This window comes from Dermatophagoides farinae, chromosome 9, assembly GCF_024713945.1.
Source record: "Dermatophagoides farinae isolate YC_2012a chromosome 9, ASM2471394v1, whole genome shotgun sequence".
In the NCBI taxonomy this organism is placed as follows: Eukaryota; Metazoa; Arthropoda; class Arachnida; order Sarcoptiformes; family Pyroglyphidae; genus Dermatophagoides; species Dermatophagoides farinae.
Genome location: NC_134685.1, coordinates 1,994,868 through 2,055,815, shown reverse-complemented (window position 1 = coordinate 2,055,815; position 60,948 = coordinate 1,994,868). Strand labels below are relative to the sequence as shown.

General features: G+C 31.3%; 15 protein-coding genes across 24 annotated transcripts in view; 6 read left to right on the top strand and 9 right to left on the bottom strand.

The window, feature by feature from the left end:
• Positions 1-594: 594 nt before the first annotated feature.
• On the bottom strand, positions 595-1,754 carry eIF6 (eukaryotic translation initiation factor 6). 4 transcript variants are annotated; one of them, XM_047061721.2, is made up of 2 exons: positions 1,601-1,754; positions 595-1,518 (listed from the first exon to the last, which is right to left on the bottom strand). In XM_047061721.2, exon 2 carries the CDS (start codon positions 1,470-1,472, stop codon positions 732-734), a length of 741 nt encoding a protein of 246 aa, XP_046917677.1. In that variant the 5' UTR covers positions 1,473-1,518; positions 1,601-1,754; the 3' UTR covers positions 595-731. The 4 variants fall into 4 exon arrangements, with proteins under 4 accessions (XP_046917677.1, XP_046917676.1, XP_075590525.1 ...); XM_047061720.2 differs by having other exon boundaries at positions 595-1,530; positions 1,601-1,752; XM_075734410.1 differs by having other exon boundaries at positions 595-1,530; positions 1,588-1,679.
• Positions 1,755-1,927: 173 nt separating this feature from the next.
• LOC124497741 (uncharacterized) lies at positions 1,928-3,328 on the bottom strand. The gene is made up of 2 exons (XM_047061419.2): positions 2,649-3,328; positions 1,928-2,587 (listed from the first exon to the last, which is right to left on the bottom strand). Exons 1-2 carry the CDS (start codon positions 3,312-3,314, stop codon positions 1,928-1,930), a joined length of 1,326 nt encoding a protein of 441 aa, XP_046917375.2. The 5' UTR covers positions 3,315-3,328.
• A 291-nt stretch (positions 3,329-3,619) lies between these two features.
• Arl5 (ADP-ribosylation factor-like 5) lies at positions 3,620-5,404 on the top strand. Its single transcript, XM_047061723.2, has 5 exons — positions 3,620-4,142; positions 4,196-4,256; positions 4,328-4,475; positions 4,544-4,779; positions 4,846-5,404. Exons 1-5 carry the CDS (start codon positions 4,097-4,099, stop codon positions 4,895-4,897), a joined length of 543 nt encoding a protein of 180 aa, XP_046917679.1. The 5' UTR covers positions 3,620-4,096; the 3' UTR covers positions 4,898-5,404.
• A 247-nt stretch (positions 5,405-5,651) lies between these two features.
• On the top strand, positions 5,652-7,144 carry LOC124497479 (receptor expression-enhancing protein 5). Its single transcript, XM_047061135.2, has 5 exons — positions 5,652-6,118; positions 6,188-6,281; positions 6,348-6,486; positions 6,571-6,718; positions 6,895-7,144. The coding sequence occupies exons 1-5, from the start codon at positions 5,989-5,991 to the stop codon at positions 6,912-6,914; spliced, it is 531 nt and encodes a 176-aa protein (XP_046917091.1). The 5' UTR covers positions 5,652-5,988; the 3' UTR covers positions 6,915-7,144.
• Positions 7,109-12,617, bottom strand: LOC124497478 (Suppressor of Triplolethal). 3 transcript variants are annotated; one of them, XM_075733831.1, is made up of 7 exons: positions 11,988-12,125; positions 11,690-11,741; positions 11,100-11,543; positions 10,099-10,161; positions 8,256-9,706; positions 8,029-8,200; positions 7,109-7,967 (listed from the first exon to the last, which is right to left on the bottom strand). In XM_075733831.1, the coding sequence occupies exons 3-7, from the start codon at positions 11,238-11,240 to the stop codon at positions 7,746-7,748; spliced, it is 2,049 nt and encodes a 682-aa protein (XP_075589946.1). In that variant the 5' UTR covers positions 11,241-11,543; positions 11,690-11,741; positions 11,988-12,125; the 3' UTR covers positions 7,109-7,745. The 3 variants fall into 3 exon arrangements, with proteins under 3 accessions (XP_075589946.1, XP_075589945.1, XP_075589947.1); XM_075733830.1 differs by having other exon boundaries at positions 11,100-11,741; positions 11,988-12,617; XM_075733832.1 differs by lacking the exon at positions 11,690-11,741 and having other exon boundaries at positions 11,100-11,283; positions 11,988-12,513.
• A 635-nt stretch (positions 12,618-13,252) lies between these two features.
• LOC124497990 (galectin-8) lies at positions 13,253-15,382 on the top strand. The gene is made up of 3 exons (XM_047061683.2): positions 13,253-14,156; positions 14,218-14,549; positions 14,612-15,382. Exons 1-3 carry the CDS (start codon positions 13,987-13,989, stop codon positions 15,220-15,222), a joined length of 1,113 nt encoding a protein of 370 aa, XP_046917639.2. The 5' UTR covers positions 13,253-13,986; the 3' UTR covers positions 15,223-15,382.
• Positions 14,843-16,273, top strand: LOC142597778 (lysozyme RrrD-like). Its single transcript, XM_075733829.1, has 2 exons — positions 14,843-15,738; positions 15,797-16,273. The coding sequence occupies exons 1-2, from the start codon at positions 15,577-15,579 to the stop codon at positions 16,166-16,168; spliced, it is 534 nt and encodes a 177-aa protein (XP_075589944.1). The 5' UTR covers positions 14,843-15,576; the 3' UTR covers positions 16,169-16,273.
• Positions 16,220-21,974, bottom strand: LOC124497740 (uncharacterized). Its single transcript, XM_075733825.1, is given in 4 exon segments — positions 16,220-16,876; positions 16,942-18,963; positions 20,180-20,193; positions 20,195-21,974. Coding segments are annotated over 4 exon segments (3,981 nt in total). The 5' UTR covers positions 21,508-21,974; the 3' UTR covers positions 16,220-16,244.
• A 112-nt stretch (positions 21,975-22,086) lies between these two features.
• Positions 22,087-26,731, bottom strand: LOC124497989 (uncharacterized). The gene is given in 5 exon segments (XM_047061682.2): positions 22,087-23,153; positions 23,198-23,440; positions 23,443-25,212; positions 25,280-26,231; positions 26,233-26,731. Coding segments are annotated over 5 exon segments (3,975 nt in total). The 5' UTR covers positions 26,620-26,731; the 3' UTR covers positions 22,087-22,530.
• A 63-nt stretch (positions 26,732-26,794) lies between these two features.
• LOC142597777 (uncharacterized) lies at positions 26,795-35,864 on the bottom strand. 3 transcript variants are annotated; one of them, XM_075733828.1, is made up of 3 exons: positions 35,763-35,864; positions 35,623-35,683; positions 26,795-28,344 (listed from the first exon to the last, which is right to left on the bottom strand). In XM_075733828.1, exons 2-3 carry the CDS (start codon positions 35,638-35,640, stop codon positions 27,454-27,456), a joined length of 909 nt encoding a protein of 302 aa, XP_075589943.1. In that variant the 5' UTR covers positions 35,641-35,683; positions 35,763-35,864; the 3' UTR covers positions 26,795-27,453. The 3 variants fall into 3 exon arrangements, with proteins under 3 accessions (XP_075589943.1, XP_075589941.1, XP_075589942.1); XM_075733826.1 differs by lacking the exons at positions 35,623-35,683; positions 35,763-35,864 and having other exon boundaries at positions 26,795-27,980; positions 28,050-28,467; XM_075733827.1 differs by lacking the exons at positions 35,623-35,683; positions 35,763-35,864 and having other exon boundaries at positions 26,795-27,977; positions 28,050-28,467.
• On the bottom strand, positions 28,163-33,065 carry LOC124497987 (uncharacterized). Its single transcript, XM_047061681.2, is given in 5 exon segments — positions 28,163-29,501; positions 29,503-29,579; positions 29,582-29,605; positions 29,654-31,675; positions 31,729-33,065. Coding segments are annotated over 5 exon segments (3,921 nt in total). The 5' UTR covers positions 32,990-33,065; the 3' UTR covers positions 28,163-28,964.
• Positions 35,865-40,638: 4,774 nt separating the features above from the next.
• LOC124497476 (uncharacterized) lies at positions 40,639-42,193 on the bottom strand. 2 transcript variants are annotated; one of them, XM_075733824.1, is made up of 3 exons: positions 42,111-42,193; positions 41,977-42,035; positions 40,639-41,922 (listed from the first exon to the last, which is right to left on the bottom strand). In XM_075733824.1, exon 3 carries the CDS (start codon positions 41,845-41,847, stop codon positions 40,921-40,923), a length of 927 nt encoding a protein of 308 aa, XP_075589939.1. In that variant the 5' UTR covers positions 41,848-41,922; positions 41,977-42,035; positions 42,111-42,193; the 3' UTR covers positions 40,639-40,920. The 2 variants fall into 2 exon arrangements, with proteins under 2 accessions (XP_075589939.1, XP_075589938.1); XM_075733823.1 differs by having other exon boundaries at positions 41,977-42,113.
• Positions 42,194-42,527: 334 nt separating this feature from the next.
• On the top strand, positions 42,528-47,316 carry LOC124497553 (uncharacterized). Its single transcript, XM_075733822.1, has 3 exons — positions 42,528-44,480; positions 44,548-46,569; positions 46,618-47,316. The coding sequence occupies exons 1-3, from the start codon at positions 43,142-43,144 to the stop codon at positions 47,238-47,240; spliced, it is 3,984 nt and encodes a 1,327-aa protein (XP_075589937.1). The 5' UTR covers positions 42,528-43,141; the 3' UTR covers positions 47,241-47,316.
• A 1,072-nt stretch (positions 47,317-48,388) lies between these two features.
• On the bottom strand, positions 48,389-54,642 carry LOC124497480 (disks large homolog 4). Of its 2 annotated transcripts, XM_075734153.1 has the most exons (4): positions 54,187-54,642; positions 53,607-54,115; positions 51,985-53,522; positions 48,389-51,916 (listed from the first exon to the last, which is right to left on the bottom strand). In XM_075734153.1, exons 3-4 carry the CDS (start codon positions 53,341-53,343, stop codon positions 49,364-49,366), a joined length of 3,912 nt encoding a protein of 1,303 aa, XP_075590268.1. In that variant the 5' UTR covers positions 53,344-53,522; positions 53,607-54,115; positions 54,187-54,642; the 3' UTR covers positions 48,389-49,363. The 2 variants fall into 2 exon arrangements, with proteins under 2 accessions (XP_075590268.1, XP_046917092.2); XM_047061136.2 differs by lacking the exons at positions 53,607-54,115; positions 54,187-54,642 and having other exon boundaries at positions 51,985-53,599.
• A 2,050-nt stretch (positions 54,643-56,692) lies between these two features.
• Positions 56,693-60,948, top strand: part of LOC124498106 (C-mannosyltransferase dpy-19) — a 7,386-nt gene continuing 3,130 nt past the window's right edge. Inside the window, exon 1 of the mRNA XM_047061816.2 lies at positions 56,693-58,829. Within this exon, the coding sequence (XP_046917772.2) occupies positions 56,975-58,829 (1,855 nt within the window). The 5' untranslated portion in view covers positions 56,693-56,974. The remainder of the gene's footprint in view (positions 58,830-60,948) is intronic.

Genomic DNA, 60,948 nt, shown 5'->3' with positions numbered 1-60,948 from the left:
TCTTGATTTATTCCATGATGGTGATCATCATCAAACAACAACAACAACAACTTCATCATCAAATGGATGCAAAATATCCTATAAAATTACCTCAATCATTAATTGATGTGGGGCCAAATAATTATACAACCATAAAACCTTCATTCATTGATGATGATTATGATGATCAATCATGGTATCGTACATGTTGTTATGTAATGGTCATCATACATTCATTCGGGCTAATTGCCATATTGTGTAAATTATGGATTGGTATCATCATCTATTTGATACCAAATTGTGCATATTTCTTTCTGGCAATCATACAATTAGTAACAACAAAAAATATGATCTATTTAATCGATATAATTATATCATTTTTAATCGTATGGAAATGTTTAATGATCATTTTGATTGAATGTGCCGATAATATTTGTAATCATTTTATAACAGCATTTCGTTCATGTTGCTGTTGTTGTTGTTCTTGTTTTGGTGATGGTGATAATGATGATGATGATGAACAACCAATAAAAATACCAATCGATCTATTGTCATCATCATATTTTATTGATGAATATCAACCAGAACAACAACCAAAACAACAACAACAAATTCTATTTGTATGATGATAATCTGTTTTTATTTATTTATTTATTTCATTCATAGAAATTATAATTAAAAAAATAAAGCAAATTGTTTTTATGTGTAGAATTTGCCATTCGAATGAATCAATTCAGGAATTATGATCATCATTAGGTCATACTTTCAATTAATGACATTCGCATCGATGTTTGTATCTTATTCGGTCCATGATGATCGGTTAATTTAAATATATTTTCAATTACAGATATTTCCGTTGATGTTGTATCAAAACCACAGAAACATGACCAATCATTTACCACTAAACCGGCACCAATTAATTCTGAACCACGATTAACTGTACCGGCAATCAATGGTATCTGTAATAATGATGACAATTCATCTTGTTGTTCAACATTGATACGTGGATGTAAAAGACCACCACGATTTGATATGGAACAATATGTACCGACCAATGCCTGTTGTGCAATTGATTGTCGAAATACTTCAACTTTTAATATATCGGCAAGTATTTCTTCGGTTTCACGATCTAAATCTGGATGTACAAGTGCACAATAATCATTACAGGCGATAACATTGCCTAATGCACTAAGACGTTCTTCAACACGTTGTACGGATACTGTATCTGGTAGAGAATTTCTTAAATGTTGTAATTCTTGATCAGTGGTTGTATTTGGTACCAATAATCCATGACGATTAGCAACAGTTAAACGGCCAATAATACGACAACCAGCAATCGATGCATGTATCACCGGTATAACATCGGCTAATTCATTTTCAAATACGGAATAAAAATTCTCTGAACCACCGATAGCTGTTAAACAATAGGTATTTGTTAATTTAGAGAATACACCAATCTCATTGCTGCCTTCGAATTGTAAACGATTTGCCATTTTTATTTTCACTTCAAAAGTGTAGATCGTTTTGTTGTTTGGCTTACTTTGGGAAAAACTACAAGAAAAAAATTGAAAAAATGAAATGAAATAACCGATTTTTTTTCTCTGTTACTTGATTTATATACCGATAATAATGATGATGACGGTGGGCAATAAACTGACAAAATGGTGTTTTACAGACGCAATCTATCACCAAAAAAAAACGTAATGCAATCGTATTTTGAGCTACAAAACAAAAATGAAAATAAAGAGCTCACATCGAGCACGTGATTATTGATTGAAAAAAAAGACAATTCGCCGACTATTTTGACAGCAAATGTTTATCATATCCAGAAAAAAGGCTATTTTGCAGAATATGAAAAATTGAAATATTTTAATAAGAATTTCGAAATGAAAAAATTCATAAAATAAGAATTTGAAAAAAAATTTGAAATATTAAAAATAATTTTCATTCAATTCAATTCAATGTAACCACTATTATTATTGTTCATCGGTTCTTCTTCTTGCTGGACTTGTTGTTCTAATTGTTGTTCTTCTTCTTTACGTTCTTGTTCGGCTACATTATAATCTTGATTACGGAATTGATGTTCATAACATAAGAATCCGGTCATTGCTGCCATCATTACTAATATGATAATGGAAATGCCACTTAAAATTCGATAATTAACTTTGATCCATGATATTGGCTTTCGTAATTGATTAAGAAATCGTTGACCAATACCACCAGCACCAATATTACTATCATCACCAAATATTCCATACCAAAATTGTTTAGTTGAAAATAATTTCAAATCTAAATTATCATTTGAAAATCGTTTCAGACGTTCATCATTGGCTGTTGTATTATCCATCCACATTAATGGTTCTAGATGAATCCAATTTGATCGATATGAACAAGGACCAAAATCAAATTTAGATTCATTATAAATCCATTGAACAATACAACGACGATTGCAATTGATAATGAATAATGCAATCAAATTTTCTGATTGTATTGTAAATGCAGCCGTCATTTGTGGTATTGGACCACGATGAAATTGGCCATCAGAATCGTTGACAAGTTCAACATCATTATCATTGAAATGTTCCATCATAATAATGGTCCAGAATAGCTACAATAAAAATGAAATGAAATGAGAATTTAAAAATGGAGAAAAATTGATTCAAAAATACCCGACGATTAATGATAGTGAATAGAAATTGTTGACCATTCAATGACAAACGAAATGCTGAATCCATATGAATAAATATATTCGATTCATTTATTGTTTGATTATCAGATTGTTGTTGTTGTTGTTCAATACGTGTTGGAAGTGAACCATATTCTCGTACCATTCCATTATTGGTTTGTATATGATAAAAATCACCAATCAAATGTAATTTCGATGAACGTTTCGTAATTATAATGAATGTGTTTTCATCATCATCATCATAATTATGTTTCATCAATGTAAATACCGTAATACGTTGATGAAATGTGTCCATAAAATTTATCATTGTAGATAAATTCCAATATGTTTCTTGTATTAATCGTTTTTCCATTGCAAACATTATTAATCGTTTAGTTTCATTTTCATGACCATTGATTGAAATGATTGATCGATAATTTCCATTATAATCATCATAATGATGATAGAATAAAAAATCAATATAATATCGATGGCTATACAAACGTATAGTGCCATTATGAAGATTATCAGCTGCATATACATTGAATTTGTATTGGCCAAAATATTCAAATGGACAGATTGATAAACCATTACATAATAATAATGGAAATATCATCATCATCATCATGATAATTATCAATAAATTTATTGTCATCATCACGATAATCATTTTATGATCAAGTAAAATCCTGTAATGACAATGAATATCGAATGCAGAGATATCGAATCCACTTGTTCGATTGCCACAAAAAGAGAGAGAAAAAAAATCATCATCGTTCGAAAAATCGAATTATCGAAAAGAACAAATAAAAAAAAACAGAATTCCGGCCGTCTTTAAAAAAATGAAATGATTATTTTTCGATCGATAGATGGCGATGGCCGTCATGATGGATAAGAAAAAAAAATTCGCTCACATTTGTTATTTGTTTTTTTTTTGTTTTGATCATATATCTGATGTACACATCATAACAAAACATTCACTTTCTGTTCTTGTTGATTTGTTTCAATTTTTGTCTCATCATCATCATCATTGCCTTTATCTCTTTTATATACACAATCACATTTTGTTTGTTATGTTCTACTTTTATATAGCCTTTTATATTCAATCATCATCATCATCATCAACATCATATTGTCCTTGAAATTATGATGAATCCAATCTGATTCGTATTTGATTTTCTGATTTCGAAACGACAATTTTCGACGACAAAAAAAAAGACTAAGCCATACACAATCACGTATCGCCTACACGTGATATTCTTATATTCTTTGTGTTTGAATACCTTTCATTTATTGCCACGTCTCGAATTGTGAACATCAATACACACACACACAAACATTGATCAACAATCAAATCAAATCGATTGAATCTGGTTAGAAAATTTTGTGGTCATAATATTCAATCTTTCCTGGTGTGTGTGTGTGTGTGTGTACGAATTATTCTAGAAAAAAATGGGTATATTATTCTCGAAAATTTGGAGCTATTTTACACATGAAGGTTTGTGACGATTTTTTTTTCCATTCCACCATTTTGATATTTTATTATTACAGAACATAAATTGGTCATCATTGGACTGGATAATGCCGGAAAGACAACCATTCTATATCAATTGTATGTATGAATCAAATGGATGAATTTTTGAATATATAAAAAAAATCCCAATCCCAATTATATATTTAAAGCTTAATGGAAGAAGTTGTACATACATCACCAACACTTGGCTCAAATGTTGAAGAAGTTGTATGGAAAAATATTCATTTCATAATGTGGGATCTAGGTGGCCAGGATTCATTACGACAAGGATGGCAAGCATATTATTCTAATACAGAGGTTTGTTTTGTTTTTCGTTTTTGTGACCATCATCATAATCATTCTAATTCATTATGGTCATCATATAGTTTATAATTCTAGTTATCGATAGTAGTGACCATGAACGTATATCGATTAGTAAAGAAGAATTATGGCGTATGTTAGGACATGAAGATCTACGTAAAGCATCCGTATTGATTTATGCAAATAAACAAGATATAAAAGGTTGTATGTCTGTTGCACAGATATCAAAAGAATTAAATTTAACATCAATTAAAAAACATAAATGGCAAATACAACCTTGTTGTGCTATTTCAGGTGAAGGGTATGTATTCAAAACAAAAATCACACAAACAAAACGGTTATTATTCATTCCTACTTTTTTTCACAGATTATATCAAGGACTTGAATGGATTGTTGAACAATTGAAAAATAAAACGTAAAAAATAATCAACTACTGAACCTTTTTTATATACTCACAAAAATCAATCATCTATTTTTTTTGCTGGCTAATGAAAAATCATAATCATCAATAATAACGAATCAAAATTATTGACCATGTACAAAACAAAACAAAACACACACACACAGACACACTGAATATTCTATACAGACGTCAACAACATATCTATTCTCTCTCTTTTTACCCTTTTTTTTATAACCATGGAATTCATCCATCATCATCATATTATTATTATATTATTGTTTTATGATCCTTATTGGTAATTTTTGTTGAATTTTTATTATTAATTTTTTTTTAAATTAATTTTCAATTTTGTAACGTTTTGTGTGGGTGGGTGTGTGTGTATGAGCCACATTTTTGTTCTGTGATAAATATAGAGACAACCAACATACACACACACACACACACAGACCCAGGGGTTTATTCCGAAAAACCAGAAATAATACCAAAAAAAAAAAAAAAAAACCAGAAGCACCAGAAACAAAAATCTTATCTTATTTGAATTATTTATATTTTTTTTCGTATATACGTGTTTGTTATTCAAATTTGATTCATTTTTTTTGTAATAAATTTTTTTTTTTTGTTGCTGTTACATTCCAACAATTATTGATTGATTGATTTTACATACCTCCACATGTTGATCCAAAATTCACCACTAGATGGCAGAATGACTTTCTACAGCTATTCAAGTTATAATCGATTTATTATGTTTGCTGTTGATGATAAAGCAAATTATTATGATTGAGCAAAGGACAAGGCTACAAATTCCAATGAATACGCATTGATATATACACCACCACTGTATGCATATTTTTTTTTAATTTTTTTTTTGCATTTTCTATTCATTTCCCGTCGTTGTCATTGTCGATTTTTTTTTGTTGTTTGTTTGATTCAATCATCATCATCATCATTATCAACACTACACAATTATATATATTTGGCTGAACAACAGACAAAAAAAAAATACATTCGGACTTTCGATTCATCATCATCATCATCATCGATCGATTGATTTTTTCTATATTTGAGCAGAGTACATACATTTAGACCGAAATAATAATTTTTAAAAAAATGGCCGAAATCTATCAGAAAACAATGGATGAAGTGGAAAAATTTCTTCATCAACCTGGTTCCAAAGTGGATGTCTACATGGAAATGATTGAAAAATCAACTGGCATCAAACGAATGTATATTGCCAAAGGTAAAACAAAAAACATCATTTTATTCATGTTCCACGTTGATTTAATTTACATTCATTTGTATTTTCAAGGTGTCATGATTTTATTTCTTTTATACATGATTTTTGGTTATTTTGCCCAATTGATCTGCAATTTTGTCGGTTTCATATATCCAGCCTATGTTTCGTATGTTGATATTTTTCATATTTTGATTCATCATTTTTTCATATATAATTACCATTGATGATTTAGAATCAAAGCATTAGAAACACGTAATAAAGATGATGATACACGTTGGCTCACCTATTGGGTTGTATTTGCCTTTTTCTCTGTTATTGAATTCTTTTCCGATTTTATATTCAGCTGGTTTCCATTCTATTGGCTTGCAAAGGTATGTTGTACCTGATTTATTAGAAATTTATGAAAAAAGAAAAAAAAATTCACTAATCATTTTCAAACAACAAATAATATTTAGGTACTATTTCTTGTATGGTGTTATTTACCGATCGAAAAAAATGGTACCGATTATGTATACAATAAAATTTTACGGCCAATATTTTTGAAAAATAATCCTGGCATCGATAATCTAGCCAAACGTGTCATGAATGAGGCAAAAGCTGCCAGTAAGTCATTGTTCACCACCAACCGGTGTCCATTCAATTAAACATGATTGATTTTGTTTTTTTCATTTACAATTTTTTTGTTTGTTTGTTTTACATTTTAATTTTTCTTTTTTTTTCGTTTCGTTTTCCATTTTTTTTTCAATTCCCATTTTGTTCCCGCATTTTACTCGATTTAGTTTCCACAAAAAATGAATGAATGAATGAACCATTACCACATATACAGGAGAGAGATATCATGATCAGTTTTTATTTTCATTTATTTTTTTTGATCACACTGAAACATAAATGTTAAACACATACACACACACACACAATGGTCGTGTGGTGGATCGATTCCTATGATTTAAATTCCGTGTTTCCAGAATCAATTTTTTTTTCTCTCTCTCTCTCTTTTCAAATAAAAATAAAGCCAATTCTTTATTCAAATATTACAATAATAATAATATAATATAGCTCGAAAAAAAATGCAAACAATCAAGGTAAATGATGTGAGTTTGTGTTCATGTGTGTGTGTGTAAGAAAAATAAATTTTTTTTTTTAAAACAGGAAATAATTCATAACACACACACAGACGCAAACATCAAAAAAAAAAAAAAAAAAATACTTTCTCTCACACACAAACAAACAATTGCAATAAAAAAAAGCAATATCACAATTGAGATTCATAATTTTCATCATCATCATCACGATTAAAGATGAGTTTTCATTATCGATAGAAATTTACTGTCATTCAATGTTGTTTTTTTTTATATATAACAAATCCAAACAACACACACCCCAATTAACTTTTTGTTTTCGGTGTGTGTGTGTATTTGTTGAAAATTTGGATGGTTAAATTTTGGAATGAATGGTTTTTTTTCTAGTTATCAGGTTCAAATGAAAAAAAAAATCCCAATATTGGCACTTGTTTTCTTCGCATTTCTTCTGTTTTTATCCATCTATCATACGAATCCATTTCATTTTCGTTTTTTTCCCACAAATGCAAAATTCAATTTGACTAGTCTCGCGACACAATATTTGCTCTTGATTATGATAATTTTAGCTGAGAATTTTTATTATTGATAAACGATGTTTGATGAAGATGTTGTTTATCACTACAACCACCGCCATTATTACGATAATATTCCGTAATCTGATTTTTGATGTGTAATAATTTATAATGTAAATAAATAAGTCGTTTCTGTGCACGTTGATATTTGGAACGATTTTTAACTTCATCATATTTGTCAAATATTTGCCGAATTAATTCCTTAAATATAATTGAATTAATAATTATGAACAAAAAAAACATTTGGATTCAATATACTTACATGCCATTCATCGGATTCTTCTTCCTTGGCCTGTATACGTTCTTTTAATTCTTCAAATTGTCTTGCAACTCCTTCAACATATTCATAAAGCTTTTTATATTCAGGAAATTCAGCCTCAAAATCACGTCTATATTGAATCAATTGATTCATGTCTTTTATTTTCGGGTATTTACTAAATCCAGAAAAAATCGTTAATCGAATAAACGTGTGTGTGAATATGAACTTACCTTAGATAATCATCTGCGTCATTGTTTTGACTTGAATCAGAACTGGCAACATTACCTACATGACTAATATCCGAATCGGGGCTTGAATTTGGAGTCGAATTCATTGAACCTGATCCATTACCATAATGCCGTTGATTATGACTATGATTTGATTGTTGTTGATGTTGATGATGGTGGCTATTATTCGATTCTTTTGACAATGATGATGATGGTAGTGGCGGTGGTGGTTTACCGTTCATCAATTGACTAATTGCATCAAATTGAGTGCTTGATTTTAAATAAGAATTATTTTGTGCACGAACAATATCCGGTGAATCATGTTGCAATGATTGTTCTGATTGATTTTGGACTTTATCGAATGGTGAATAGCTTGATGTTATTGCACTTTGATTATTTATTGTTGATTTAGCCGTTGCAATGTTTTGTCGACCAATATTATCACTTTTAAATTTTTTCTGTCCTACTGCAGTAATGGTTGTTGTCAAAAAATCTGAACCACTACGTTTCATTGATGATTTAACCGTAACACCACCATTATTTGTATAAGGAGAATGCTTATGATTCGATGATGCTAATGTTGATGGCGATGTATTCAGACTATTTGGTGATGATATACTTTTTGCTGAATGATCAGAAAATGGTGAAATACTGCTGTTATTATTATTAATGCTACCAATGCCACTACCATTCACAGTGATGGAAACATTTGCCGCCGTTCCATTATTACGTTTTTCCGTTCCAAATTGCTGTAACGCTTCTTCAGCAACGGCCAATTCATTCAATTGATAGATACCTTCTTTAAATGTTGCAATCGTATTCAATATCTGTATGATCTGTTGTTTATCGATGGGTAGCTCTTTGAAACGTTCCTGTACTTTTGGAATTAATTCCACTGGTTTATTACAGGATTTTGTCACCAATAATTGTATCAATAATTCACGGACTTTACGTAAATGTTCGGCTGGTATTAATTTCGATTGTAAATTGCCACCAACATTATTATTATTATTGTTGTTATTTGTAAATTTATTAAAACGAATCAATGAATTTTTGCTACCAGTTGTTGTTGTACCCGTCGAAGTTGAATTATTTGTTCCAGTAAATTTTCCACCACCACTACTAGCCGTAGTAGTATACGGTTTTTTCGCTTTCACTTTACGTCCACTTAATTCAATCACTTTGGTATTATATTTTTTACTTTCCTGTTCAGCAGCAACGGCCATTTTCACTTTGGTCTTTTGATATACATCATCATTTGCATGTATCTGCATACGTAACATTATTTTACCCAATGATTCCATTGACATTGATGTTTGCCGTACACATTCCAATATACCGCCATCATTCTGTATATCTTTAGTGGAAAAATTAAAACATTGTGCCTTTTTATCATCATTTGATTGTGGTTGCTGTTGTTGTTCATTTTCATTACAATTCGGTATCGTTATTATCTGTTATTTACGACCAAAACAAAATGATGATTATTATGATGATGATGATGAATAAAAGATCCGTTTATGTAGAAAAAAAACACGATGATGATGGCCAACAAACATGAAAAAAAAGAAAAAACAAAATTAAAAATAAGAAAATGAAAAGAGAAAACAAGGTAACAAACAACTTGTTTTTGTTGTTGTTTCAACATATATATAAAGATATATATGTGAAAAAGAAAACAACATGATTAACGAATCAAAAGAAAAAAAATGACAGACAACAACAAAACTCGGAAGTATTTGATGATCATTTTCATCGACCAACTTGTTGCTTTTTTTCCATCATCATCATCATCATCATCATCGTTATTATTGTTATTTTAGTTTTCACATATTACTCTACTTACGCCCTGTGAGTTGTTTGGCTGTAGTTCAATCAATGGTTTTTTAATATTTTGTGATACGTTTCCCTGTTGTTTTCATCATCATCATCATCATCACCACAACATCATCATAATCATCGTCGTCGAAGGGCGGATTTTCAGGTCAACATGTCAATGATGATGATTGAGAATTAAAAAGAAAACAAAAATGATTAAAAGAAAAGAGAAATTGGAAATTAGTTTTCAAAATTCAACAACATTCAATAATATACATCAAACATGTTTTGGAAACAAAAAAAAAATAAAACAAAAAATCAATCAAATGGAGAAAAAAAATTTCTTGTTTCTGTTTTTCTTTTTTTTTGCACACAGAAAAACAAGAAATCGATTTCCAATGATTTTGCCCATAGGTAGAACTCAACTCTTGCTATTTTTTTTTCTTTTCATACATACACAAAAAGTGTTTATCGATTATAAAAAGATTCGATTCGATTCGATTATTATTATACAATTGTGATAAAATCACTTTTTAATTTTGCACAAAATTGGAATCAAGAAAAAAAAACTATGGTAACCCCTAAACATACACTGTCGTATTATATATTGTTTTTAACAATTTAAGTGCCATGTCATCAAATTTATGTGTGTGTGACGGTCTCATAAGCGAACAATATTTAAAAAAAAAATTCTTTGACATTCAAAGTGTTAAAAATTGGAGATAAAACTAAAAAAAACAGAAAAATCTGATAACTACTATATATAACCACCACCACCACCAATAACAATTAATCAGATGAAAATCAATCCACATTTTTAAATTATATCCAAAATCAATAAATCAATCATAAATAGGAGAGAAAAAAATAAACGATTGACATTCTAATCTCTCATTATCATCATCATCATCATTGGATTTTATTTGTCGTTCATGATCATAATATTGATATATGTGTGGAAGATATTAAAAAAAAACGAAAACATAGTCAAGAAAAAAAATAAGATAATCAAAAAAACAAAAAACTTACTTTCGAAATGGCCAATGTATAATCTTCGATTGCTTTCAATGCTGAATCGGTTAGCTTTACAAATACGACTGATTGATTTTTATTATTCAATTCTAATGATGAATTCAATGCATATTGGGTGCCCTCAATGATTGTAGCCATAATAATAATGATGATGATCGCGATATATTTTTGATTGGAATTGCTGATTGATTTTACAATAAAACAAAACAAAAAACAAAAACAAAAAAAATTTTCGATGATAATATTGAAAATGGAGATTTACATTTGTGTGTGTGTGTGTATACAACAACAACAACAACCACCATAAAAATAATTCAATCAATCAAATAATTCGATTATGGGTTAAGGTTGAAAAAATAGTGTTGTTGTTGTTGTGTATGACTTTGATTGGGTTTTAGTATATTCAGTTTGTTGTCGATGATGATGATGATGATTCGATTACTGAATCACACACATACACAATGGATGAAAAATGAATTCAACAAATCCAATCGTGATTGACGAATTAATGAGTAAGAGTGAATGATGGAAAGAGAAAGCGAAAAAAAAATCAATAAAATCGATAACGATACACACACTACCCTCACCATTACCACAAAAACGTTTGATTTTGTTTTTTTTTGGCTGGTAATAGGTTTTCTGTAACAAAAAAAAAAGAAAGAAAAGCAAAAAACATTTATTTTTTTTTTATCAAATTATTTCATCTTACTTAAATCATCATCATCATAATCAAAGACACACACACACACACACAAGATCATTATTATCATTTTATTGAAATGAATTAAAATTTTTGATGATCATAGCATTTACCATCATCATCATCATCATCATCATTAGTATAATAAACAAAACACAGCAATATTAGTAATATATTATACTCACAGACACAGACAGACAGATTGAATGAGATAGATTATGGCAAAAAAAAAAAAAAAATATCAAATGTTGTGAGAAACTCAAACGTATAAAACTCGAATTTTTTGCTGCTGTTGTTGTTGTTGTTTTTGTTGTTTTCAGATCAAATAGTATAGAAAAAAAAATGAAAATAATAAACACAACTTTCACATTTGATGGAATTTGATGATGATGATTATTATTATTTTCAAAACTAATGGTTGATTATGTGTTTGTGTATATGTTTTGTTTCACACAAACAAACACATACACAATCGTTTATTATTATTTGATTTGATTTGATTGATTGAAATATTGATTGATCAATAAAAATAGAAAAAAAACGCTATATATATTGGTACATATCAACAACAACAACAACAACATGAAAATGAAAACACCAAAAGATCCAAAAAAAAAAAAAAATTGAATAAATTGTTTATTTGCTTGTTTGGAATCTTTTTTTTCTGGATCCTCTTGTTGCTCACACATTTATTATTATTATTATTGAAATGAACATCATTATTCGACGAAAATGAGAGAGAGAAAGAACAAACAAGATCGAATGATTGAAATACATAAAAAAAAAGACAAACACCACGATGAAAAATAATGTGTTGTGTTGTGTGTTGTGTGTTGTAATGTAATTGGGCCCAATACAACTACAACTAAAATTATTATACTAGTAGTAGTAGTAGTAGTAGTAGTAGTAGTTGTATACACACACAAACAAACGTGTTTATCGTGATCATACAACTACTACTACTACTACTACTACTACTTTTACATTTTTTTAATTTGTGTTTAATGAAACAAACAATCATCATAATAACTTTCATTTATACCACTATTATTTATGTATATATTTCCAAAAATACTGCCATCCAGTAGTAGTTTGTGAAATAATGTTTGAATGAAAATTTTGAAATTCAATTTTTTCATCATTTTTCAAATGATGATGATATAATATATATGGATCAATTCATAAATAACAGTAAATATCGAATAGAATTTTTGAGTGCATCATTTGATTAATTTTTTTCTGTATATAAAATTTTATATTTATTGGTTTTTTTTTGTCGTAGAAAATGCAAGTTTATTGTAAATACAGCATATTTTGAAATATAATTTATTATCATGGTAATGTTAGCTATAGAAGAAGAAGAACTTTATTGGTTTGAAACAAATCAAAGGTTAATCAACAAGTGTGTGTATGTGTGTCCTGTGTGTTTCGTGTCATGATTTACATGTCGTGTCCATTGTGTGTGTGTGGTATGTTGCTGGTGATGGATTCATTTTTCAATAAATAAAACTGTAATATTATCATTTGAATCAAAATATCTTATTATCGTGGTTAGCAATGGATTGACTTTGTTGTTTCAGTTAGGTTTAAAAACTAACGACACCAAATGATGATCTTGATTGGGTTTATGAATTTTTCATAATTGTGAATTCAAACAACCCAAGCCATTTGTAATCAGAGTAACGACTGTTTACAATTGGTAGTATCTGATTTTATTTTTTATTTTTTTTTTATTATAAAACAAATATACAAATAATGTCGCCATCTATTGATCGTGTATTTCACCATTGCCTTGATTGTTGATGATTTTATGTCATTTATGATGAAATTTTATTTTTTTTTGGAATTTAAAAATAAACCTTATGATGATGATGATGATGATGATTTCTGCTGTCACTAAATTTAACCTGTTAATTGTCATATATATATAAATAAAACCCAATGAAACTCAAAGGGTGTGTCTCATATTCATTTTTTTTCTCTGACTCTCTCTACACTGGCATCTTTATTGCTGGCATTATTTGGCAACGACAACAATAATAATTTGGCAAAATAAAAACTAAATAAATGAGGCTAAAGAATGTTGTGAGTGAATGCAATGAAGGAGAAAAAGAATTATAATGACAGAATAGTTGTTAGAATTGTTCGTCATCAAATTTCATTCGTCGTCAATCAATCGATATAATGGCATTATTGGATAATTTAAAATTAGTCGAAATAATCGATCGTACACGATTAGTATCGGATGTACCACAGCCAACATTACCGGCTTGTTGTCCCGTGCCAAATGGTGGACATTTACGACCAGGATCATTGATCACTGTGTATGCAACTTGTCCAAGTAATCAAGGAAGGTGAGATGAATCAACAAAATTGTAATTCAATTTAATTAACTGATGATAATTTTTTTTTTAGATTTCGAATCGATCTTTATGCTAGTAATTGTCAACATTGTCGTAGTAATGATGATGGTAAAACAAGTCTTTATGATCCTAATAAACGAATTGTTGCATTACATTTTAATGCACGTTTCGGTGAAGCATTGGATGGATCAAGCTATATAGTAATGAATTCATTTCATCAAGGTAAATGGGATCAAGATGAACGTAGTACAGTGTTTCCATTTCAACCGGAACAATCATTCTGTATAATGATATTGACTGAAGAAGATCGATTTCGTATCTATGTTGATGGTGGTGAACAACCACATTATCAATTCAAACATCGATTTCCAATCAGTGATATTGGTAAGTTGAATTTTCAATCATTCAAATAATCTATTCAATTCTTATTTTTTTTTGTGATACAGGTAGAATACATGTTGAAGGACCTAATCTAACAGTTGAATTGATTGAATTTCGTGAACCAGGTATTGAGCCATCACAATCATTATCATCATCTGATGCAATAAAACCATCTGATGATGATAATAATATTGTACGTAAAACTCGTGATGTAATGGTAACCACCACCACAACCAATGTTGCATTATCGATACCATTTTTTGAGCATAATACAAATCTAGAAAAACCTTGTGACATCTATATCAATGGAATGATAATGGATCCATTTAATAAATATTTTGTTATCAATTTGGCACATACCGGTGGTGATTGTGAAATGAAAAAACAGAATATACCAATCCATATTAGTATACGTGTTGATCAATCGAAAATTGTTCGTAATTCATTGATAAATGGTGAATGGGGTCAAGAAGAAACCAACATGGAAGGATCATTTCCATTCACAATTGGATCAATGTTTGAAATTTGTATCAAAAATCGTTTGGAATCCGTATCGATTATAATCAATGGACAATCATGTTTTGAATATAATCATCGTCATGATCCAAAAACAATTGATACACTTGAAATTAATGGCAGTGTACGATTGGATTCGATTAGTTATCGTTTTGATTGAATTTTGTTATTAATCAATCAAATCGATAAAAATGATGGAAAAAAAAATTTGATCATTTTTTTCTTGTAACGATTATCTTGAGATTGTAGTCAGAAATAAAAACGAAAAACTGATTAAAACCAATGAGATGATTTCAAATCATCAGACAGAAAAAAACAAACACTTGAAATGATTTTATTTGTACAAAAAATTTTTTTTCTCTCTGGTTTACCAATCGATTTACAGGTAAAAGTACACAATATACGCACACAAAAATTTTATTTATATATAAAAGGTGTGGTATGTAATCATTTCCAAATCATTGTCTAACCAGGAAAAAAAATCTATATTCTTTACTACAATTTACAATCAAAAATGATTTTCAACAATAAATTTGTGACCATTGGTTCATCGTTGTTGTTGTTGTTGACATTGAATCATCAGGTGATTGCCAGTACACGACAAATTAATGGTGAAGGTTTAAATCTAATCAAAAGTTTTGAAGGATGGCGTCCAAATTTTTATTATGATTCAGTTGTATGTATATTCATTGATTTATTGATTCGTTAATTGAAAAATTATTTTGCATTATTAGGGCGTCAAAACAATCGGTTATGGACATGCATGTATACCTGTATCAAGCTGTAATAATATCCATCCACCATTGACTGTTGCACAAGGTGAAAAATTATTACGACATGATATAATACGTTTTGAAACCTGTGTTGAACGTATTGTACCGAAAATGGATAATGATAAATTCGCTGCATTGGTTTCATTTGCATATAATCTTGGCTGTGGTGCATTGGAAAGTTCATCATTGGCTAAATATGCACGTGCACATAATTATAAAGCAGCTGCAAATGAATTTCCTAAATGGTGCCATGCTGGTGGTAAAGTTTTACAAGGTTTAGTTAAACGTCGTGCTGCTGAACGTAAATTATTCTGTAAATCTGGTGGATGTTGATTATATGATCGATGATGATTATGATTATTTGGAAATTATTAATGATAAAGATTTCTAATTATTTTTAAAAAATTTATTAAATAAACAAAATTGTTTTATGTTTTTCTTCTTGATTAAGCAAACGTTCATTACGATAACGTTCAATTCGTTCGGCACGTTCATGTCGATTGATTAATGGATTGTATTTGATACAGAAGACAATCAATGCAATTGTGTGATAAAATATGGCCAATAAAACTAGTTTCACTATACATTCATAGAAAAATTCATCATTCGTTGGAATATTCAACATATACATCAATGCTTGTATTTCATACGGACGACAACGTTCACTACCATAGATTAACCACAATGTTGATTGAAATTGATAACGATAAATTGAAAAAAATGAAAAAAATCGAACGATAAAATTCATATCTTCAATTACATTGTAAATATTTGATAATAATAGAAAAATGCATTGTGAAAATCCAACCACAATGAATAAGCCAACAAATGATTTATGTAAAAACATTATGCTTATATTGGTCAGGGCCATAATGGATAATGCTGATAAAAATGCAATGAATAATTGCCAGACGAAAAAATTATTTGGTGTAACCGGTGTATAGATATCGGTTATATAGAAATAGATGATGACCATTGGTATGATCGTGATTGAATCAAATAACAATTTCGATAGATAATAGGTACCACAAGAATACCATCCTAAAATTGAAAGAAAAATGAAAAGTTAGAATGAAAAACTTTTTCAAAACATTTAGATTGCAAACCATTCAGATGTTGTGTGGAAAAAAATTTCAATTCATTCACAAACATATTAATTATTTGTGCTTCCATTATAAAAACGAATGTAAAACCGGAAAAAAGAACATAATTTATATTATTGGCAAGACGTAATTGTTCTTTCCATATTTGATCGGTAACATTTGTACAGTGGCTTTGGAAATCATCATCCATTGATAAACAACCATCAATTTCGGTAATTGTTAAATCGTAATAGCTTCGAAATACACTAGCCAAAAAAATGTACATAAATGTGTAGGCTAACCATAATGGCCATTGATATCCGAATGAACAATGTGCTAAACGTAAAAATAAAACGACTACCGATCGCAATGAGAATCGAATTTGATAAAATTGCACACCATCCTTTATATGAACAGTATCCTGTAACAGCGACGGTGTGATTTTATGGATTTGATTATCGGTTTCTTCAGCTAATTGTTGTACGATGGGATTCGAGTGACCAGTGCATGAATATCGAATGAGAGATTCAATTGGAAATCGCTTATCATCAACTATGGAAGATGCCTCAGTGAGAAAGCTTTTGATTCGGGCTGGAGGTCCAGAGTAGATACCCAGACCATCGAATGCAAGCACATAGCACAGGTCAAACATGTCCAACTGCTCGGTACTAGGTTGGTGAATGCTGACCACCATAGTGATATCCGGATGTCGAGCAATGAATCGACGAAGACATTGAAGGACCAACCGTGCTGAATTGGAATCCAGCCCACTGACTGGTTCATCGATACTGATCAGATTGGGCATTCGAACTGATGTCAGTTCCATCGCCAGAGCCAGTCGCTTTCTTTCTCCACCAGAGCAATTCTGCACCATGGTGTTGGCCGTGTTGGCCATGTCTAATTCATCGAGAAGTTTGCTTGCCACTTGTTCATGGTCAATTGTTTGTGTTTCGTGACAATTTTTCAATTTAGAAGCATAAACCAAACTTTGTTTGCTCGTCAAACCAGGTATCAGGTGATTTGACACTTCTTGGTTGATATAGCAAGTTCGAATTGCTACGAAACGACTGAGATAGAATTGTGTCGAACCGGTCAGTTTGGTTTTCATTTTCCCATTGAAAACCTTCAACAGCGACGTTTTGCCCGAACCGGAGCTGCTCATGATTGCATTCAATGTTCCAAACTGAAATTGTCCGCTGAGATTCCGTAGTATTAACTCCTCTCCAAAATCATCCAGCAATTCAGGTGTCGGACGCACCTCATAGATGGTATCAGTAGCGAACAATGTCAAGTGACGCCATCCGATAATATAACGGCCATTACAAAATTGTTGAAATTCATTTTCGTTGGGCAAATCAACTTCAAAGTTATTATTACTGTCGACCATCTGGACAGAAGTAGACTTTTCATGGAAATCAATTTCAATTGAAGGTGTTAGGATTCTCGCCAAGGTTTCCATTTTCTTTTTCGATACGATTTTTCCATTGTTAACATTTCTAAATGTCCAACGCATCAACACTGCAGATATGATTCGAACCACTAATAATGCAATCACAGTATACTTGAGATTCGAATAAACATTTTCTTGGTCAACAAAAAATTGTTTTAGTAGTTGTGAATATTCTGTTCGTGGATCACAACGATCAATACCATAGAATGAATATAAAAATCCAGCAGCTATATAACGAGTTGCAATTATGTGAGAGACAGCAATATCCATTGGTTTACCCATAAGATCAAACATAACCATCAGTCCATTTGAAAAATTTAAAATAACCACAAAAACTTGACAAAGAAGAATGAGTAATTCATTTTGATCAATACAAGTGGCGATCAATAAATAACCAAATGATTGTGCATATAAAAATACAACTGAGACAAATGAAAATGCTGTTCCAAATCGATGCCAATTAATACGATAATGATCAACATATATGATACCGGAACTTACGTAGAAGATTATTATAGATACAATGATTAAGAAAACTGATGTAATCATATCATTCACATAGAGTGGATGAATTAATGATGAATAGCTGTACCAACCTATGTAAGAAAAATGAAGAAATTATTACTAAATATAGGTGAAGTATTTGATTTGTTACCTTTACGATATTCGAATAGAAGAACTTTCATAAAATTGATAGCCATCACTGAATACATTCCAATACTGAGTGATATAATCAACATTAACATCATCATTAATAGCATGATGAATGTTCCAATTAACCGATCTTCTTTTAATTTATCTGAACAAGTTAGATTAAGATTGTCAATATCGAATGGTAGACATCCTCGGGGAAGTAACATATCTTTATTTGTGATTGAAGTATTTAAAAAAATGGCAAATGCGCTCAACAGAATAACACCAATCAGGATTCGGACATCAGCAATGAATGTAAAACACAGTAGACGTTTGACTTGTGTCCAAAGATCAAAGAAGCGGAATTTTCTTGAATAATGATGAAGACCCTTTGGAATCGATGAAATTCGTTTTCCTTGGGCAAATCAACTTCAAAGTTATTATTACTGTCAATCATCTGGACAGAAGTAGACTTTTCATGGAAATCAATTTCAATTGAAGGTGTTATCATTTTTGTCAAGGTTTCTATTTTCTTTTTCAATACGATTTTTCCGTTGTTCACATTTCTAAAGGTCCAACGCATCAACACAACAGATATGATTCGAATCACTACTGTAACAAACATTGGATACATTATGTTCCAATAGACATTTTCTGGATCGATAGATAATTGTTTCAATATCTTTGAATATTCTGTATGAGGATCACAACGATCAATACCATAGAATGAATATAAAAATCCAGCAGCTATATAACGAGTTGCAATTATGTGAGAGACAGCAATATCCATTGGTTTACCCATAAGATCAATCGATAACCATCAGTCCATTTGAAAAATTTAAAATAACCACAAAAACTTGACAAAGAAGAATGAGTAATTCATTTTGATCAATACAAGTGGCGATCAATAAATAACCAAATGATTGTGCATATAAAAATATGAACTGATAAAATAAAATTAAAATCGCCAAACGATGCCAATTAATACGATAATGATCAACATAGATGATACCGGAACTTACGTAGAAGATTATTACGCAGATTACAATGATTAAGAAAACTGATGTAATCATATCATTCACATAGAGTGGATGAATTAATGATGAATAGCTGTACCAACCTATGTAAGAAAAATGAAGAAATTATTAGAAATATAGGTGAAGTATTTGATTGTGTTACCTTTACGATATTCGACGAAGAACTTTCATAAAATTGATAGCCATCACTGAATACATTCCAATACTGAGTGATATAATCAACATTAACATCATCATTAATAGCATGATGAATGTTCCAATTAACCGATCTTCTTTTAATTTATCTGAACAAGTTAGATTAAGATTGTCAATATCGAATGGTAGACATCCTCGGGGAAGTAACATATCTTTATTTGTGATTGAAGTATTTAAAAAAATGGCAAATGCGCTCAACAGAATAACACCAATCAGGATTCGGACATCAGCAATGAATGTAAAACACAGTAGACGTTTGACTTGTGTCCAAAGATCAAAGAAGCGGAATTTTCTTGAATAATGAGGAAGACCCTTTGGAATCGATTCGAATGGGCATTCATTTCCGTCTAATTTGTTGATATGAGATGTCAGTCGTCGATGGTCTTTTTGGACACTTTCTTGAGCCAACTTCCTCACTTGATCATCATTGATACCATTGCTAGCGATACGAAGATATTCTTGAATCGGAGAATCATCTTCATTCAATGCGATACCTGTGACTCGATTCAAATGTGGCCGTAATAGATCCGGTTGGTCAGAATAAATGCAAACACCTCCCTTGGCTATAATGTACAGTTGATCGAACATATTCAATATGTCCGAACTAGGAGCGTGGATTGAGACAATGACTGTGATGCCATTCTGCTTGGACAATCGCTGTAGACACTTCATTACCACTAATGCTGACTCACTGTCCAAACCGGTGGTCGGTTCGTCGACAAACAAAAACGGTGGCTTCGATTCGATCGACATCAGTTCTTGAGCGATGGCCACTCGACGTTGTTCGCCACCAGAGCAATTTTCGAAACGTGTTTGCAACACTTTTGGGTTCAACATCAATTCTTGGATCGTTGACTGGATGTGTTGATACGCTCGACCGTGATTGTGAGCAGGATTCTTGAAGCAGAATGCATAATACAAAGTCTCGAGCACTGTGAAACGTCCCAAAATGATCTCATGGACGAATTGTGGCACAAAACTGACCAATGAATTTGCCATTGTCTCGCTGTTAATATAAATTTCTGTGTCGGACGAAATATTCTTGGCTGGAACATTGCCGATGAGACAATTGATCAGCGAAGTTTTGCCGGCACCAGAAGGTCCGAGCAATGCATTCAGACTGTTCAATCGCACTGAACCATTAAGACGGTTGAGGATCACTTTTCGTTTGCGTCTTGGTTTCCAACCGTCGACCATACGCCATTCATCGACTTCATAGCGTAAATTTTTCCAACAAAGAGAAATTGGCTGATCACAACGTTGTTTGTTCGACATCGTTTGGTTAAATAATTTTATAGTCACACTTCATTTTCACAAATATAAAAAACCCAGTAAAATGTTCAATAATGAATTCAAACTTTGAATTGAGCACGCGATCAGGAGTTTATCATGATTATATATTAGATAGATTCATTTGAATTCATAAAAAAAAATTTCAATGCCAAATACATTTATATCAGACTATCAAGTCAGAAAAAAATCAGCGTAATCAAACTAATGAAATACCAGGAAATTTATTTTTATCAATAGTAGATTATTATAATGATGATTGTGAATTGTTAGTGGTTTTACACTCTTATTTTAACATTATCTTTTTATTTCATTTGTGAATGCATACAATATCCCCTTTTTTTTGACGAAAAAAGTAAAAAGGATTATCATCATCAATTATATTCACATTATTTATCAAATGGCATTATTTTACCGTTTTTTTTATTGTTTAGTAATACTCATCATCATTTAACTCAATTGTATTAGTTTCAAATGTTCAACAATTTATTTATAATCAAAAATCGATGGTGTGTACCTCCCTCATGGGTTTATTTAAAAAAAACTAAAAAACCTTTTAATTGATTGAAGACAAATCTGGATTTAATGCATACTAAACAATTTAAAATAATATAAAATATAAACATCAACAACTAGACTTGTAACTTTCATGTGGAAAAAATATCAATGAAAACGTTGTTAGAAGGCATGATTATTATTGAATTAAAAATCTGTTATCATCATTGTCAATCACGATTGTTTTATCATAAATTGCATCGAATATCCAGATTTTCTTCACAGTTTCTTAGTAGTAATAGTACGTGATGATTCAAACATTTAAAACGAAAAATAAAAATACTGATAACGAAATTCTATGGAATAAAATGAAAAACAGGTTTTTGAAGTGATTTCCAGTGAATAAATATGATTAGATGATCATCAAATGATTGAATGGAGAAAAAATATTATATTGATATTTATTAACTAGTTCATGATGATATTTTTTGAACGAAAACAGGTTGATTCTTTTCAAAAATAACTATTGCATTTGTAAGATTTAATTAAACGTTCATTACGATAACGTTCAATTCGTTCGGCACGTTCATGTCGATTGATTAATGGATTGTATTTGATACAAAAGACAACCAGTGCAATTGTGTGATAAAATATGGCCAAAAAAACTAGCTTAGTTATACAATCATAAAAATATTCATTATTGGTTGGAATATTCAGCATATACATCAATGATTGTATTTCATATGGACGACAGCGTTCACCACCATAGATTAACCACAATGTTGATGGAAATTGATAACGATAAATTGAAAAAAATGAAAAGAATCGAACGATAAAATTCAAATCTTCAATTACATTGTAAATATTGGATAATAATAGAAAAACGCCTTGTGAAAATCCGACCACAATGAATAAGGCGATGAGTGATTTACGTAGTAACACTATGCTTATGTTCATTATGGCCATAATAGAAAAAAATGATAAATATACATTCAACACTTGCCAGACGAAGTAATTATTTAGCGACACCGGTGAATAGATATCGGTTATATAAACAAACAATATGGCCATTGGTAGAATAGTGATAGCATCGAACAACAATTTCGACAGATAATAAGCACCACAAGTATACCAACCTACAAAAAAAAATTAGAATAAGAAAAAAACAAAAAATACAAACCATTTAAATGTTGAGTTGAAAAAAATTTCAATTCTAACGTGAACAAGTTGATCATTTGAATGGACATTATTAAAACGAATGCGATACTGGAAAAGAGGACATAATTAACATTATTGACAAGTCGTAAATCTTCTATAAATTTTTGATTGGTAACATTAGAACAAATAGCGAGAAAATCATCATCCATTGATATACAACCATCAAGTTCAGCTATTTTTTCATTGAAAAATCGCGAAATGAAGCAGATATAAAAATATACATGATTGTATAGGCTAGCCATATTGGCCATTGATATCCGAATGAAAAATGAACTAAACGACGGAATAAAATGGCTACCGATCGCAATGAGAATCGAATTTGATGAAATTGTACACCATCCTTGATATGAACAGTATCCTGTAACAGCGACGGTGTGATTTTATGGATTTGATTATCGGTTTCTTCAGCTAATCGTTGTACAATGGGATTCGAGTGACCAGTGCAAGAATATCGAATGAGAGATTCGATTGGAAATCGTTTATCATTGTCAATGGAAGATGCCTCTGTGAGAAAGCTTTTGATTCCGGATGGAGGTCCCGAGTAGATACCCAGACCGTCGAATGCAAGCACATAGCACAGGTCAAACATGTCCAACTGTTCGGTACTAGGTTGGTGAATGCTGACCACCATAGTGATATCCGGATGCCGAGCAATGAATCGTCGAAGACATTGAAGGACCAACCGTGCTGAATTGGAATCCAGTCCACTGACTGGTTCATCGATACAGATCAGATTGGGCATTCGAACTGATGTCAGTTCCATTGCCAGAGCCAGTCGCTTTCTTTCTCCACCAGAGCAATTCTGTACCATGGTGTTGGCCGTGTTGGCCATGTCTAATTCGTTGAGAAGATTGGTTGCCACTTGTTCATGATCAATTGTTTGTCCTTGGTGACAATTTTTCAATTTAGAAGCATAAACCAAACTTTGTTTGCTCGTCAAACCAGGTATCAGGTGATTTGACACTTCTTGGTTGATATAGCAAGTTCGAATTGGTACGAAACGACTGAGATAGAATTGTGTCGAACCGGTCAGTTTGGTTTTCATTTTGCCATTGAAAACCTTCAATAGTGACGTTTTGCCCGAACCGGAGCTGCCCATGATTGCATTCAATGTTCCAAACTGAAATTGTCCACTGAGATTCCGTAGTATTAACTTATCTCCAAAATCATCCAGTGATTCAGGTGTCGGACGCACCTCATAGATGGTATCGGTAGCGAACAATGTCAAGTGACGCCATCCGATAATATAGCGGCCATTACAAAATTGTTGAAATTCGTTTTCGTTGTGCAAATCAACTTCAAAGTTATTATTACGGTCGATTATCTGGACAGAAGTAGGATGAAAATCAATTTCAATTGAAGGTGTTAGCATTTTTCCCAAGGTTTCCATTTTCTTTTTCGATACGATTTTTCCATTGTTTACATTCCTAAATGTCCAACGCATCACAATCACAGATATGATTCGAATCACTATTGTAATAAACATTGGATACATTAGATTCCAATAGACATTGTCTGGATCGATAAAAAATTGTTTCAAGGTCTTTGAATATTCTGTTTGAGGATCACAACGATCAATACCAAAGAATACATAAATAAATCCATCCATTAAATATCGAGTACCAATTATATGCGAAATGGCCAAATAAAATGGTTTGTCCATTATATCAATCGATACAACTAATCCATTAGTCATAGTAGATATAATAAGTATCACTTGACATAGTAGTAGAAGTAATTCAAGTTGATCAATACAAGTTGCTAGAACCAAGTAACCGAAAGATTGACCGTACGAAAATATGAAGCAATAAAATAAAATTAAAATCGCCAAACGATGCCAATTAATTCGATATTGGTCAACATAGATGATACCGCTAGTTATAAACAAAATTATGGCGCATATTAAAACGATGAAAAACGAAGTGATCACGTCATTCAGATGAACTGGATAAATCAATGAAGCATAACTGTACCAACCTAGAAGTAAATAATTAAAATTAGCAAATATTTTTTTCATTGATTGTTTGATGACACATTGCCTTACCATTGCGATATTCATGGCGAAGAACTTTCATAGAATTGACGGCAACCAAGGAATTCATTCCTATACTGAGTGCTAATAAAAGCAGCATTAAAAACGTTAAAAACATAATAAATGTCCCAATTAATCGATCATCTTTCACTTTATCCTGACAAGTTTGATTGTAATGTTCTATATCGAATGGCAGACATCCTCCAGGCTTCACCATATCTTTATTGGTGATTGAAGTGAATAAAATTAGGCTGAAAGCGCATAAGACGAAAACACCAATCAGGACTTGAATATCGGCAATGAATGATAAACACAGTAGACGTTTGAATTGTGTCCAGAGATCAGAGAAGCGAAATTTTCTGGAATAATGAGGAATACCCTTTGGAATCGATTTGAATGGGCATTCGTTTTCGGCTAATTTGTTGATATGCGATGTCAGTCGTTGATGGTCTTGTTGGACACTTTCTTGAGTCAATTTCCTCACTTGTTCATCATCAATGCCGTTGCTAGCGATACGAAGATATTCTTGAATCGGCGAATCATCCTCATTCAATGCAATACCTGTGACTCGATTCAAATGTGGCCGCAATCGATCCGGTTGATCAGAATAAATGCAAACACCTCCCTTGGCTATGATGTACAGTTGATCGAACATATTCAATATGTCCGAACTAGGAGCATGAATTGAGACAATGACTGTGATGCCATTCTGCTCGGACAATCGCTGTAGACATTTCATTACAACCAATGCTGACTCACTATCCAGACCGGTGGTCGGTTCATCGATGAACAAAAACGGTGGTTTCGATTCGATTGACATCAGTTCTTGAGCGATGGCCACTCGACGTTGTTCGCCACCAGAACAATTTTCGAAACGTGTTTGCAACACTTTCGGATTCAACATCAATTCCTGGATCGTTGACTGGATGTGTTGATACGCTCGGCCATGATTGTGAGCAGGATTCCTTGAAGCAGAATGCATAATACAAAGTTTCGAACACAGTGAACCGTCCTAGGATTATCTCATGAACAAATTGCGGTACAAAACTGACCAATGAATTTGATGACTGCGCGATTATCTCACTGTTAATATAAATTTCTGTGTCGGACGAAATATTCTTGGCTGGAACATTGCCGATGAGACAATTGATCAGCGAAGTTTTGCCGGCACCAGAAGGTCCGAGCAATGCATTCAGACTGTTCAACCGCACTGAACCATTAAGACGGTTGAGGATCACTTTTCGTTTGCGACTTGGTTTCCAACCGTCGACCATACACCATTCATCAACTTCATAGCGTAAATTTTTCCAACAAAGAGAAATTGGCTGATCACAACGTTGTTCGTTCGACATCGTTTGGTTAAATAATTTTATGGTCACACTTCATTTTCACAAATATAACAAACCCAGTAAAATGTTCAGTAATGAATTCACACTTTGAATTGAGCATGCGATCAGTATTATCATTTTTATATATCAGATTCATTGAAATTCATAAAAAAAAAATTTCAATGTCAAATACCCACAAATCAGATATAAAAAATCAGCGTAATCAAAATAAAAAAAAAATTACAAGGAAATTTTTTTTTTATCACTGGATTGATGATTGTGAATTGTTGGTGGTGCACACTCTCATTATTTTTTATTTTTTTTCATTTGTGAATGCAGACAATATCCTTTATCATTCGGTTGATGTAGTAAAACAAATTTATCATTATTAATCGAATGATGACATTTTCTTGTTTTATTGAATAATAATTTATTCGTTTAAACGTTTGAATAAACTGATGATGATAAATTTAATGATTTTGACAACAGTGTGTTCGATTTTTTTTTCAATATAATCAATGTGAATCAAGATTTGTTGCCGTTAAAAGCTGTTCATCAAAATTTCATTTTCAAAAAAAAAAAAAAAAAAAATCATGTATAAATCAAACACACGCACATAAAGAATGAATACTTATTGACTTAATTGTGGTGTTCTTGGTCCAATACTGGATGAACCTGTTGTAGATGGCGTTGATGTTGATGATGATGGTTGTATATCACTTTGTTGTCTAGGATTATTATTATCAATATTAAAACCAATAATATCGATAAAGTTATCATCATGTTTTCGTCGTCGAACCAAATCATTTAATAATTTTTCATCTATATTATCTTTATGTTGTAATAATAATGATGTGGTCAATATACGTGGCACATTTGTCGATGGTATCGATGTAGATTGGACAGGCGGTAAACATACCGATAATCCTGTTGTTGTTGTTGTTGATGATGATGATGATGATGAATTGGTAATTGAATATTTTTTGTTTGTAATAATTTTGTTGATGATAATGATGATAGCTTTCGATTATTATCATGCTGTGGATAACGTATTGATGATGATTTTCGTTGACTATCGGAAATTGTTGTTGTTGCTGCCATATTATTGGTCGATGGTAATGTTGTTGTTGATCGATGATGTTTTTTTCGCCTCGATGATGATGATGATGATGATCGTCGTTTTTTCGACGATAATCGTCCATGTCTATGATCATGATTTTTTCGACGATTCGTTTTAACAGTTGTTGTATCCACCGTTTGAATAGTTTTACTATCATTGTTATTATGTAAAAATTTCTGACACATAATTGCAGTGATCGTCATAAACATGACAAAGAATAATAATGCCGTTGAAGCCACTATGATTTGTATCCATAATTTAGCTGCTGGAAGAAACAAAAAAAAAATAATTTTCATCGTCAGAATGAATGAATTCAAAATGAATGAATTCTTACATAAAAGTGATTCTTCCACATGAAATTTATTCAATTCATCATTGATAAATTTATCCGCATCATTCATAATGGACGTATCATCTATCAACATTGTTTTTGTTGTTGTCATATTTGTTTCTGATGACAATGGTGTAAACATCATTGTCCTTGTTTCACGATCACTATTATCATCATCATTGTTATTATAATCCAAAGAAATTTCATATTCATTATCAAATTGTTTTCGATGATCATCATTATCGATTATAATTCCGGAATGATTATCATTTTTATTCGATAATTGTTTGTTTACAACCTGTTGATCATTGTTTGTTTGTTTGTTAATCGATGCACCAAATGTAATCAAAATGAATGAAACAAACATCATCATCATCAGCATCAATGGAAAATTATGGTGACTACAACAATCCACAATCATTGATAATTTAGCCGGTTTTTTTTTTGGTTTTGTTTGCCAATAAACGTACAATTTTGGCTAAATTTGGAACTGATTGAAATGATTGAACATTCATCGATTATATATAGGTATTATTAGTATAGTATATAAGTGGAAAAAATTTAATTAAAATGAATTAATAATTTTGAATTTTTTTTCATTTCATAGATTAAATTCAATGTTTCAATATAGCGCATGACTGCAAACATATGTCAACATTGAGTGAAAATTGAAAGTTTTTTGGCCATTAAAAAAGCACATCAGAATCGATTGTTGCTAATAATAATAATAATAAATATATTGGTTGATGATGATGTTCAGATTATTTCAGAACAAAAGTAATGGTAACAAAATTTTATGAAATGAAATGAAAAACAGGTTTTCAATCATTTACGAGGAAATAACTATGATTCGATGATCTTGAAATGATTAAAGTGAAAAAAAAATCTTGATATTTATTTACTCGTTAATCATGATATTTAAAACAAAAAATTGGTCGAATGATTATTGTTTTTGTAAGAACTAATTAAACGTTTTTGACGAAATTCTTGGATTTTTTCGACTCTTTCATGTCGATTGATTAATGGATTGTATTTGATACAGAAAACAATTAATGCAATTGTGTGATAAAATATGGCCAATAAAATTAGTTTCACCATACAATCATAAAAATATTCATCATTATTGGTTGGAATATTCAACATATACATCAATGATTGTATTTCATATGGACGACAACGTTCACCACCATAGATTAGCCATAATGTTGATGGAAATTGATAACGATAAATTGATAAAAATGAAAAAAATCGCGCAATAAAATTCAAATCTTCAATTACAGTGTAAATATTGGATAATAATAGAAAAAAACCTTGTGAAAATCCTACAACAATGAATAAGGCGATTAGTGATTTACGTAGTAACACTATGCTTATGTTCATTATGGCCATAACAGAAAATGATGATAAATATAAATTCAACACTTGCCAGACGAAATAATTGTTTGGCGAAACCAGGTGAATAGATATCGGTTAAATAAACAAACATTATGGCCATTGGTAGAATAGTGATAGCATCGAACAACAATTTCGACAATAATAAGCACCACAAGTGTACCAACCTTCAAATTAAAATAAATTAGAAAAAGAAAAAAACAAAAAATACAAACCATTTAAATGTTGAGTTGAAAAAAATTTCAATTCTAACGTGAACAAGTTGATCATTTGCATGTCCAATAGGAAAAAGAATGCGATACTGGAAAAGAGGGCATAATTAACACTATTGATAAGACGTAGATCTTCTATAAATTTTTGATTGGTAACATTCGAACAAATAGCGAGGAAATCATCATTCATTGATATGCAACCATCAATATCAGCTATTTTTTCATTGAAAAAATCTCGAAATAAAGCCGATATAAAAATATACATGAATGTGTAGGCTAGCCGTATTGGCCATTGATATCCGAATGAAAAATGAACTAAACGACGGAATAAAATGGCTACCGATCGTAATGAGAATCGAATTTGATGAAATTGTACCCCATCCTTTATATGAACCGTATCCTGTAACAGCGATGGTGTGATTTTGTGGATTTGATAATTGGTTTCTTCAGCTAATCGTTGTACGATGGGATTCGAGTGACCAGTGCACGAATATCGAATGAGAGATTCGATTGGAAATCGTTTATCATCATCGATAGAAGATACCTCATTGAGAAAGCTTTTGATTCGGGCTGGAGGTCCCGAGTAAATACCCAGACCATCGAATGCAAGCACATAGCACAGGTCAAACATATCCAACTGTTCGGTACTAGGTTGGTGAATGCTGACCACCATAGTGATATCCGGATGTCGAGCAATGAATCGTCGAAGACATTGAAGGACCAACCGTGCTGAATTGGAATCCAGCCCACTGACTGGTTCATCGATACAGATCAGATTGGGCATTCGAACTGATGTCAGTTCCATTGCCAGAGCCAATCGCTTTCTTTCTCCACCGGAGCAATTCTGTACCATGGTGTTGGCCGTGTTGGCCATGTCTAATTCGTTGAGAAGTTTGGCTGCCACTTGTTCATGGTCAATTGTTTGCCCTTGGTGACAATTTTTCAATTTAGAAGCATAAATCAAACTTTGTTTGCTCGTTAAACCAGGTATCAGGTGATTTGACACTTCTTGGTTGATATAGCAAGTTCGAATTGGTACGAAACGACTGAGATAGAATTGTGTCGAACCGGACAGTTTGGTTTTCATTTTGCCATTGAAAACCTTCAACAGCGACGTTTTGCCCGAACCGGAGCTGCCCATGATTGCATTCAATGTTCCAAACTGAAATTGTCCACTGAGATTCCGTAGTATTAACTTATCTCCCAAATCATCAAGTGATTCAGGTGTCGGACGCATCTCATAGATGGTTTCGGTAGCGAACAATGTCAAGTGACGCCATCCAATAATATAGCGGCCATTACAAAATTGTTGAAATTCATTTTTGTTGGGCAAATCAACTTCAAAGTTATTATTACTGTCGATCATCTGAACAGAAGTAGGCTTTTCATGGAAATTAATTTCAATTGAAGGTGTTAGGATTCTCGCCAAGGTTTTCACTTTCTTTTTCGATACGATTTTTCCATCGTTCACATTTCTAAAGGTCCAACGCATCACAACAACAGATATGATTCGAATCACTACTGTAACAAACATTGGATACATTATGTTCCAATAGACATTGTCTGGATCGATAGATAATTGTTTCAATATCTTTGAATATTCTGTATGAGGATCACAACGATCAATACCGAAGAATGCATAAATAATTCCATCCATTAAATATCGATTACCAATTATATGCGAAATAGCCAAATAAAAAGGTTTGTCCATTATATTAATCGATACCAATAATCCATTAGTCATAATAAATATGATAAGTATCATTTGGCATAGCAATAGAAGTAATTCTAGTTGATCAATACAAGTTGCCAGAACAAAATAACCAAATGATTGTCCGTACATAAACATAAGGTAATAAAATAAAATTAAAATCGCCAAACGATGCCAATTTATTTGATATTCATCAACATAGATGATACCGCAAGTCATAAACAAAATTATGACGCACATTAAAACGATAAAAAACGAAGTGATCATGTCATTCACATGAACTGGATAAATCAATGAAGCATAACTGTACCAACCTATGAGTAAATAGTTCAAATTAGAGAATATTTTTCTCCATTCATTGTCTTACCTTTGCGATATTCATGGCGAAAAACTTTCATAGAATTGACGGCAATCAAGGAATTCATTCCTATACTGAGTCCTAAGAAAAGAAGCGTAATGAACGTTAAAAACACAATTAACGTCATATTTAATCGATCATCTCTCAATTTATCCTGACAAGTTTGATTGTAATGTTCTATATCGAATGGCATACATCCTCCAGGCATCACCATATCTTTATTGGTGATTAATGCAAATAGTATTAAGTTGACAGTGGTTTCGACAAAAACACCTATCAGAACTCGAACATCGGCAATGAATGTTAAACACAGTAGACGTTTGAATTGTGTCCAAAGATCTAAGAAGCGGAATTTTTTTGAATAATGAGGAATACCCTTTGGAATCGATTCGAATGGGCATTCGTTTTCGGCTAATTTGTTGATATGAGATGTCAGTCGTAGATGGCTTTGTTGAACACTCTCTTGAGTCAATTTCCTCACTTGTTCATCATCAATGCCGTTGCTAGCGATACGAAGATATTCCTGGATCGGAGAATCTTCCTCATTCAATGAGATTCCAGTGATTTGATTCAGATGTGGCCGTAATCGATCCGGATGGTCAGAATAAATGCAAACACCTCCCTTGGCTATGATGTACAGTTGATCGAACATATTCAATATGTCCGAACTAGGAGCGTGGATTGAGACAATGACTGTGATGCCATTCTGCTCGGACAATCGCTGTAGGCATTTCATTACAACCAATGCTGACTCACTGTCCAAACCGGTGGTCGGTTCATCGATGAACAAAAACGGTGGTTTCGATTCGATTGACATCAGTTCTTGAGCGATGGCCACTCGACGTTGTTCGCCACCAGAGCAATTTTCGAAACGTGTTTGCAACACTTTTGGGTTCAACATCAATTCTTGGATCGTTGAATGGATGTGTTGATACGCTCGACCCTGATTGTGAGCAGGATTCTTGAAGCAGAATGCATAATACAAACTCTCGAGCACTGTGAACCGTCCTAGGATTATCTCATGAACTAATTGCGGCACAAAACTGACCAATGAATTCGATGACTTTGCGATTATCTCTTTGTTGATATAAATTTCAGTTTCTGATGAAATATTCTTGGCTGGAACATTGCCGGTGAGACAATTGATCAGCGAAGTTTTACCGGCACCAGATGGTCCGAGCAATGCATTCAGACTGTTCAACCGCACTGAACCATTAAGACGGTTGAGGATTACTTTTCGTTTGCGACTTGCTTTCCAACCGTCGATCATACACCATTCGTCGACTTCATAGCGTAAATTTTTCCAACAAAGAGAAATTGGCTGATCACAACGTTGTTCGTTCGACATCATTCAACTGAATAATTTGAAAGTCACATTTCATTTTCACAAATATAACAAGGCCCATAATATGTTTCAATAATGAATTCGCAATTTAAATTGCGCATGCAATCAGTAATATCATGTTTATATATTAGATTAATTGGATTTCAAAAAAAAAAAAATTCAATGCCAAATACATTCAAATCAGACCATCAAGTCAGAAATAAAAAAAAAAAATACCAGGAAATTCATTTTTTATCAATAGTATTTTTTTCCATTTGTGGATGAAGGCAATAACCCTTTCTCGTTTGGACGCTGTAGTAAAACAAATTATCATTATCACAATTATTCACATTTATCGTATGGCAATATTTTTTTTTGTTTTATTGAAAAAAAAAAAATTTTTTTCTTCGTTTAAACGTTTGATTAAACTTATGATTAGATCGATCGAATGATTTCAACAACAGTGTGTTCAGGTTTTTAAAGGCTTAATATAATCAATCAATGTGAATCAATATTTGTTGCAAATAAAATGCTGTTCAAGTTTGGCAAATCTTTGGTTAATCTTGAAAATATATTTATTGGATATATTTATGTGATAAGTGTGTGGGTGTGGGTGTGGATGTTGCCAATGACTATTTATTAATTAAAAATCGATAATAGTAAATTTTTTTTTTTTTTTTTTTTTTTGATATAGAAAAAATATATTATATTGTCACCAAAGTTTCACAAACAACGTTGATATTTTACAATAAAAAAAAATAAGTCAAAAGTTAGAAAAAACAAAATAAAGCAAATCATCATGGATGATTACGAAAAAAATGACCATGTAGACCAGGTTCGCTAAGAAAATTTGCAGAACATTTTGGACATTGATACATTTTTTCACCATCATGATGTCTTTGATGATTTTGCCAATATTTATTACTATTCGTTACATATTGACATCCATTGTGTGAACATCGAAAACGATATAACGGTATATGAGCGGTTGAACGAGAATTTTCGTAGACATCATCATCATCATCATCATCATCATCAACAACAATAGAATCGTTTTTATCGTTCATTTTTAAATTATTTGCAATCACTATTGTCTGTTGTGTTGGAATTTTCGGTGGACATGTCTTTTTTAATCTGATATCATTATTATCATTGGATACTACATTTTGATGACCAGATTTTCGTTTTAAACCATTATTATTATTATCATCATTATTCGGGATTGCTGTTTGATTGGACGATGTTTTTGTTGTTGTTGTTTGGCGAACAAATGAATGCGTTTGTTGTTGTTGTTGTTGCTGCTGCTGCTGTTGCCGGTTTGATTGTGATCGAACATTTTCAATTGGATTATTATTATTTGCCATTGAATTTCGATCCATGTGTCGATATATCGATGTTGTTGATTTTGATTGTCTTGATTCGTTTTTTTCATACATTGTTGTTGGAATCGTTTTATTCGATGATGACATTGCTGCGTATGATGATTGTTGATTGTTCAAAATTCGACCATCAATCATCTCATTGTTATTGTTGTTGTTTTTCATTTGAATATTACGTAATTTTTCCAAAAATTCATCATTCGTTTTTTTAACCCTAGAAAGGTAACCTTATCGATATTGCGGGAAAGGTAACCTACGTAAATTTTACGTAGTTGATATGCCTAACTTATTTCCGCTATAAAAATTATTCATCTGATTATTTATGTTAAATTTTAACGTTTATTCATTGAATCACACCTCTATTTTATATTAAAGAAAAAAAAAATCATTTTTCAAAAGTGGAAAGTTCAAAAATATCAAATCAAAGATATGGTGTAAATTTTGAATTTTTTTTTATTGTCAATTTTGAAATTATCACAGCGTCAAGAAAAAATGAAAAATGATCCTGTAAATATGATTAATCAATCGATGATTGTATTTCGAAACATGATTGACAAATTTTTATCTGATATTCGTCACGGGGGCGGTGCCACAACGTTTACATCCGGTCGTTGTTAAACGCTTTTTGCAAGCATTTTAATTTTGAATAAAGTGAAAAACATAAACAAATGAACAGAAAAGACGTTTATTTCAAAAAATATTGCGAGAAAAAACGTTTTTGACAAGTGAAAAGATAAAAAAAAGAAAAAGATTAAAATTATTTTTATTCATAAATGACGTTTTTTGGGAAAAATTTCCGAAACTATCGCTCTCAGCAAAATTTTCTAAGATTTTTCTATGCTGATTCAGGCAACCATACGTAAATTTTACGTACAAGCTTTTACGCCTGAGCTTATAGATAACAGATAAAAGGCGAAAACTGGATCTTTTCTATTTCTAAAGGTGTAGAAATATATTCTTGAGGAATAGAAAGGGGTTCCAGCTGTCTTAGCATCGTGAGTGTTTTTTTGGAACATTTTGAAGTGCAAAAAGCATAAATTTTACGTAGGTTACCTTTCTAGGGTTAAGAAATTTAAAGTATTCATTCAAACACTCATCAGCTTTCGAACGATTTGAATGAAATTCAATCATTAAATCAATCAATTCGTTTGATGATGATGATTCTTCCTTATGTTCATTATTATTATTATTATTTCGTACAACTGATTGATTACCCATCGTATTGTAGTGTTGCGATTATCGAAAATCGAATATCTGTATTCTATTGGAAACGCACAAACGCACATAAAAAAAACAACATTTCAAAATAAATAATCAAAATTGAAGAATTAAGTACTCACACATATACACATATATTATATAATTAATAATATAAGTGCTCAAAATCAGGTTCAATCAAATCAATTGCATTTTGCTTTGTAAAACGAGAAAAATAAAATTCCTTATTATTATTCCTTATATTACAATCATGCATCATCAATGATGATTATATCACCATGGATATAATATCATATATTGAGTTGCTGTGAGAAAAAAAATCTCTTTAAAAAATGACGTGCTGGAGAAAAAAAATCACACGTGTTATTTTATTTTTTTTTTGGGTTTTAAAAAATGAATAAAAATAAGATTACAAAGTTTCATTCACTATTGAATCATTTTTTTTCATTCATATGAAAAAAATCAATTAAAGAAACAATATTTTTATATTATTACAAATTTCAGCAATAATTTTCTCAGATTGTTCACAGAAATAAATTTACAGTTATTTTATCATATTTAAAATTCAATTTCATCGTATAAGAATCATTTTTTTCCATATATATCAATTTTTACAAATTTTTCATCCATTGCAAGATAAATATCCATACTTACATGCAGGGCCGGCCCGGAAAATCGCGAGGCCTTGTGCAATGTCAACTTGAAAAACGCGAGGCCTTAAAAAAATTAAGGAATTTTCAAAAAATGATTGCTTAAAAAAAATTTGAAGCGTTAAAAATCTTGATTGTTAATTTGAAGCGCGCTAAAAAACAACTGGCAAAAAACTGCGATCGTTCATAAAGTCTGTGCAGCAATTTATGACCGAAAAAATTTCCAAAAGCTTGTATCAATCAATTTAAATTTTTTCTAATGATCATCAAATCATCAACGTCATTCGAATCAGTAATGTCACCTCGACTCTATTTTGGTTATTTTAGATTTTATTTGGACTTTCTATAAATTGATTATAAAATGCGTTGAAAATTTCAGATTCATGAAATTAATAACATTACCAATCATTCAATCCAAGTAAAACTATTGCCATGATCGTTCAACAAAGGAAATTGTTTTAAGAATTTTTCAATCTCTATTCTGAAGTGCATTAAGATTTTTGTGTCATTTTTGATTCTAAATCACTATAACCAACCAACCAACCGCAACCAACGGCCAACCTGCGGCTCTTTAAAAGATTATTTGTGGCTCTCGATAAATGTATTTGAGATGGTGGAAAATTTGAGCCTCACACATGTGTGACGCTTGGTCGTGAATGGGTTAAATACGTATACGTACATTTAATCTTTTTATTTCATTTAAATCAAAAATACATACACACATATTTCACCAGTGCATAGCAAAAGAGTTGTTCTTTCAAAGATTTACTAGAATCGAGAAAATGACAAATGTCCAAACTAACACGACCAGTTCAGAATCGAGAAAATGGCAAATCCAACCTAACACGACCAGTTCAGAATTGGTTGACAATGCTTTATTGATTACTTTCCCAATTCTGAACAGGTCGTGTTAGGTTGGACATGTTATTTTCTCGATTCTGAACAGGTCGTGTTAGGTTGGACATGTTATTTTCTCGATTCTGAACTGGTCGTGTTAGTTTGGACATTTGTCATTTTCTCGATTCTCAACAGGTCGTGTTAGTTGGGACATTTGTCATTTTCTTGATTCTGAACTGGTCGTGTTAGTTTGGACATTTGTCATTTTCTCGATTCTGAACTGGTCGTGTTAGTTTGGACTTGTTATTTTCTCGATTCTGAACTGGTCGTGTTAGTTTGGACTTGTTATTTTCTTGATTCTGAACTGGTCGTGTTAGTTTGGACTTGTTATTTTCTCGATTCTGAACTGGTCGTGTTAGTTTGGACTTGTTATTTTCTCGATTTTGAACTGGTCATTTCATTTATCTTTCTTTGGCTTTCAGCTTTAAAAGGATCATCATCCTTTGGATATTTTTGCTTCGCCAACGAATAATCTTTTTCTAAGATTTCCAGTATTTCTTCTGAAAGTTGTTTTATATATTCCAATTGTTTGAATATTGATTCAACAGAATCAACTGTACTTCTTTTTTCTGGAATCGCTTATGATGTTGATTGTTGGAAATTTGTCGACACAACATTTTTTTCATTTAATTGTTTCTCCAATTTAAATAATCAATCAATCAGTCAATTTTTTGATTTGTGATTTTAGAATTTTAGACAAGAATTTAAATTATGAGGCGACTGGTGAACAAACGGGATTGTGCATACCCTATTCGTCACCAAATTTTTGGGATAAATGATCCATGATCCATTGAAAATCGGTTTAATTTGGAATTATTGATAAATCCATCTTAAAGAAGTCAGGCAATGCATTCATTATTCATTTTTCCTTTGATGATTTATCACTTACTAGGTTAGATATTTAGCCATCGACATTGTTTGTTTATTTATTTTTCCTATATTGGTTCCACTACAAACAATTCGCACAACTATTAATAGATATTTGACTAGATGAAGTACATGTTTTTGATTCAGGATTACCATAATATTCAAATGTATCAAAACAAAAAACATTTTCATTTTATTAAATCATCCAAAATTCGGAACCGCGAGGCTTTTGGAACCGCGAGGCTCTTAGTACTACGAGGCTCTTGGAACTGCGAGGCTCTTAGTACTACGAGGCTCTTGGAACTGCGAGGCTTTTGGGACTGCGAAGCTTTTGGGACTGCGAGCTGTTTCCGGAACCGCGCTGCCGGAGGCAGCGCGAGGCCTTCAGTAGCGCGAGGCCTTGTGCGGTGCACAGTCTGCACAGGCGCCTGGGCCGGCCCTGCTTACATGGCAAATTCCAATTTTTACAACAGGAATTTAGACAATTTTTTACAAATGCACAAAATCATTTAAAATCGTAAAAATCCAAAGGAGAATCTTGGTCAATGCTTGTAGGTGGTAATCGTATATACGATCTCATATACTACCTCGGTCTTCCTAGGCAACAATGTGATACCTATCGATATTAAAATCATGGAAAGGGCAGCCATGAAAAAAACAAAATTACTCACCGGTATTGAACTACACCTATGCAACGGGAAGTTAGAAACGCCGGTGCCGACAACAGAATTACCGCACCCAGGCAAATGGTTCAAAACTGGATACACGCAAATGTTGAACCATAACCAGATAGATGAAAAAATATTGGGGGGGATGGTGTCTATATATTCACTGACGGCAGCAAACTAAATAATCGCACAGGAGCCGCAAGCGTGTTCACAGCAAACGGGCAATTAATAGAGCAACACCAATGGAAACTGGCAGATGGTTGTTGCAGTATTTCAAGCTGAACTTATTGCAATAAAAGAATCAATCAGTAGATGCAAACAGATGAATTACAGTTCGATCAGCATCTTCTCTGATTCAAGATCAGCCCTTGAGTCAATAGCCAATCGAGCGAACTGCCATCCAATTGTCTTTGAAATAAACAATCAAATTGACATATTAAGAGGCAAAAACGTTACAACGAAGCTGTACAACGATCAAAGCACACAGCAATTACAGATGGAATGAGATGGCAGACAATCTAGCCAAAGGAGCGACAGCATCATTAAACCAAACCAATGCCATCTACGAAAAAATACCAGTATCGTCATTCAAATATTTGTGCCGGCAAGAATCGAACCAAAAACGGATGATCAGAACAGCTACGTCGAGCACCGGAAGATGGACAAACCGATTGTTGCCAAACACCGAAATCATCGGAGAATTTGAGAAAAAGATAGAAACTACAACAACTAAACAAATTACCCAATTCCTGACTGGCCACGGACCAACAAAACATTATCTACACCGATTCAAACTCATAAACGATGATAAATGTCCATGCGATGGTCACTCACCTGGAACATGCAATTCAATTCTGCGACGGATGGACCCGAGAGAGGCACCTCTTAACGACTAAACACGGAATTCAACCGAGAGATTTACTGGACATAAAAAGAATTCTGGCGTCCAACGAATTAACGAGAGATTGGCAGGACTTTATCACAACAACCATAGATGGGATAGCAAAATTCAATAGTTAATTGTTAAATGATATTGGCTAAGCATACGTGCTTTTTGTATGGCACATAGCCACTGTATATAAAAACACTATTATATTCAAATAAAGTTCATTGTTATTTTCTTCATGGTAGCAGAGCGTGGTTTTGATTTTTTTTTCTTTTCTTTTGTGAATTAAAATATGGATCAGCTACAATTGTTAAATACGTTGTTGATTAATCAACCGAAGCCATCACACACACTCACCAGATACGAATCACACACACACACACACACACACACACACACACACGCACTAATTATAACCATATCATCACATGTCCCATGTTCGAAGATATTATGAACATTTTCGAAATTAACGGCAATGAACACTTGATTTCCACAATTGGAAAATTGTTAAATAACAACAAATTATCCGATTTCTCTCATCTCATCCACCAACGTTTAAGGGATATGAATAAATGCCTAAAATTTATCATTTAAAGCTCTTTTCTCAATCTTTTATCTTTTATTTACATGATTATCAACATTGTATTATGACTTTTATTCTCGTTTTTTTTCTTGTATTTATATTTTTCATCATTTAATAATTTTAAATAAAGCTAGGAGTCATGCTCCGTTAAAATTTTTTAAAAAAAAAAACACCCACGCACTAACACACACCCAACATAAGACATACATCAACAAATAAGAAAATCACACAACACGAATCTAATTGTTTTTACTTTTACTTTTACTTGTTACACAATACATATCATTATCATTATCAATATTACCCATTTTATTACACAAGTTACACACACACACACACACAAGCAGAGATCCTGAAGCATCTCCTAGTGTTTCCATTGCACGAGATGAGGATGGTAGAAAAGGAATAAAAACACACACAAAAAAAACGAAAAAAAATGGTTGCAAAAAAAACATTCAATGCTTTAAATTTTATTTATTCAAATTCTACTTTGGAAATTGGGTAAAAAAAGGAATCTTAATACAATAAAATTGCCAATGTGAATGATAAATGTGTTGGTGTGTATGTGTGCGTGTGGATGTTGCCAATGACAATTATTGATTAAAAATCGATAATAGTAAATTTTTTTTTGATTTAGAAAAAATATATTAACTTATCACCAAAGTTTCACAAACAACCTTGATATTTCACAACAAAAAAAAAATAAATAAAACAAAACAAAAAATCAAATCATTGATGTTTACGAAAAAAATGACCATGTAGACCAGGTTCGGTAGGAAAATTTGCAGAACATTTTGTACATTGAAAAATTTTTACACCGTCATGATGTTTCACATGATTATTCATATATTTATTATTATTCGTTACATATTGACATCCATTGTGTGAACATGGAAAACGATATAACGGTATATGAGCGGATGAACGAGAATTTTCGTAGTCATCATCATCATCATCATCATCATCAACAACAATAGAATCGTTTTTATCATTCATGTTTAAATTATTTGCTATGACTATTGTCTGTTGTGCTGAAATTTTCGGTGTCTTTTTCAATCTGAAATCATTATTATCATTGGATACTACATAATGATGACCAGATTTTCGTTTTAAACCATTATTATTCGGAATTGCTGTTTGATTGGATTGTTTTTGTGTTGTTGTTTGGCGAACAATAGAATTCGTTTGTTGTTGTTTTTGCTGTTGCTGCCTCCGGTTTGTTTGTGATTGAACATTTTCAATTGGATTATTATTTGCCGTTGAATTTCGATCTATCGATGTTGTTAATTTTGATTGTCTTGATTCGTTTTTTTCATACGTTGTTGTTGGAATCGTTTTATTCGGTGATGACATTGCTGCGTTTGATGATTGTTGATCATTTTTCATCTCATTGATACTGTAATTGTTTTTCATCTGAATTTTAAGTAATTCGTTCAGAAATTCATCATCAATTTTCGAACGTTTTGAATGAAATTCGTCATCAAGTTTCGAACGTTTTGAATGAAATTCATCATCAAGTTTCGAACGTTTTGAATGAAATTCATCGTCAGCTTTCGAACGATTTGAATGAAATTCAATCATTAAATCAATTAATTCGTTCGATGATGATTCATGATGTTCATTATTATTATTTCGTACAACTGATTGATTACCCATCGTATTGTAGTGTTGCGATTATCGAAAATCGAATATCGAATATCTGTATTCTATTGGAAACGCACAAACGCACACCTAAAAAAAACAACATTTAAAATAAAGATCAAAATTGAAGAATTAAGTACTCACACATATATAAATAATAAGTGCTCAAAATCAGGTTGGCATGATCAAATCGATTGCTTTTTCTTTGTAAAACGAGAAAAATAAGATTCCTTATAACAATATTATGCATCATCATCAACAATGATGATAATAATCACCATGGAAATAATAGCATTGGGTTGCCGGGAAAAAAGATCTCTTTCAAAAATGACGTGCTGGAGAAATGCTTTTTCGGTTTTCGCTAGTTGAAAAAATGGACATAAAATATATCCAGCCATAAGAACAATGTTGGCCGATATTTTAACAAAGCTTCTTATCCACAATATTACAACAAAATCATTGTCAAAATATGACGAAAAAACGACGATCATCATCGACAAATGTACCACGTATATTAACCACATCATTACTATATTACAAAATAAAGATAATATAGATTAAAAATTATTAAATAATTTGGTTTGAAGATGAAAAACATGATGATAACTACTTTATCGATATTATTGGTTTTAATATTGATAATAATCATAGACAACAAAGTGATATACAACCATCATCAACATCAACGCCATCAACGACAGGTTCATCCAGTATTGGACCAAGAACACCACAATTAAGTCAATAAATATTCAGTATCTATGTTTGATTTATATATGATTTTTTTTGTTTGAAAATGAAATTATGATGAACAGCTTATCATCAAAATTTATCATCATCAGTTCATTCAAACGTTTAAGCGAATAAATTGTTGTTCAATAAAACGGAAAAATAATGCCATTTGATAAATGTGAATATTAATTAATATGATGATAATTTGTTTTACTACATCATCCAAACGATATAGGATAATGTCTGCATTCACAAAAGAAAAAAAAGATAATGTTAAAATAAGAATGCGCATCACCATCAATTCAAAATCAACATAATGCATTGATAAAAAAAAATTTCCAGGAATATTTTATTTTTTTTTTTTTTTTGATTACGCTGATTTTATTTCTGATTTGATGGTTATATGAATGTATTTGACATTGAATTTTTTTTTTATAAATTCCAATGAATCTGATATATAAACATGATAAACTCCTGATCGCATGCTCAATTCAAAGTATAAATTCATTATTGAACATTTTTACTGGGTTTGTTATATTTGTGAAAATGAAGTGTGACCATAAAATTATTTAACCAAACGATGTCGAACGAACAACGTTGTGATCAGCCAATTTCTCTTTGTTGGAAAAATTTACGCTATGAAGTCGATGAATGGTGTATGGTCGACGGTTGGAAAGCAAGTCGCAAACGAAAAGTAATCCTCAACCGTCTTAATGGTTCAGTAAGGTTGAACAGTCTGAATGCATTGCTCGGACCTTCTGGTGCCGGCAAAACTTCGCTGATCAATTGTCTCATCGGCAATGTTCCAGCCAAGAATATTTCATCCGACACAGAAATTTATATCAACAGTGAGATAATCGCAAAGTCATCGAATTCATTGGTCAGTTTTGTGCCACAATTCGTCCATGAGATCATTTTGGGACGGTTCACAGTTCTCGAGACTTTGTATTATGCATTCTGCTTCAAGAATCCTGCTCACAATCACGGTCGAGCGTATCAACACATCCAGTCAACAATCCAGGAATTGATGTTGAATCCGAAAGTGTTGCAAACACGTTTCGAAAATTGTTCTGGTGGCGAACAACGTCGAGTGGCCATCGCTCATGAGCTAATGTCGATCGAATCGAAGCCACCATTTTTGTTTGTCGACGAACCGACCACCGGTTTGGACAGTGAGTCAGCATTAGTGGTAATGAAGTGTCTACAGCGATTGTCCAAGCAGAATGGCATCACAGTCATTGTCTCAATCCACGCTCCTAGTTCGGACATATTGAATATGTTCGATCAACTGTACATCATAGCCAAGGGAGGTGTTTGCATTTATTCTGACCATCCGGATCGATTACGGCCACATTTGAATCGAATCACAGGAATCGCATTGAATGAGGATGAATCGCCAATTCAAGAATATCTTCGTATCGCTAGCAACGGCATTGATGATGAACAAGTGAGGAAATTGACTCAAGAGAGTGTCCAACAACACCATCGAGGACTGACATCTCATATCAACAAATTAAACGAAAACGAATGCCCATTCGAATCGATTCCAAAGGGCATTCCTCATTATTCAAAAAAATTCCGTTTCTTCGATCTTTGGACACAATTCAAACGTCTTCTGTGTTTAGCATTTATTGCCGATGTTCGAATCCTGATTGGTGTTTTGGCCAATATCACTATCAACTTGATACTGTTTGCATTAATCACCAATAAAGATATGTTGATGCCTGAAGGATGTCTGCCATTCGATATAGAGCATTACAATCAAACTTGTCAGAATAAATTGGAAAATGATCGATTAAATATGACATTTTTCATGTTTTTAACGTTCACTACGCTTGCTTTTTTAACAATCAGTATAGGAATGAATTCTTTGGTTGCCCTCAATTTTATGAAAGTTCTTCGTCATGAATATCGCAATGGTAAGGGAATGTGTCATCAAACAATCATTGAAAAAAATATTTGCTAATTTTAATTATTTACTTCTAGGTTGGTACAGTTATGCTTCATTGATTTATCCAGTTCATGTGAATGACGTGATCACCTCGTTTTTCATTGTTTTAATGACCGCCATATTTTTCTTTTTAACTTGCGGTATCATCTATGTTGATGAATATCAAATCAATTGGCATCGTTTGGAGATTTTAATTTTATTTTATTACCTCATATTTTCGTACGGTCAATCATTTGGTTATTTTGTTCTGGCAACTTGTATTGATCAACTAGAATTACTTCTTCTACTATGTCAAGTGATAATTACCATATCTACTATGACTAATGGATTAGTGGTATCGATTGATATAATGGACAAACCATTTTATTTGGCCATTTCAGATATAATTGGTACTCGATATTTAATGGAAGGATTTATTTATGTATTCTTCGGTATTGATCGTTGTGATCCTCAAACAGAATATTCAAAGATTTTGAAACAATTTTTTATCGACCCAGACAATGTCTATTGGAACATAATGTACCCTATATATATTATAATAGTGATTCGAATCATATCTGTCGTTGTGATGCGTTGGACATTTAGAATTGTGAACAATGGGAAAATCGTATCAAAAAAGAAAATGGAAATCTTGACGAAAATGCTAACACCTTCAATTGAAATTGATTTCTATGAAAAGCCTACTTCTGTCCAGATGATCGACAGTAATAATAACTTTGAAGTTAATTTGCCCAACGAAAACGAATTTCAACAATTTTGTAATGGCCGCTATATTATCGGATGGCGTCACTTGACATTGTTTGCTACCGAAACTATCTATGAGGTGCGTCCGACACCTGAATCACTGGATGATTTTGGAGATAAGTTAATACTGCGGAATCTCAGTGGACAATTTCAGTTCGGAACATTGAATGCAATCATGGGCAGCTCCGGTTCGGGCAAAACGTCACTATTGAAGGTTTTCAATGGCAAAATGAAAACCAAACTGACCGGTTCGACACAATTCTATCTCAGTCGTTTCGTACCAATTCGAACTTGCTATATAAACCAAGAAGTGTCAAATCACCTGATACCTGGTTTGACGAGCAAACAAAGCTTGGTTTATGCTTCTAAATTGAAAAATTGTCACCAAGGACAAACAATTGACCACGAACAAGTGGCAACCAAACTTCTCGATGAATTAGACATGGCCAACACGGCCAACACCATGGTGCAGAATTGCTCCGGTGGAGAAAGGAAGCGACTGGCTCTGGCGATGGAACTGACATCAGTTCGAATGCCCAATCTGATCTGTATCGATGAACCAGTCAGTGGGCTGGATTCCAATTCAGCACGGTTGGTCCTTCAATGTCTTCGACGATTCATTGCTCGACATCCGGATATCACTATGGTGGTCAGCATTCACCAACCTAGTACCGAGCAGTTGGACATGTTTGACCTGTGCTATGTGCTTGCATTCGATGGTCTGGGTATCTACTCGGGACCTCCATCCGGAATCAAAAGCTTTCTCACAGAGGCATCTTCCATTGACAATGATAAACGATTTCCAATCGAATCTCTCATTCGATATTCTTGCACTGGTCACTCGAATCCCATCGTGCAACGATTAGCTGAAGAAACCGATAATCAAATCCATAAAATCACACCGTCGCTGTTACAGGATACTGTTCATATCAAGGATGGTGTACAATTTCATCAAATTCGATTCTCATTGCGATCGGTAGCCATTTTATTCCGTCGTTTAGTTCATTTTTCATTCGGATATCAATGGCCAATATGGCTAGCCTATACAATCATGTATATTTTTATATCTGCTTCATTTCGCGATCTTTTTGATGAAAAAATAGCTGAAACTGATGGTTGTATATCAATGGATGATGATTTCCTCGCTATTTGTTCTAATGTTACCAATCAAAAATTTATAGAAGATTTACGACTTGTCAATAATGTAAATTATGCCCTCTTTTCCAGCGTCACATTCTTTTTAATAATGAACATACAAATGATCAACTTGTTCACGTCAGAATTGAAATTTTTTTCAACTCAACATTTAAATGGTTTGTATTTTTTGTTTTTTTCTTATTCTAATTTATTTTAATTTGAAGGTTGGTACACTTGTGGTGCTTATTATCTGTCGAAATTGTTGTTCGATGCTATCACTATTCTACCAATGGCCATAATGTTTGTTTATATAACCGATATCTATTCATCGGTTTCGCCAAATAATTATTTCGTCTGGCAAGTGTTGAATTTATATTTATCATCATTTTCTTTTGTGGCCATAGTTAATATAATCATAGTGTTATTGCGCAAATCAATCATCCTCTTATTTATTCTGATAGGATCATCACAAGGTTTTTTTCTATTATTATCCGATGTATGCAATGTAATTGAAGATAAGAATTTTTTTGTACGTTTTCTATCAAATTTTTCATTTTATCGTTATCAATTTCCATCAACATTATTGCTTATATATGGTGGTGATCGTTGTCGTCCATATGAAATACAATCATTGTTATATATGTTGAACGTGCCAACGAATAATGAATATTTCTATGAATGCATAGTGAAACTTGTTTTATTGGCCATATTTTATCACACAATTGCATTGATTGTTTTCTGTATCAAGTACAATCCATTAATCAATCGCCATGAACGTGCCGAACGAATTGAACATTATCGTAATGAACATTTAATTAAACCTTACAAATACAATAGTTATTTTTGAAAAATCAAACCAAATTTTTGTTTTAAATATCATGATGATGATGATGATAAACGAATAAATAAATATATCAAGAAAAGATTTTTTTTTCTCGCTTTAATCATTTCAATATTCCCAGGAAATGTGATTTTGTAAATCTGTTTTTTCATTTCATTTCTTAAAATTTCGTACTTTTGTTGGTTTTTCTTTTTATATGTTTGAATCACGTTACTATTTACTACTAAGAAACTTGCGATTATAATCTGGATATATTAGGTGTAATATATGATAAAACAATCTTGTTTTAACTGTGATTGACAATGATGATAAATCATCATCGACGATCATCATTCATCATCAATTATCATCATTATATTAACTTTTCTATGCATATCGTTATTGATTCATATTTTAAATATCGTAGTTGTGGATCATGCTATAGGCAATGGTATCGTAATTTATTTATTTTGTCGTTGATGTGAAATTTCAAACGTTCCATTCTAGATTAGGATCGATAAAAATGATTTGGCTACAACACACATGAATCAGGAAGATTGAAATTCTTCTCAGCCAGTGTTGTAGCGTATTTTGTCTCATTTAGGAAAATAATGGGACTTTGATTAACGTCAAAAATTGAACGTTCGTTCTTAGGATTGAATTGCGCCATCGTTAAAGATGATTATATTTGATGATTGTGTCACAAATTGAAAATGTAATGTGTGTGTGTGTGTTTTTATATAGCCATTTGTTTGATTGTTGATTGTCACACACACACACACATAAATGCTCAAAATCAGATTGTCATTATCAAATCAAAAATGATAATCACCATGGAAACCATTTTGTAATTATTCCCTCTATTTAAAAAAAAATCAAATTAAATCGCGTTTTTTGTTTAAATTTTTATAATAGAGTAAAAATTTCCAAGATGATTTTCACAGTTTTATTTCCCACAATGATTTTGATGTTGATTTCATGCATAGAAATTGAGCAAATTTTCATAACAAATAATGGAATCCATATCAATTTATTGATAGATAATAATAAATATTTAAAATTTGATTTGCAAAAAAAATTTTGCCATGGTCACACATAGGTTTATCGATAAAATCGAAAACATAATAATAGACAAACAATTGTGATTTGATTCCAAATGGGAAAACGGAATTCAATTTTTCATTTTTTTTTCTGCGCACCTGTTGCAATGTTTTTTTAGGTTTTAATTTATATTTATCTATTTTATTCACATATATGCATAAACAACATATGCAATAATTTTTCAAATTTATATTTTCAAGCACATTTATTCACTATGTGTGTGTGTAGGTGTGTATGTTTAAAACATTGATTTCAATAGCAATGTAACCAAGGAGTAGTTGTTGTTGATGATTGCGTGTGTGTGTGTTTGGTGATAAAATGCAATCAATGATAGTTTTTTTTCCAGATAAAACACATAAATATAAAATAAAAATCGTACATTATAATTTTAAGTAAAAATAATAAGTGGATATATAAGAGCAAGAGAGAATTTAAAAAAAAAACTACAGAAAGAAAAATTCAAATTTCTGATTTTTTTTCTGTTTTTCACCACTAGGTCGCACTGTTTTTCATGTAGATGTGTATTTATAAATAAATAAAAAAAAAGTTGAAACGTTCGAATTGGGGGAAAAAAAAATAATGTGTGCACACATGGTTGTAGTGTTGGTGGTGGTGGTGGTGGTGGATGAATAATTGATTAATTAATTAATTAATTAAGAAAAAAAATATTTCACAATTGTAATTTTTCATTTCATTTCAATTCTGAATTTGATGATTTATGTATTGCCAAGAATTTTTTTGTTGTTGTTGTTGTTGTTGTGGTTGTGGTTGTGGTTTTGTTTTCAATTCGTAAGAATAAAAAAAAATATGACAAACACGCGGATAAAAAGAGAAAGTTAGAGAGAGAGATACAGCAAACAACACAAACATATTTTTTTTATCTGATAAATAAAACGCAAATAATTTGACAGTGATATAATGATGATGATGATGATGATAATGTAATGAGATATGATAATGTTGGTGGTGATGAAAAAATAGCCAATTTTTTGTTGTTGTTGTTGTTGTTGTTGATGTAATCATCAAATAATTGGTTAGGTTGTTTGAATTTAAATTTTCTGATTTTTTGCCGATATCCAAATATATGGGCCAGAATTATCATGTATTACTAATTTAACTTTAGCATAAATTTCTTCCGGTGTATCACATGAAATGATTGCCAAAAAATATTGACCATATTCTTGTTCAGTACGAATAGAACGTTCATATTGTCGCCGACATTCATCATCCGTTATACGTTTATCCCATTCTTTTAATAATTCAATTGAACGTGGCCGTATTAATATTGTAATTGGCATTAAATTTGCTGCTTGTAATCGTCGTATAGCTGCTGCACTAACATCCAATATACAATGTTTCTGTTGATCATATGATAATTCACGTACAGCGGAGATTTTTGTTCCATAAAGATTATCACGATATTGTCCAGCTTCAATAAATAAATGTGATTCAATATCTCGTTCCATTTCTTCACGTGTTGTAACAAAATAATAATCACGTCCATGTATTTCACCTTCTTTTGGTGGCCGTGTTGTATGTGGTACACAGGAACCAAAACGATCCGGATATTCTGATATAAGATCATCATTTATACGTTCTTTTAATGGTCCAAGTATAATAACTGGACGCATATAATCAATTTCAGTCTGTATAACAGCTTCATAGCTTAATATATGATTATTATTATCCGATTGTTGTTGTTGTTGTTGACGATCTTCACGTATATCTTCTAATGCTGAATTTGAACCAGATATTGAACTACGATCATGATGATTATAACTATGTCTTGTCATTGATAAATGTTCATCACCACCTTGTTCACTAAGATGATCATAACTACCAGAAATATCTTCTGTTGAAGATTCTCTTGATTTCATAAATGGAAATTTTCTTGAAAATGAAAAATTCTTTTTCTTTCTATCCAATGTTGATGATGATGAACGGCCATCTGAATAATGATCGGAACCATGAAATTTTACAGATTTTAATCGTGCACGTTCACGTCTTTCAACACGTCGTTTTGATGGTATAATACCAAGTAGAATATCATCAGTACCATCAAGTAATACACGACGTGCTTGCCACCATTCATCATCGGAAGCATTCGTTACATGCAATATATCACCAAATCGGAATGGAAGGCCACGTGATGGTAGACCAGAATCACGTATAGGTTCATAATCGAATAAAGCTCGTACATAAAGGGTACGTTTTTGTGATGTACGTAACGTACCGGTTGAAACACCTGATAATGGTAATGAACTTGTTGCTTGTAAATGTTGTTCCCTAAGATCTTGAATACGAGCTTCGAATCGTCGATATTCTTCTGGTCGATAAGCAACTAAAAGATTAACCGTTTGACCAGCACCTTTTAATGCAGCTGCAGCTTCTTCATGTGTAGCACGTCTTAAATCCATACCATTAACAGCCAATATTTGATCACCACGATATAATTGTCCACTTGAATCAGCTGGTCCACCAGCCAATATAAATGAAACAAATATTCCTTGACCATCTTCACCACCAACAATATTGAAACCAAGTCCAGTTGATTGTCCTTTTGAAAGTATTAAACGACGTGGTTCACGATCAATATCGGTTCGATCTAATTCATCCGAATCTTCCGCCAATATAGTAGCAGCAGCGTTTGTATTAGTTAGATTTGTTGAACCACTTGCTGTTCGTGTACGTCTTTGATTATTATTATTATTATTATAAAGATTATCTTCACTTCTAAATGATTGCACTGGATTTATCTGTCCGGTATTTGTAGTTGTTGTTGTTGCTGCTGCTGCTACTGCTGATGATGATGATAATGAATGAATTGAATTTCTTGTAGGCATTATCATACGTTGATTATTAAATGTATGATTATTATTATTATTAACATTTGATGAAAAATTGGTCGATGATAATGATGTAGGTGGTGGTCGTGTAGAACCATTTGTTGTTTTTGCTGTTGTTGTTGTTGTTGTTGTCGCTGTTACCGCTACTGTTATTGAATTGTTGTTATTACCCATTTGATTCATTGAATATGTTGATGATTGTTGTTGAGGTTTACGTACTGTTAATATCACATGATCAGAAGTGGATTTCAATACGGCTACAGCATCTTCATGTGTAACATTTTCCAATAAAATATCATTTACAGCTACTAAACGATCACCACATTCTAAACGGCCATCTAATGCAGCTGCACCTTTATCCATAATTTTCGTCACATAAATATTATTATCTCCAGGCAGATGTTCATTACCAACACCACCGGCAATTGAAAAACCTAATCCTTTGGATGTTGCTTTAAATAATTCAATACGAACTAAATCGGACATTGTTAATGATGATAATGATGATGATGCCATAATGGATTGATTTTGAATATTTGCCGGTGCTGATGCTGAAGGTGGTATCATTGATTGTTGTTGTTGTTGTTGTTGTAGCTGTTGAAATTGTGATTGTGATTGATGCAATGCCGTTGTTGTTGTTGCTTTTGGCATATGGTTACGACGACGTTTAACCAATAAATGTACACGATTTCCAGCATGTTGTAATGCATTAACGGCAATTTTATGTGCTACATCAATCAATGATGTTTCGTTTACCTTATTGTTTAAATAATCAAAAAAAAAAACAATAATTGATTTGTTTAGAAAATTAAACAAATAAATACCTTTAAAATAATATCTTCAATCTGTAATCGGCCATCGGCGGCTGCCGAACCACCTGGTATCAATTTAGTTATATATATAGAACAATCATCAGCAATATGTGGATTATCGATACCACCAGCGATTGAAAATCCAAGACCTTGATTACCACGTTCCAATATAATCTCTTCAAATTCCCATGCACCTTCTGCTCCTGTAGTCATTATTGAATTTTCAATATTATGATGATAACGTTGTTCGTTATTATTATTCAATCCGTTATATACGATTGTATTTTGTTGTTCTTGTTCTTCTTCGTTGTCTTCGTCGTCGTCGTCGTTGTCTTCAAGATGTACCTGTTCAACTTGAACAATTTCACGATTATTAGTATTTATTCCGTTTGTGATGATTGAATGTTGTGTATTATTTATAACACGAGATTGTTGTTGATATGGTTCTATATTTGAATTGATTCGATTATTATTATCTAATAATTGGGAATGATTTTTTATCGATTGATTTGTATTGGTCGTTGATACTATTACTGGTCTGGCTGTTGATGATGTTAAATTATCTATTCGTTCCAATGGATTCAATGATGATAATGTTTGATGATGATGTTGTTCTTTTCGTCGATTCAATTGTTGTTGATCCTGTTCTTTTTGTTGTTGATGTTTCAATACGGCACCAAGTATTTCATTTAAACGGCCAGATAATAAATCTTGTACATCAGATGCTAATATTGGCTGATTATTTACATCATCATCATCATCATCATCATTATTATTATTATGATTATTTACATAATTATCATCAACATTATCATTATTATGATTATTATTTGTTTTTGAATTTGAATACTGTTGATGATGGCGATTATTATTATTATTATTATAACCACCGTTTGTCGATATTATGTTATTTATTCGTGTTGGATGATGTATATGATTTGTTGATAATGTATATGAATTTGATGTTAAATCCGTTGTTGTCAATGAACTTGTATCATATGCTGATGTTGATGCTGATGATGACAATGTATTTGATCGTTTCTGCTGTTGTTGCTTCTGCTGTTGTTGTTGTTGTTGTTCTTTATATTGCCAATCTCTTAATGTTTCACGTGTTTTTGTTTCAATTGCTTTATGATCGTCTTGTAATGTTACTTCATAAAATTCTTGTATATCTAATAATGCTTGAAATAATTTCGAACGAAATATTTTTATAATACGTTCAATTGCTTGACGAAGTTCTTCTTGTTGTTGTATTGTTGTTGTAGTTGTCGATGATAATGGTGATGAATTTTGTTGTTGTTGCTGTAAACGGCGATGATAATCTTCGAGGAGCTCCAACGCTCGATGTGCCTCCTCGCGACGAATACGCATCACTGTTCATCAAACGATTAATCACCGAAAATAAAAATTATATCAATAGTAGGGGGAAATTCTTAATGTTTCAAATTTATTGTTATTGATTATGATTATGGTAATGGTGATCAAATTTTATTTGTTATTGTCGTTGTCGTCGTCGTCGGTGTTGTTGTTGTTGTTTATTGAATGAAAATCTAAAATTTGATCCAGGGTGGATTAAAAAACAAAAAGAAGAAGAAAAATGATCAGAAATTTTTCTGTTTTCGTTTTCTTCTTACCACTGAAAATGAGCTAAATGAAAAAAAGCTCAAATTTTGAAATATGATGATGACAAAAACAACGATATAATAGTGGTGGTGGTTTTCACGGCAAAACAAAAAAAAATTCGACTTTTTTTTCCCCTTTGTCAACAACAAATCCCGTATTTGATGACGATGATGATGATGATGACAAATTTACAATTGTTCAGTTTTTTATTTGTGGTGGGAGTTTATCTTGTCACTACTTTTTTTTTGAAAAAAAAATTCACAAAAAACAACAAGTATTTATAACAGGAAAAAAGATGAAAAAAAACAACCACAACAACAACAAAACAACAAAAATCAAGCAATGTCATTCAATGCTGTACAGCATCCATAAAACACTGTGTATTTGTTATATATTAAAAAAAAAACATTCGAATCATTTGTATGACAATATCGATCAACACCTTATAGTTGATTGATTGATCAATTAATTAACAATTAATTTTGGTCGATGATTTTAAATGAATGATGAAAATCAAAATCTGTTGTGTAGGAAAAAAAAACAAAGAATGAATTGTTGAGAATAAAAAAAAACAAAAATTTTTTTTCTTACTTTTTTACGATTTGGTTGAGATGAAAAAAAACTGGTTTATTATTGAATAATTCACAAACAAATAGATAAATAATTCAAACACCAGAAAGGAAAACAAAAAAATAAAGAATCGATCGATCGATCGATGAAGAAATGAATCGAAAATGATTGATTGATTGATTGATGAATCGAATAAATTCGTTGGAATATTCTTGTTCTTTTTTTTATTTACATTTAAATCTATAGTTAAAAAAAAATAACTGATGATTCATCACACACACACACGTACACAATAACACTGGTAGTTTTTTTTTTGTTTTGATGATAATATTCTTTTTATTGAAAATTAGAATCGTGATACAAAAAAAAAATAAAGAATTTTTGTAATGAATCAATGAATGAAATTATTATTTAGCCGAAATATTCAGCAACGGTGGCATAGGCCGTTTGCATTATTATTATCATCATCATACACATACACGGTTGACGGTTGAGCTTCATTATCGTGAACGAAAACAAAAAAATATAGGTATATATTGTGTGTATATGTGTACATTCCATATATATCATACCATCATCATTATTATGCAAAAAATAAATGGACACCGACATTGATGATTCAATTCAAAGAATTCATTTTGAAAATTCAACTTTGATGATGATTATTTTAAATTATAATAATAGCGATTGCGATGATCAATAAACAAATATAAATGATAAATGATTGGAATTATATTTGGAATTTGCAGTTGGAAATTGGAACAGCAAAATCAGAAATACCAGAAATATTTGGACATTAAATTTTTATATGTAGAAAAATAAACATTTTTTTTCAAATAAAAGGATTCTTTTTCTTGATGGGTTCCATTTTTCATTAATAATTAATTGATTGGGATGTAAAAGTGAAAAGTTTTTTGTTTTGTTTTGTTTTGTTTTTGATTAAAAATTCTAATACCTTGAAAAACTTTCTATTATTTTTCATATTCCATTTCCGGTAATCCTGGCTAGATTTTGTTTGTTTTATAATGCGATAATAATAGGATGTTTTTCTTTGGTTTGATTATCGATGGAAAAAAAATGTTTCAAACAACACAATTGATCGATCCAAATAAAATTTTTTTTTTTTTGGTTATTTTTAATGAAAAAAAATTTGTACCAAAATCTGATTATTATTATATTAACTGTATATATGTGAATATATATCCAGTGTCCATATAAATAATGTACGTATAACACGTCATCCATAGTTTTTGATTTGAACAAACCAGTAAAAAAAAAGTAGTAGCAAACAAAAATTATGAGAAAAAAAAATGGGGTGTGTATATGTTTGTGTGGCAAATATTTTACCAGAAATTCAGCTACACCATATTTACCACTATTTTTTTCTTACACAAATTTTTGTAGTAGTATAATAATATACTAATGCTGCTACAATTTTTCGAGCAGTAAATTCTTTCTTCTATTTTTTTTTGGTTGTTAAAAATCCAAAATACAGGTAAGAATTCATCACATATTAAATATGTTGCCATAATGCATATGTTTATGCTACTACCACATTGGTAGTACTACCACCAGTGGATTCAAGTATGTGTGGGGGAAAAAAAATTTTCCTCAATATTCTTGTCGTATTTTCATTTTGGGCTTGGATTGAATTGAATTGATTATCATTTTCATCGTCGGTTATTATATATTAACATTATGATGATGATATATGATATGACCTTTATCTCGATCTAACACCAACACCATTAAGGCGAGGTTGAGGTCAATGTCATCACTAAAGAATGTGTAAAATTTTGATTATCTTTATGAAAAATGACCATGTCTGTATTTCAATCGATTGGCTGCTACTTGTCCAAACTTATATATATACGTCACATACGCCCACACACACACACAAACACACACCAACGCGGTAATTCAATAAAAAAAAAATTTCAGCCAAAAAGAAAAGAGAATGTCGTTATTATCATTTTAGAATTTGGAACATAAAAATAAAAAAAAAATTGATGGGAAACAAAACAGAATGCATATAATAACATTTCAGAACAATTGTTCCAAATTTATTGTTTCGTTTTTTTTGTTTTGTTTGGCCGTCTTTTTCAATGTGAATACGTTCCAAAATGGATCGATGTTTTTTAATGTTGTTGTTGTCGCTGTTATTCGGTGTTGTTTTTGTCTTCACGAACCAAAAAAAAAATCGATAAATCCATAAATATGCAAAAATTGAGAATGAACCAAAGAGAAATTGTCAAAAACATGCAATTATTGAATATCTAAAACATTTCAACAATGAATTCTAATTAAAAAGCAAATATAATGTTCGTTTGTTGTGGTCACCGTCGTCGTCGTCAAGGATATCCAGACACGATGAGATTTAATTTTTGGTTTAATTAATTAAAAAAAAAATAGATTGATGAATGAAAGAAAAAAAAATCGAAAAAATTCCCAACATTTTGACCAAAAGATGGCATTCAAATCGATTTGTTTACAGTCCGAAATTCTCCGTGGGTTTCGAATCTTTTTCTGTGTGTGCGTGTGTGTGTGTGTGTGTGTGTGTATGAAATTTTTAATGCGTAGACATAAAAGTTCCAGATGGGATTATGATTGTTATTCTAAATGTGTTTATATTTCTAAATCCATCAAAGAAGAAGAAAAATCTACTTAACCTGGATTGAAATTATCTGATGTCAATCTATTTCATCGATTTACTACTTATCGTAGACCACGACGACGATTAAATCATTAATATCATTTGAATTAAAATTACGAATTACGAATTGAAGAAAGAAAGAAAGAAAAAAAAATCATGTTGAGCCAAAAATTATTGATCTCATCATTTGTTTATATTCTCTATTTTTGGTATCTTAATCGTATGTTTGAAAATGATCGTTCATATCAATATCTTACGGAAATTGAACGTGAAATGTCATTAACATCGGAACAATCATTATATTATTATTATTATAAAGTATTAATCAATGATGATGCAAATAATAATAATAATAATGATGATTTTGTTCCCAAGAATTTTACCGAATTATTAGTGGAAAAAATATTCAATGATGATCGATCACAAGCACCAAACATTGTAAATGCATTCAAAGTTTTAACAATTTTACCAGAAATTCTATTGGCCATATCATATCGTACAATGCGTACGATATTAATCCAATATTTTCGTGTAGATTTTGATCAAGATTGGCGCCGTTGTTATTTGGTTGAAAATATTATTGATGAAAATGATCATGATCAAAATAATAATCAACCAAATTCAATAATATCCACTTGTGAAGGTATTGGTGAACCATTCTATTTCTACATTTATTCCATATTCGCTATCAATGGTTTTGTACCCATTCTAATTGGTTGGATAGCCTATTATATTGGTAATCATTCCATTTGTTCAATGATAATGGCAATAATAATGTTTACATTGAATCAAACACAATCATCACGTGTACAATGGGCAGTACCATTACGTGAAAATTTTGGCTATCCACTATTTCTTTTCCATCAATTATATCTCATCAAATATTTGTATTCAAATCGAAAATCTTTGAATAAAAATAATCAACAATCAACATTATTATCATCATCATCATCATATTGTTGGTTAATATTATTGATATTAACACAATTACTTTGTTGGCAATTTTCATCATTCATTTTGTTGATTCAAACATTTTCACTATATACAAGTATTGAATTATTACCGAATATTATCAATTATCATCATAATCATCATTCAGATAATAATGAAAAATTTATTCAAAAATATTTTCTAATCAATATAGCTGCCACTATTCTACAATCATTGCTACAATTAGGCAATGTATTTGTTTTACGATCACCATATTTTTTATTCATTTCTTCATATATATCATCATCATTATTGCTGCCAATAATTATTAAAAATAATTTTTCATCAATAACAATGACAAAAAGAAAACAAACAATCATAAAATTCATATCCATTATGATTATAATCGTATGGAATATTATTGTTTCAAAATATTTACATCTACAAATTAAACTAGATGATGATGATGATTCATCACATATATGGTCAATATTAGCAACGAAATTCAATTTACGTGGATTTGAAAATTTTCATAACTTTATGTATACTTGTTCCAAAGAATATGATTGGATTGATTGGCAAGAATTATTGAAAATAACCTGTAATGGTACATTTATTGGACCATTAACCATATTGGCATTATTATTAAGATTTCGTTGGATTTTAAAGAAAAATAATCAACAAAATCGATTATCAACAAAATCATTACCATTCATATATCATTGTATAATGACTGGATGTTTCACAGCAATGGCAATAATGATTATGAGATTAAAATTATTAATGATGCCACAATTGGCCATTTCGGTTGGATTAATTTTTACTAATCATTATAATAATAAAAAATTGGATCAAGAAAATCGATTGAAAAAATCATCATCATCATCATCATCAATGAAATATAAATACAATGGATGGTTTGATTGGCTAATACTCAGTATAATCATTGGCCTAGTATCGATAAAATCATATCCCATGATGCGTGAATATCTGGAACAGCAGCAACAATTTTCCAATGAATCATTTGAAAATATATTGAATGCCGTACAGCAACGAACACCATCTGATAGTATCATAGGTGGTAAGTGTTAAGGAATTTTACATTTATTTTTTTTTCAACAAAAAAGTGTGATTTTTTTTGTTTATTTTTTGCTTTTTCGTGAAAATCTTATAAATCTTGATCATTAATGATGATGAATCAGTCTATAATCGATTTGACCACTTGGATTTTTTTTCCTTACGGTTAATTCGATTGATTGATATGGTTTTTTTCCACATTCTCTGTTTACATTATTGACATATATTTGATTTGATCAATTGATAATGGGCAAAAGAAATTTCATTCTTCATCAATTGAAGAATTGAATGAAATTTTTTTTTGTCCGTTATACAAATCGATTATTCTATATATCAATCTCATCTCATAAATTAAATTGTTTGATTGATTGATGCTACTTGAATTGAATTTTTAAATTTTCAAACACAAACAAAAAAAGTAATTTTTCCATTTCCATTATTTTGCTATGGCATTTATGATGAATGGTATCTAAATTTAGTTTACTAAAAACATCGACCATCGTCCATTCATCCATTTTTACTGATGAAAAACCCTTTCTTTTCAATTTTTTGTTGTCATTATCAATGCTTTTCAAACCCATCATCATCATTATCAATTGTTCATTTGGTCATGACCTCCACCCCAGTTTTTTTTTCTTTGTCCATCATTTAGTGATGATTAGAATGATGATGATGATGGTCAATTTAAATTTATCATTACAATTTTTTATTATTTGAGTGATAATAATCGATGATGAACAACAACAACAACAACAACAACTACATGCAAATAAGATGCATGTAAACATTTTTTTTTTTTGAAATATAATAACCGTTACAAATGTGCATAATGTGATCTCGATTTGATTTTGAATAATGATGGTGAATTTTTTTCTTGTCTTACAACAACATCTTATGTAAATCATCATTCAGGCGAACCAAGTGACCATTTATTTATCTATATGGCTATTTCGGCCTACCCTATGGCTATATTTACCAATTTTTTTTTCTTTTGATTATGTGATTTTCTATTGTTTTTGTTTTTGTTTTTGTTTTTTTTTTTTTGTTGATGTTCTCTTGGCTTATTAGTGTGTTGTTGTTATTTGTTTGAAGGTGTTGGCATATCCAAATGAAAAAAAAAAATTTTTTTGGATACGGTTTGATTTTCTTTTCATTTTACAATACAATTAACCGATTATTATTGCTGTAGTAATGGTCATTTTGTTCTTGTTTTGGTGATTTTTTTTTCGTTGTGGAATTTTATCAAATTTTTTATTTTCCAAATGAATTTTTCAAAATTCATTTCCTCAAAATTGATAATCAAATAATGTTGTTTCACATGTGTGAACGTTTTATTTTGTCACCAAGGATAATGTTGTTGTTTTTTTTCTCATCATCAAATTTTTTTTTCATTTGCATCCAATTCTGATTAATGATTCGATTTTTTTTTCTTGTAAATTTTCCTGTTTTTTATTTCCCGGTATAGGGATCTTTTCCGGAGAAATAAAAAAAAAAAAAATAACAACCCGATATCGTTTGCAATATATTGTTGATACAATATAATAATAATGTTCCCAAGGGACCAGAAACACTAACACACAGATTTATCTGCTGTTGTTGTTGTTGTTGTGTATAACTCATCTCATCTTGAGAACTTTCTTCACATCATAAACAACATTCAATCTTTAATATCAAAAAATTTCTTCCCGAAGAAAAAAAAAACCAAACATTTTTCCAAAAATGTTTGAAAACTGACAGCAAAACTTTTCATTTTTCAATTTCACTAAATCATTGAAGATGAATTCAATTGAAAAAAAACGTTATGACTTTATTAGTTGCAAAAAAAAATGATGATAATCAGGTATTATAAATTTAATTTCATTTCATTTTACCCGAAAATTTATTTGATTTGATTTGATGATTCAATTGAATCTGTATCAAATCAGATTATCATATTATCGCACACACACACACACACACACTCACATGCATATGTGATCTTTGGATTATATATAAAACCTGCATTGTGTGTTTCATCCGGGATTGTCAATTCAATTTTGTTGTTGTCATCTGGGAATTTTTTTTTTATATCTTCGATTGATAGTTGGATGAATAAAGTTAATATTATCATCATTCAATATATA

Bases quoted from the DNA above. Each gene is read 5' to 3' on its own strand.
- LOC124497990 (XM_047061683.2), top strand. From the start codon at position 13,987: ATGGCATTATTGGATAATTTAAAATTAGTCGAAATAATCGATCGTACA. The intron at 14,157-14,217 runs GTGAGATGAATC...TTTTTTTTTTAG, and splicing joins TGTCCAAGTAATCAAGGAAG to ATTTCGAATCGATCTTTATG. The intron at 14,550-14,611 runs GTAAGTTGAATT...TTTGTGATACAG, and splicing joins ATTTCCAATCAGTGATATTG to GTAGAATACATGTTGAAGGA.
- LOC124497741 (XM_047061419.2), bottom strand. From the start codon at position 3,314: ATGATTATCGTGATGATGACAATAAATTTATTGATAATTATCATGATG. The intron at 2,588-2,648 runs GTATTTTTGAAT...TTTTTATTGTAG, and splicing joins TCACTATCATTAATCGTCGG to CTATTCTGGACCATTATTAT.
- eIF6 (XM_047061721.2), bottom strand. From the start codon at position 1,472: ATGGCAAATCGTTTACAATTCGAAGGCAGCAATGAGATTGGTGTATTC.
- LOC124497476 (XM_075733824.1), bottom strand. From the start codon at position 41,847: ATGGGTAATCAATCAGTTGTACGAAATAATAATAATGAACATCATGAA.
- LOC142597777 (XM_075733826.1), bottom strand. From the start codon at position 28,467: ATGATTGTGGATTGTTGTAGTCACCATAATTTTCCATTGATGCTGATG. The intron at 27,981-28,049 runs GTAAGAATTCAT...TGTTTCTTCCAG, and splicing joins TGTGGAAGAATCACTTTTAT to CAGCTAAATTATGGATACAA.
- LOC124497479 (XM_047061135.2), top strand. From the start codon at position 5,989: ATGGCCGAAATCTATCAGAAAACAATGGATGAAGTGGAAAAATTTCTT. The intron at 6,282-6,347 runs GTATGTTGATAT...TTGATGATTTAG, and splicing joins ATATATCCAGCCTATGTTTC to AATCAAAGCATTAGAAACAC. The intron at 6,487-6,570 runs GTATGTTGTACC...AATAATATTTAG, and splicing joins CATTCTATTGGCTTGCAAAG to GTACTATTTCTTGTATGGTG.
- Arl5 (XM_047061723.2), top strand. From the start codon at position 4,097: ATGGGTATATTATTCTCGAAAATTTGGAGCTATTTTACACATGAAG. The intron at 4,257-4,327 runs GTATGTATGAAT...ATATATTTAAAG, and splicing joins ACAACCATTCTATATCAATT to CTTAATGGAAGAAGTTGTAC. The intron at 4,780-4,845 runs GTATGTATTCAA...TTTTTTTCACAG, and splicing joins TGTGCTATTTCAGGTGAAGG to ATTATATCAAGGACTTGAAT.
- LOC142597778 (XM_075733829.1), top strand. From the start codon at position 15,577: ATGATTTTCAACAATAAATTTGTGACCATTGGTTCATCGTTGTTGTTG. The intron at 15,739-15,796 runs GTATGTATATTC...TTGCATTATTAG, and splicing joins ATTTTTATTATGATTCAGTT to GGCGTCAAAACAATCGGTTA.
- LOC124497553 (XM_075733822.1), top strand. From the start codon at position 43,142: ATGTCGAACGAACAACGTTGTGATCAGCCAATTTCTCTTTGTTGGAAA. The intron at 44,481-44,547 runs GTAAGGGAATGT...ATTTACTTCTAG, and splicing joins TCGTCATGAATATCGCAATG to GTTGGTACAGTTATGCTTCA. The intron at 46,570-46,617 runs GTTTGTATTTTT...TTTAATTTGAAG, and splicing joins TTCAACTCAACATTTAAATG to GTTGGTACACTTGTGGTGCT.
- LOC124497480 (XM_075734153.1), bottom strand. From the start codon at position 53,343: ATGCGTATTCGTCGCGAGGAGGCACATCGAGCGTTGGAGCTCCTCGAA. The intron at 51,917-51,984 runs GTATTTATTTGT...TTAAACAATAAG, and splicing joins TTGAAGATATTATTTTAAAG to GTAAACGAAACATCATTGAT.
- LOC124497478 (XM_075733830.1), bottom strand. From the start codon at position 11,240: ATGGCTACAATCATTGAGGGCACCCAATATGCATTGAATTCATCATTA. The intron at 10,162-11,099 runs GTAAGTTTTTTG...TGAAAACAACAG, and splicing joins ATACATTGGCCATTTCGAAA to GGAAACGTATCACAAAATAT. The intron at 7,968-8,028 runs GTAAGTATATTG...ATTATATTTAAG, and splicing joins AAGAATCCGATGAATGGCAT to GAATTAATTCGGCAAATATT.